Here is a 72,089-nt window from a genome sequence, read left to right on the forward strand (position 1 = left end):
CAATTTAAGTAATTAAGGTAATATATGTGTTTTGTTGTGTTAATTAGGTGTATATAGTAGTTTCAAACATAGTTCAAGGTTCAGAGTGGTTTAATGGGATAATAAATGAAAATCGAGCACTTATGGTGCAAGTTTTAAAATAAAAAGTAACTTTTTGCACCTAGGGATTCAATTTTAGATTAGACCGTCGAATTGAGTCAAAACTTTCCTTATTAACTAGAATATGTTGTAAGCTTCGTGTGGGCGCTTGAATCACTCTAACCGAATGTTGGTTGCAGAAATGGCTCGTAGTGAAAGTTCATCCTGCAAACTATCTTATGACAGTAAAATTTGCTATCATATACACCGTGGCACATTATGTGCCACGCCACAGCACATGACACAAAGAAAACAAAGCATGTTGCTCTGTACCACATGCCGTGGCGCATGCTGGTACAAGCCACAATGCATGGCACGTTTTCAGAAAAATTAACTGTGTCTTGTTGAGTCTTGAATTGTATTTACAATTCTGTTAACCCTCGTATTTGAACATATTTTTGATAAGTCGGGATCCCACATTTTGAAAACGAATTGAGGGCTATTACTCTGATATTATGTGATTATTGTTTGATAATTGTGTATTTGAGAATGATAAAATTTGAATTAAGTAGGAACTTTATAAAGATACTAGTACAAGTGTATGATTTTATGTTTTAAATTAATGAATGTGTGAAATGTGTCCAAGTATGTAAACTTGTGTGAAATTGTGAAAAACCAAAAACAAGGGCCTTATTATAACAGCCCTCACCCCACCCCACCGAGGGTTTTTTGGACTAGAGCCTTAACCACTTGCGCAGCGAGCCTGGCTTTCCCCAAGGTGGCACTTGGGTTATTCCTCACCCCACTAAAGAGGTCTTTTGGAGCCTTTCCAGACTCGAACCCCCAACCTCTACCACCTTAATGAAGTTAAGGCTAAGTTTGGTACCATTGAGTCTGGGAAGGCTCCAAAAGACCTCTTTGGTGGGGTGAGAAATAACCCAAGTACCACCTTGGGGAAAGCCAGGCCCGCTGCGCGAGTGGTTAAGGCTCCAGTCCAAAAGACCCCCAGTGGGATGGGATGAGGACTGTTACACCTATTGTATTGTAAAAGGATGTTTAAGTGCCAAATTTGTTTATGATTATATTTTTATTGATATGATTGGTTAGGTGAAAAATGTTCCGTTGGATGTAATCAAAGCCTTAAAAGTGGCTAATAACACAAGGTTGTGGTTTGGGATGCTCAAATGTGAAAAAGTGACATGAAATAATCATTTTTATTTGGGTGTCTAATTTTAAATAAAATATCAAATTAGAATGAAACCTATGTGATTAGTTAGATTATGAATTAAATTTCACGTGAGTACTTGAATCACTCTAATTGGTGTTTTAATATGTTTTTAACAGATTTTTTTTCTATCCCAACCTTTAAAAATTTGATTTCCATAATTTTTAATATTTGTGTACTATGGTAAATTAGAGGTTTAATGAACTCTAATTATCTTTGTCTAATGCAAATAAGTACAATTTCGTAATGTTAGGGAGGACATTGCAAGTTTGACTAAAAATGTCACTTGTCCTACCAAGTGAATCCAAGTTAATGTACATTTTGGCTACATATTAATTACTTTAAGGTAAAATTGTTATGACACAAATAATTTAGGACACTGGGTTCTTCTCATAGAATAGTTTAAGGGAAAAAATGTACTTTAATTTGCATCCACTTGGCATGACAGGTAAAATTTTTGATCAAACTCAAGTCTTAGTCAACATTTTTAATGACCAACATTAGGGTATTTAACATTAGGGGCAAAATTGCTATGACAAATAATTTAAGGCATTAGATGTGTCTCAGAGAATAGTTCAGGGAAAAAAATATACCTTAACCCTAAAAAGGTTATGATACTTGTCATACTCAATCTAAATTTTCTTGAGGAGAAAAATCAAATAAAAATATTTAGGAGTCGCCATCAAAATTTTAAAGAGTAATTTTAGAAACCTTTTTAATATGTGATCTATTATAGAAAAAAGGGTACAGGAGTAATTTGTATGGAAGTATTAGGCACCCCATAACCCATTCATTTGAATAGTTACCTTAAGTTAACTATATAAATTAATACAACCTTAAAAATATCATAATTATTCTTAATAAAAAATAATAAAAAAAATAGAAAATTTTATTTATTTATAAGTTGGATAAAACCTTATAGACTATATGTAACATCCTAAAGTTAAAACCTAGAAATTCAGGTATTAGAAGGGTAAGTTAGTAAAATTAAGTGGTTTACAAATTAATGGTGTTTCTGGATGGCTAATATGGTTATTAGATCATTGAACAACTTTTAAAAACCAAAGCACAAAAGGAGGCTCAAAATTGTAGTGAACTTACTATGCCATCTGTCGTGGCAGACACACTATGCACTATGGCAAATGGACAAAAATCTAATTAGATCAAACTCATTTTTGTGTATGAACCAGAGAGAGAGGAGAGAGAAAATGTAAAAGGGTGATGAAGGAAACTCTTGGGTCTACTAAGGCTTCACATTGTGGGTGATTTAAAGGCATTTTGAGCTTACTATACCTTAGAGTAAGTTTCCTATCATTTCTCCTTTCTCTTTATGCAAATTTCTGAATGTTTGGGGTAATGTGGGACTTGATTTTAATTTTCATTGGGCTTTGACCGAACCTATTGCCTTAGTTAGGGTCTTGGGAGTTAAATCAAGCTTCTAAACCTAGATTTATAAATTGTTTAGTGATATGAAGTTTTTGGTTAGGGTTTGAAGGAACCTTAATTGGAAATTGGGAGTTAGGAAGCAATGTGTGTAAAAAAATAGTGTTATTTAAGTATTTCGATTCTAAATGAGATTAAAGTAGTTTGTTAGGAGAGTTGGTGGCGTTAAAGTAAATTTTTAGGTGTAGTGGATACCCAAATTATGCTAAAAAGGGTTAATTAAAGTGAGAATTGGTGATTAAATATTTAATCTTATAGATTAAATATTGATCAGGCATTGTTATGCTAGTAAATATATGTGAGGCTATTGATTGATCACGATAATCCTTTTAGTGACAAAAGGGTTGAGATAACCAAATTATCTAAACTCTCTATTTACGTGTTTGGATGGTTGTGTGGTAATTATTAAAGCTAATATCATTGTTTTGGACTAATATAGTATTAATGTGAAAAATGATTATGATTTAAAAACTTTATGTAAAGTGGAATGGATAATTATGTTTTGCATATTATGGTTTGAAAGGCAAAATTATATGTTCAAGTATACGTATTTGTGAAAATTCTATGGTTTATAGTGGAAATGATTGTTACAATGAAAATTATATATATTTGCCTATGTGTACAATTGTTGAGCGTATGTTTGACATGACCATTTTGAGATAGTAGAGTTTACCCTAGTGTGGTGTGGGGAATATTGTTTGAAAATCCATATGGTATACTGGCATCATGGAGTCTTCAATGTGTAGTTTTATATTTGTTTAGAAGTCCCAATACTATTTGAGAAAGATTGGGCATACAATGTCGCACCTGAAAAATGGGACGCAGACGGCGCACGAGCGGAGGTTCCGACCTTCAGGGCGGGAATCGAATGGAATGAGAGTCGCCACTAAAATTTTCAGGGAAATCTTAGGAAACCAATTGAAGGAGAATAAGGATGGTCTTCGAAATCAAAAAGCAGGTTCGGGAGTCGATTGAGTGTGGGAAAGGTATTAGGCACCCCACAACATCCGTTCGTGAGAACAGTTACCTGAAGTTTATTGTGCTATATTAATATGGTTTTAAAATTATTTTAATTATCCCTTTTATTTTCATGTGTTTGATATAAAAATGATAAGAATTAAATGAGAAATATTTATTTATTTATGAAGGACGACTTGACTCAGAGTTTGACTCTGAGGCCTACATACCCTGTGATGGAGATCAAAGTTCACGTAGTTCGGGCTTAAAAGTTGTTAGTGAAAATATTTTTTTTGAAGAGAAATTAATTAAAAATAATTTATCATTTTGCAAATAAACAATTTTTAAAATTTTGATATGCGTGTTTTAAATTGTAAAAAGTAATTTAATTTTAATTATTTTTTCAATTTTTGAATTTTTGGAATAAGGAAAGAAAAGAGTTTAAGATTATTATTTTTTTAACTACTATACCTGCAGACCCTTATTAGTTCATATGGTAATGCAGTTGTTCTAAATATCTCCAGAGATTTTGAAATCTCACACAATAAAAAAATTTAGCAACTTAATTTATTTATATTTTTGAATGTTAGTAATAATTGTTTAAGTATGTACATATATGTTTTTAAAGAATTTTAATCATCATACCTATAAAGCCTTATTGACTTATACGGTAATATAATTATCCTAAATATCTGTGAAAATTCCAAAATCTCACATGATAAAAGAATTAAATTTATTTAAATACATTTTTAATTTAATTAATTTAATATATAATTTATATATATTTTTTAAAAACTTAATTGTTATATCTGCAGAGTCTTATTGACTCATACGATAATATGATTATCTTAAAAGTCTACAGAGATTCAAAAATCTCATATGACTAAAAGATATAATTGATAATTATGATTACAACTTAAATACATTAATTTGATTAATTAATTTTTTAAATTGTGTATTATATCATTATTTTACAAAAATCATTTATTTATTTTAAAAATTAAAAATTACTACATCTGTGAGGACTTATTATCCTACATAATGATGTGATTAATTTAAGTTTCTATGAAAATTCTTAAAATCTCACATGGGACTTAAATAAATTATTTATAAAAAGGAGTTAATTTTAATAATAGGTCTTTGAAACCCATATTTAATGTACACAAATAGACTCATCATAAATATGCATACAATCATGATAGAAAGCGTCATAAGGTATATATAAGCGTAACAATATTATAAATAAGCAAAGGGCCTTAGGATTGATACAGAGATGAAAATCATGCTCTTATATATTAGTATGTTCTTGGATGCTAAAAACATATTTAAAATTCAATTCAAAAACCCTATCTAACATTCACACTAATTCTTCCGTTGTTAGAGACATCATTATAACAGGATCATACTAAAATCATACCAGTACAGTTAAGACAATAAGTAAAATTTCATTAAAGATTTCTCCATGTTTAGTATCTAGCCACATATTGCAATATGACTCAAAACACACAACTTTTAAAACTCAAAAATGATTTCTCCTAGCTCGCATGTAGATGTATACATCAGCTCAAGATTATAAATCATGAAACAACTCTAAATAACCCTTTAGTCCAAATTTTGTATGCCTTCAACAACTTGCTAGCTATTAGACTGAGAAACAAGCCTTAATCATAGTTAGAAATATAGCTTGGGACTAGACTTGACTGTCACACAGCAATGCCCATAGATGATATGAATTGAACATAAGCAACAGCAAGCTAAGATCAGACCCTTAACTATAAATAACCATTTTTAACGTCTAAATCATATATCTAACCCAATCTGTATCCTAACAAATTGCTCAAATAAGTAGAAATCCTTCAACAATCAAGCCTAACAAAAAAAGGTTGATACATTTTAAAAAACTAAATTTTACAGTGTGGCGTGAAAGGCTTGATCAAAAATTAGAATTTAGAGTATGAAAATTAATCTTGAAATTGTTACTAAAACGGGTGTCTTCTTCAATTCCAGTTTATGAATTCGCCCGGCTTCCCCTTCTGCTTCTTTAGTTTCGGCTTTAATCTATTTCCAATGCTTTTTGTCTCGAATTTTAAGCTTCACTGAGTCTTCCCTGTCCTTAGCTCTTATTTTATCTCCAGCTCGATTTCTTCTCTTCGTCTCTTTCTCTCAATCTCTGTTTCTTTCAGAAATCTCTCTCTTTGATCTCGGTCTCCTCCGTCTCTCCTTTTTCAGCCAATTTCTCCAGCTTTATATAGAGAATAGAAGGGATAAATGATTACTCACCTATTCCGCTTCTTGCTTTTTCCTTCTCTTCTGCTGTATTTTCTGCGTGTGTGCTAAAAGCTCTCTCATCTCTGGCTTTAGTTTTCATTTCTATGTGACTTTTCTTTCCTCTTTTTGATGCACCGGTGAAAGCTATTTTCCTTCTGCTCTGGTTCCATTTCCGTTTGACTCTTCTTTTGCGTTTGGCCGAGTCCTTTTAAAGATGCTTTCTTTCTGTGTGTTTCGGCGTTGTGGCTTCTTTCTCCTGTCGCGTGCATTGTCTCTATTTCTCTATATTTTCTATACACACCTCTGGTCTTCTTCATCTCTGTCTATGTGGCATCTAACCGAAAGACCAAGTTTTGGAACCAATGGGTTAAGATTTAACCCATCAATTTATATATATTTTTTGAAAAAACTATAATTCTTTCTTCTTCTTTTTTTACTTTTTAATCCTATTTATTAATTTTAAAGATTAGAAAAAAAAGGACAAAAAATATAATTTTGAATTAAGCAAGCATATATTTTTTTAGGAAAATAACAAAATTTAAAGGAATAAATTCAAAAGAAGTTGACTCTCAAAAATTAGTTCCTACTATTTTGAATAGTTGGGATAATTTTGGAGAGATTTTTTTAAAATATTTAAGTAAAATTTTGTTTAATATTGTTAAATTATTAATACTTACTTTTTTAAAAAATATAATCCTAAAAAGGATTAAATTTTATTTTTGTATTTTTATATTTTTTGGTTATTTTAACGAACCAAAAGAAAGAAAATTCTAACTAACAAAAGATTATCTAAAATAAAATTAAGCCCTATTAATTATTATTTTTTAAAAAATATAATTCTCAAAAGGATTAAATTTTATTTTTATATTTTTATATATTTTTTGGTTATTTATTATCATTTTATTAAATTTTAAAAAAATGTCTGAACAAAATACAGTGTCCACATACGACACCCTGGATATTCAAAGAAAAAGAAAATCCATGATCCATAGTGGGTGAAGCCATCCTTGACCGGGACAGCCTCCTATGATCGGTGAGCTTGAGCTGATCCAGTCGCATGGAGTAGGTTCTATCTAATTATCAACCTATAGATTTAGTCGAAAGAAATAATGATATAAAGCAGTGTGTTGATCATGTATATCTTTATTGTATAGCTTTACATAAAAACATCTCACAAAATTTAACTTAAGGATGATTGAATAATTAAGGATAAATTAGACAATTAAGAGTTAACATAGACTAAAAAATAATAATAATAATAATAATGTATGAATGGCTAGTGGCTATATTGAATCCTAATTAGTGCTTAGAATTGGACCTTAGGTGGTATTGGGCTATATTTGGACTCAATTAGATGGACAATGTTTAGAATCTAAAATTTCAATCTTTTGTCGTAGTCAAAAATTTATTGGCCATGGTCAAGAGTCAATTTTTAAGCTGTCAGACTCACTTTTCAAATAAAAAAAATTAAAGTTTTGAGTAGGAGTTTGAAGGTGAACAAAAAGGGCTCTGCTAGAGTTTGTTGTGGATATCTAACTAAGTCTATTTAGAATCACTTGGGTAAGTACTTATAACCTCTCCTTTTCCTCTCTCATGCATTTTCACTATGGTTTTTGGGTAGTTCTTTAGGAGTCTAAAAATGAGTTGTGAGTTTTCTAAAATTCTAACTTTAATGGGATCAATAAAAGTTATTTAAGTGTCTAACCTTTGGGTTATGATACTATTGATGTCTTAGGATTTCAAGGTGGGGTTTGGAGTAAACCTTATAGCTAATTTGTTGAGCTAGGAAGATTATGAATTATTAGTGGTATTGATTAGACTAATGAGAGTCTAAGTAAACTAATAAAACCTAAAAATGGATTTGGTTGTGGGTAGATGACTATAATAGGATTTTTGAGTTTAGGCTTTGATTAGAGTTAGTTAAGGATAATTAGTCATTAATGACTATTAGTGTATTTGATTGTAGATTGACCATTGTTTATGCTATTGAGCTTATTAGAGCTCTGTTTAATATTCACGGGTATTCTTAGTTGGTAAACCAAAAGTTGAGGTAACCGGAATTTTAATTGTTGTATATCATAGTGTCTGCAACTATGAGTTATGCTGAGTTATCATTGGATTGAGATGGGTAATATAGACATGTTCATTAATATAATGACTTTAAGTTAATGTTATGCAATAAACAAGCCTAATAGTGATAAAAATGCTTTATGGCTATGCGATAACGTGCAAGTTTTGTTTATGAATGTGTTGAGTTATTAAGATATGCATGAATATATGTATTTGCATATGCTAATTGAGCTTGCATGATCATGATGGGTAGGAGTTCACCTTAAAATAGTAGAAGATTAGAATGGTAAATCTACATGGTGTGGCCTCCATTAAGTTTGTGCATAGTGGTTGGCATATTTCATTATTATATGTGATTAATATTGCCAACAACCTATGGGTATAGCATAGGTCAGGCATGATACTCAATATCATTGATCTTGGATTGAACGGTGTGGGTCGGGCACTTATGACACCCTAAAATTTTAGTAAGGGGAACCCATGGTTCAAGAGTGAGTACAGGAGCTTTTAGCCGGGTGACCCCTCATAATTGGAGAGCAGGGCTAATCCAGTCGTATAGACTAAACTTATACGAGTTGTTAGCCTATGGGTTTAGTCAGAAGATATAAGGAGGGATATAAGGTGGATGCATTGATCATGTAGCATACTATCTTGTGTTATAATGTGATTAATGTGTGATTAACTTATGTGATGTAAATTGCCTATTTGTTTATATATGTCGCACTTTAATATGCTTTAATTAAGTTTCTTGGTTATTGAGATTATTTAATCTTACTCTTATTTGTTAATATCATTACAGGAGACGATAATGATAAGGAAAAGGGGAAGGCATCAACGCCAAAAAACTAGAGCTTATCTTGTAAAGTCTCTAGTTAATATACGTGTAATTGACATTATTTTTCTAACACTAGGAGTTTCTCATATAGATTTACTTTTATTTGAAGTTCACTTATAATGGTAGCCTTAAACTTCAATTTTAGCAATTTTTAGATTGTCTTAGCCATAGTAGGGTCTCAATACCTAAACTGACCATGGTAGTGGGCCAAAATAACTTGAACAAGTATATTTTAACAAGTTAACTGGGTTTTACATATTTTGGGTGATTATTTAGCTTGAATGCAAAAAAATTACATTTTTACCCCCATTATGTGTCTTATAGAGGTTGAGTGGTCCATTTTTGTATTAAGGGTGGTTTGATACTTGTGACTATTTAGACAAGTGTATTAAGACTTATTGAGTATGGTTCAAGCCCTTGTGTGGGCTATTGGGTTATGGTTTAAGGTTTAGACACTTGGTTAATGGTTTAAAGGCAAAAAAGTAAAGTTTCAGTTTCAGGTGTCTAAATTCTTTATCTGATGTTGGATTGATGTGAAAGCAAAACTATTAGTTAGATTATGAAATTTTTGATATGAGGGTGCTTAAATCACCTTAATTGAAGGTCCGAGTCAAAAATTATGCACGTTAAAAGTTCATGATTAGTAGTTGTTATGACAGATGTTGTCATGAAGCCTTGGTTGCGACTTAAAGATTGTTGGCCATAGCTAAAGGGTGGCCGAGAGCATTTGGCCACAGCCAAAAGGGAATTGGCTATAGCCAAATCTTTATTGGAAGTATTGGCCGCAGCTAAGTAACCCTGTTAAGCAAAAATGACCCTTTTTACTTCATTTTGATTTGTTTTCAACTCTAATTGATATTCATGCTTCCCAAATACTTTTACTTTCATTTATAATGTTTGTAAACTTGGCTTTGAGATTAAATAATTAATGGAATCCTATCTCTATAAGATTTTTCTTACTTAACCTTTTGAGTTTTTATATTGCCAAAGTTAATCTTTTTCTTTCCATAATATCTCTTATTATTAATTTAATTAGTTGGAATTATCATGAAATCTTTACCTTAAGGTTAATTGCTATGCAAGTTATGTGTTTAATTAATAGAGGTATTACATTATATGTGTATGTACTTGTCATATATGAATTATATGTTTTAGATGCCACTTCACATGCTCACTAGCTGTTCTCACACATGAATAGTTTGTTTAGATTATTTGGGTACTGAGTCCTCATGTCACATCTCGGACTGTTGAAGTGTGATCGGCTGGAATATAAGAAAGCTCATATTCCATAAGCCTAAACCTTTAGCACATCTAACATATAAATTTTAATTTTATTATGCAATCACCATTTATATTAAGCAACTATTAATAGGAACAAAATATTTAAGCTTGCTATAGAAATTTTGATAGAGTCTTTGCTATAAATTGAACTTTCCAAAATTTCTACAACCTGCTAAAAAGAATACCTAAGTAGCATTCAAAGTTCTACTCCGATACAATATATATGTACATGCAAGCCAAAATACTTTAAACAGGGATCTTGCCTATATGATTCATGGAGAAATTCTATAACAAAAAATAAAATACTTAAATATTTACATTAATCCACAATATAATTGGAGTAACAAAATGCTTCTTATCTCAATGAGTTCCAAAAGGTTTATTGAAAAGCAGGTTCACTTCTACTATCTAAATATCAAAAATTTCTTCAATAAATAACGTCCCCAAACAATAAAAATAAGTAAAAATGATAAATATAAACATATAAAATAGGAAAAAGTGATTAATCTAATTACCAATGGTATAAATAAAAAAATAGAACAATTTGTCTTTAAAAATTGGGTAACAAAAATGGAGAATCATATTCACCAAATTAAGAATATATCCTTTATATAAACTAATCATAAAGACACAATTCTTGAGAGCAAAAATATACCTTAGAAAGCATGTTTTCTATTAGGACCTAAACAAAACAAATAATAGGCATGGACATACAATTGAAGAAGGTAAGTAACATCTGGCATGACTAAAAGTTATGAAAAAAATAGGTGTAGGTATAAAGCTTATGAATAATTGGCGTGGATTATATCCACGAAACTTCATCCTCCCTTCCACGTGTGTTGGCTGACACACGAAGCTAGTATCTCCAATATACCCTGCTAGCTAGGTATACTATGACGCGTCAAGGGCTAATAAAAATGTCATTAGCAACCAGTATTTTATATTTAGTCTTATAAAATATTTTTGTCATGTATGGAATCCAAAAATCCTTATAGTTCAAAATTTTCCTTTAATTTGTGAAGTATAATTAACTTTTTCATCTATAATTTATCCGGTCCATACATGAATAATATTTTTAAGAAAATAAGATACCATGAGGATACATACATAATTAGACTCGAATAATGAATAAGTTAATTACATAATTTAACTCAACTTAATCATAAGATATAATAAGAAGTTATGTTTATAACAATTAAAATAAATAAATAAATAAAGTAAGATAAATACTATCACTTCTTTTCATTAGGGAATGCTATTTACTTACCTGCAGTGTTTTCCAATATTAAAATTTACCCTTTAGAGCCTTAATCAAATTTTTCTTCTACTAAATATTCTAACCAATGAAAAGAAAATTTAATGACATTTATTAAAGTTTAATACTCTCTTTATCAATATTAATAACATTGTAATGAACTAAGTTTTTAAATCAATCCAATTTATATTTTCAATTCTTCAATTTCTACAATATTGTGTGTGTACATTCTACATAGCACTTTATTTATAAAATTTGCCTTTCCAATTCTTCTCAAGCACATATATAGCTAAACTCTAATCAAAGATGTTGGTATATGTTGGAAATTATGTCACGAGGCCAATCATTGTACTATGCACATTATTATTTAATGAGTTTCTCTTTTATTATCATATCAATTGCATGTTTATTATGATAAATGTATACTTGGACAAACTATAGTAATTGTTTTAAATGTCACTAGTCGGTCATCTATGAGGGATCATAAATGAAATAAGACAGTATGATCTTGATTATTATAAAGATATAAATTAAAGTCGTAGGCACTTGAAATAGTACATGGTGCTGGACCGACCTACTATGAAAAACCTGCATGGTACAAGTTATAAGCTTATCTCATATGTAACCATATCACTAAGCTCTTTGACTTGAGATTATTATAAATTCCAACATAATGACCACTAAACTTTGACTTAGTCAAAAATTACCTTTGACTGGGTGATCATAAAGACTGTGATTGAGTTTAGTAATATTCATGTAGAAGAATATGAGCGGTCAATATGTGATAGATTAAATTTAATAACTAACATTATACAAGAGAATATCATGTCAATTGTAACATCCCAAAAATTTTAAGACTCGAATTTATTTTAAAAAAATAAAATAAAATATCTATAATTAAATTAAAATTTAGAATAATTTGATAGAGGCCTAGAGTTTGAATTTTTCTCAGTAAAAGTTTGGTTTTATTTGATTTTTAACTATGGGAAAAATTACCAAAGTTGACTCAGGCTTTTGTGCTATAATAAAAAATGTTGGGTCCTTTCTTGTAATTTTTTCTAAGGCATTAGATCGGCATTTTAAAGAGCCAAATGAACGCAGAAAACAGAAATGAAAACACAAAGGAAAGAAAGGAAATGCACAAGAGGGAAAGAGGAAGAAGAGAAGAGAAAGAGCGAGAGTTAGGCTTGGATTTACGAGGCTTTGCGACCGTTGCGAGCTCAGCTACACGATAGGTAAACTCTCTACTTCAATCTTCTTTCCTTCCTCTTAATTTTCTTTAATTTTTGAAAGAGAGAATTTTTAGATTTCAATCCTAAAGGCTTTATTCTTGTAAGCTTTTGTTTCTTTGGATCCTAGGGAGGATATTTTGAGTTTCTATATAGTGATCTAATATTTTGAGTCGATAATTGGATGAAAAGAGGTGTTTTGGGCACAAATTAAATCTTGAGAGATTGGGTTTTGCTCCTCAATGATTTAAGCTTATTGATTTAGTTATAATTTTGCTATTTGAACCCTATAAGATTTAAATTAAGGTTTGGTTTTCATTATAAGGGCTAATGGTGAAAGTTGGTGACACTAAGTAAAGGTTTTTAATTGATAAAAAATTATATAAATTGAAAATTAGCCTAATGATGGCTAATAAATGGTTTTAGTGGTTAAATGATACTATGTGAATGGTTGGTTTAATATATGGACCATTAGGATGGATTATGACTCATTGACCCAAGTTGTGTGGTATGAGTTATAGTCTTCATTAATGCTATTTGACATGATAAGTGATGTGGATCACTTATATGTTGTAGGAATTATTGGTAAAATTTGTTCAAAGTTAAGGAACAAGCCGAGCCCTATTTTGTACAAGAGGAACCCCTTTGATACTAAAGAGTTAAGGTAACAGGGGAATTTATATTTCTTATTACTTTGTTTTAGCTATTTTTGAATAAATATTACTAGATATCATGCATTACATGTTTTAAAAGATTAAATGTGCTTTATAAGGGGTTATGGGGTACTACTTTGATTATAGTGCAAATATGTTTTTTAATTGTTTAACAACAATGTTTTTATGGAAACGAGATTTGTTTACATGTATTTTAATCATAAGGAATAGAAGTTGTACTTAAGAAAGTGTAACTAAGTAAGGTACCTTAGATAGGCTAAGGAACCGTTTAAAGGAGGTTTATAAATGTTATACTACCTTAGAATGTTGAAGTGGTCAAATAAAAGGTAGACACGAATAAAAGGTATGATCTCGATGGGAGTTCACCAATGAGAAGGTGTGGACTTTTGATATTCTATGGCACACTGCCAGTACTCAGTGTTGCCTTACGTATTGTGGGCTTAGTGTACTAAAGTGGTTAGTGTATTGAGTGTTTAACACCTCTCAATGGGGGAGGGAATCCAACATATGAAGTGTGAGGTTGAGTGCCTAGGCCAAGGTAGCCCTCACATGGAGAGTAAGTCGGGCTGGCTCTGGGAGGGAGTTAGCTTTGACTGCTCAAGATTCACGTCGAAGGGGCATAGGCGGTTCGGTGGATTAAATCATGCCTTAGATTATGTTTTATGCATGTGGAGGTACAAGTAGGTATAAGATTTACCTGTGAGTTAAAGAGTGCCATGGGGCATTCTGTGGGTATGAAAGGTCATACCGGCCTACGTCCTGCATTCATGCATTTTAAATGGTTAAATTATATACTATGTTGAATTTATTATTCATTTATTTGATTATGGCTTACTTTGTAATAATCAATGTAGATTTCTCTGTTACTGAGACTATGGTTTTCTCACCCTTCTTTTCAATATTCTAGGTCCAGGCGAAGGAACCAGTGGAGGACGGGGAAAGAAGCAGAGCTAGGGGTTATTTGTGAATTGTAAAGAACTATAACTCCTTTCTTTTGAGCAAATCTATTGTAATGTATTTATGATTAGGGTGCCAGTAAGGATATGTTTATGTATATGTGTGTGAGTATGTGTGGATTGTATGGCTTGTGTAGGAATTTTTGTTGCTTATAGACTTGTGACTAGGAAACTTAGCTATGGTGTGTGGTTTTGATGGATTTATTTAGTAGACCAAGTTTTCACTACAAGCAAATATTTATTTTGGTATATATATGATTTCACAAACAAATGCAAAATGGTTGCATTGCAAATGGTGTGATATGGGCAAACATATACCTTGGATAGAAAGAGTAAGTGCGTGGGTCCCACAGAGATCTCCGAGCCAAGTGAAAATGTTTAGCATGTGTATTCATATGTGTATATAATATTTAGAATATTTTTTGACCACTCTTGTATGATTTGTGCATTTTGGGGGTTTAGGGTCCATTTTGGAAATGGCACCCGAGTGGTCAAATTTTGGTATAAAGGGTTTTTCTACCATTTAAATGTTCTATCAGGTGTTTTTAGTCCTATTTGACGTATCCAAAGTGTTCCCACAAGTTTGTAACCATTAGGATGAGATTTGGACAATTTTAAAAATGATTTTTACCAAAAACCTGCACTTTTGCATCTGGGTGTCCAAACCTTAATCCGACCGTTGGATTTCTCTAAAATTTGAGTCACAAGTAAAAAATTTTATAATTTTTGTATAGGCTTTAGTATCACATCGATTAAATATCTGATAGAGAAATGATGCACTCCAAAATTTGGTACGGAGGAGGTAATGACAGCAATAATTGATAATGTTGCAACATGCATGAAATTTAATCCGTCTATTGGATCTTTCAAAATTTGGTATACTAATAGTACTATTTAAAAGTGACATGTGGGCTTTAGAATCGCTCTGATCGGAGGTCGGATGATGAAATGGTGCACCCCAAAAGTTAGTCCGGAGGTGCTGTCCTGACAGCAAAAATAACCAATCTTTTAACATGTCTAATTTTTAATCCGACCTTTGGATCTTTTTGAAATTTAGTACATTTATAGTACCCTTTGAATGTGACATGTGAGCTTTAAAATTACTTCGATTGGAGGTCAAATGATGGAAGGGCACCTCCTAGAAGTTGGCCCAGGAGGGCTGTCATGACAACAATTTAATGTTGTCATGACCACATCTTTTTATTCTACTTTCATCTAACTTGCTTCCGTGCGCTATAGGTAGAACCTATAATTTTTTTAGGTTTTAAATGATTTATTTCTTAAGTTAGTTAGAGGATCAACTCTTTAACCATATTTAGTTTATTTGAATTATGAAATTTTTGGATAACACTCGGGGTAAGTGTTACATCAGTTGTATAATTTGAATTTATGAAATAAATTTGAATTAGATATGATATCATAGATTAAATTTATGAGATAAATTTAATTAAATTTTTATAGGCTCTTTAAGTGAAAAACGAAAACCCTAATCTATATATTATATATAGATGAGGGCATGCTTTATAAAAGTATTAAGAATCAGAAAAGTCTTGATGACAAAATGTAGTGAGAGCCATGAAAACACCCTAGAGAAATGTGTCATTCAAGCGCGAGCACGCCGTTTAAGTTGAAAGCTATTCTTGTGGATATCGATAGAGAGAGTAGATCTATGTTATCAGCTCCTGAGATCTAATTTCCTAAAGACAACACGTGAAGAACTCGTGATTAAAAAGGTAATTGTTCTATCCACCTTTACTTAAACAAGTTCGTTCGGTCCATATCAGGATAAAGATTTAAAATTTTAATCTTCCGTTGTGCCTCCCTATCTAACAATATGCACATATCACACTTTGCAATTCAAAATCTACCATCCAAATAATTTTAGAGTAGAATGGATAAATTTCAATTCTAGCATATCTCAAACATTGCATCAATTATTCCATAGATATATTAGAGACCAATACATAAATAGCAATTTGGTGCTTGAACTATCATAGAAATACTCTCTCCAAAATTCCTTATTTCCAATTCCGACTTCCCTTATGGAGAATAATTACCTCCCATAGCAACTTAATCATCAATGATACAATTACTACATTTATTTCCTATCAAGCATAAAATTCTTCCTATTGAACATTTTATCGATCACCTTACAAGCTTCAAACTTTAAACTAAAATTTCAAGTTTTTTTTCCTTTTAGTTCCCATTCCAATTTGATTTCATTAACTTCCCAATTAAGCTCACAGGAATTTAAATATAATTTCTTCTTGCATTAACCAATCTATGAGAGAAATTAACTACTAAAAATCATTCTTAAACTCAAATCTATTGTGTGATCAAACCCCTCCTACTACCCATAATCATACATAGACATAATGATGAATTTACAATGTCCAACCATCTAATACACATAGCAATAGAGAAATGAAAAATCAAAATTCCTTACCTCTGATTAACAACATAGAAAGGAAGGAGAAGAAATCATTTGACCCATTTTCCTCTTATAATGGCTACTTTCTTAAATGAGTTTTCTAATCTTCTAAGCTTGCTTGAATTATCCTTACTCCCTCTTTTACTCACTTAACAGTTGCAATTAAGGAGGGAAAATCAAAAAAACTCATTTTCAGTCAAAACCTAAAAATGCACACACACAATGGAAGGAAGATGTATCTTAACTCACCACCAATGTAGCAGAGGAACAAAGATAAGAAATTAAAGCTCCCTAACTCAAGTATAATTACAGCAAAACATGGGAAAAATTATGGCCACTTAAAAGTCATGGAGGATGAAATCGACAGCACCAAAAAGGGAAGAAGAGCTTATAGAATGAACCTCCAACTCTAGCAGATCAAGGTTCTCACATACCCACCAACAGTGTATCGTCAATAATAAAGGAGGCAAAACAATGAATAAAAGAGGAAGATCTTGAAGTACTCACATAGCAGCATAGATGAAACTCACACACCTGATAACGGTGAGCTGACTAGCGGAGGAGGAAGGATAGAGAACGCCGGTAGACTTGTTAGGATCAGAGAAGAGCAGAGGTAGTGGTTTTCTAGATTTCTCTCTTTCTCTCTCTCCTTCTAGTGGGGGTTGCGAAGGTGAGACAAGAAAAGGAAATAAAAAGGAATTTGATCCAAGAAAAATTGGAAAAAATATAGCATAAAGCACAAGGAAAATTACAAGAAAGAACATAATGTTTCTATAATTTAAAACAAATTAAAACCCTAACTTTTTCTTAGTAGAATTTAAATTATAGACTTTCAAGAAAATTACTAACGAGAGTTTCAATAATTAATCATTCTCCATTTGCTATTAAACTAATTTAAAATTTAGGGTCATTACATCTCGATTCACCCTATAGTTACATTTTTCAAGTAAAGGCTTTGATAGGGGCAAAGAGAAGGAAGGTATTACACAAATTGAGGAACTTGTATAGTCTTCCTTCTATCTTTTAGTTTGTAACAAATTATTTATACCTATGCCAACTTTTGACCATATGTCATTTTAAGGTCACTCGCATAAACACTATTGTAAACTGTGGGTATCTTAATATAGGATGTTGTAATTGTGATGTAATTTTGTACGAGATTAAGATACTAGTGCAAGTGATATGTTGGTATTAATTATGTGTTTGAACAGGCATGAAGATGTTTATTGTGAATTGTTGTACCCCTTGAGTTTATGCTAAATTTGGGATTTGGATGGTCAAATTGTGTCTGGAATGTTATTATTATGGTTTAATTATTTTTTCTAGTTGTCTATAGTTCATTTGAATTAGTTCAAGTGGTTCCCAGGTTATTAGCACTAGTTTTGTGGTCTGGACATCTTTGTTTTGAAAGGAAAACGAACCAATTTGGATTCGAGTGTCTAAATTAGGTGTAAGATTGGTGCTAATAGCTAGGTAGCTCAAAAAGTTACATGTAGACTAGAGCTGGGAATAAGGATCGAGCTTGAAGACCCTGTTTAAATAAGGGTTTGGGCTTTGAAAATGAATTTTTTTTAAATAATCAAGCTTGAGGGCTTGGCCTTGATAAGTCTTGTAAAAAAAGGCTTGGGCCCGGGTTGCCCTTAAACCCTATTATATTATTAATTATTTTTTTTAATAGAACACGTGTTTGAAGCAATGACCTGCTTATCTGATCTTACACGCATTATATTATTATTAATTTTAATTTATTCTAAAATTGATTTAATATAATTTTATAAATATCAGTTATAGTATAAAATTTTTGATATTTTTATTTTTCTATAATTATTATATTTATGTATTTTTAAAAAATAAACTATTTTTTAAGCAAGATTTGAATTTTATTATTGGATTTCTAAATGTGTGTTGTTTAATTTCTAAAAAATTATGAGGATTTTAATTTTTTAAAATTTTAGAATATTTTAATTAATTTATAATACTTAATTTTATTTCAATTTTTTTATTTTCTAAAACAAGATTTGTGGGCCCGGCCCTGAGCCCTTCACATAAAGGCCAGGCTTGAAAAATTGGGCTAAAATGGGGAAGGCTTTAAGGCTTAGGCCCTTAAGGATCAGGCCCGCCCGTTTTCTCAGCTCTAGTGTGGATGCTTGAATTGTTCAAATCGAATGTCGGATGATAAAATGGCACACTCTAAAAGTTAATCCTGAAATGCTTTCATGATAGTTGTTCGCTGTCATAACAATAGGAGTGTGCCACAGTGCAATGCATAGAGATGGGCGTACTCCCTTTATGCCATCCGCCATGGTAGGTGATATCTGCACTGCTGCTAATGGTGCAAATTTTGAAATTTTTTAGAATGTTCTATTATTGTTTTTAAGAGTTGTTATTGGTTTCTTTGTTTCTACTATCTTGTGTAAATTGGTTTTAAATTATTGTTTGATTTCAAACAAATTTTTGAAAAGGGTTTCTTGGGATCTTGTTTTCTTAAACTATTTTCAAAAATCCTTATATTATGATAACCATATATAAAAAATTTAATTAACTTTGGTTATTGTAATAGCGTCTTGTGTCTTGCATCCTTATGTTTGATAATGTTAGAGTTGACATTATACTATGCACCTTTTTGAGATATCAAAACCTTCATAGTTCGGGTAAAAATGCGTGTCTTCTAGCTAAGATTTTTTAGAAAAAGTATTTATTATTTTTTATAAAATAAATTTTAACGTTGGTTTGTTTTTTAAAATTTATTAAAATATTTTATTTCTTTATTTATGATGAGATTTTAAGAAATAGTTTAGAGGGAAATATTTTGATAAGATTCATGAGGATTTTGTATATCTAGAAATCTATCTTTCAAAACTAAGTTATGTTATTTTTTTTATTTTTAAGAAAACCTTTTATTCTTAAATACCTAAAAAGTCTCACACAGTGAATGATTTCAAAACTATGTACATATGATAATTTATTGCTATGTAGAATAAGTTGATTGATTTATGTACTTATGAGGACTCTAAAAGTCTCACATAGCTAATGGCTTTAAAACTATATAAATGTGATAATTTATCGCTACATATGATTATAAATTAATTAACTTGCAAGCTTGTTAGGACTCTAAAAGTCTTACACAATTAAAACATAAAACATTTTTATTGAAGCACACGTAATTTATTGCCACATGTGAAAAATTAATTAACTTACAAACTTATGAGGAATCTAAAAGTCTCACGCAACAAACAATAAAATCATGATAGGTATAATGATGAACCAATAAACACTTACTTGAGATTTAAATCTTGAAATTTTTTCCTTAGAGCTTCTCATAAATACTTTCTCACATCATGAGATTTCAAATTGTTTTTCACATAAAAAATTCATCAAGGAACCATATTGAAGTCTAAAACTTCCATCACATTATTATGGCATATGGTATGAGAGAAGGAAAATTTAATGAGCAAAACTTAATCCACATATAAAGACAAAAGATAGCTAGAGATGGATCATAATCTTACGCACAATCATATTCAATCACATGGAGACAAAAAAGTTGTAATATAACTAAAGGAGGATGTAGATTAGGATCACAAACAAAGGATTATATTCTTGAAGTATTAAGGGTCATCATTTGGTAACTAAAATATTCAAAGGGGTTTAAGGTGTAAAGTCCCCCTAAAAGAGAGGTGAATTGGGCTAAATAAAATTTTAAGCAAATAATATAAGAATTAAATATAAGTTAGAAATGATGTCACCAAACAAGGTTGAGTGAAGGGAAGAGAAGCTTTTCACAAAGTGTTTATCTTGATTCAGCTCTAATCACTTAAGTCTACATCCAATCTTCAACATACACTTGACATGCTTCACTGTCTCCACTAACATTAAGCCAAGCTCTATGTTTCCACATTATAATTTAGACTTGTAACATCTTAAAAATTAAAATTTTGACAATTGAGTAATTGAGAGTATTTAAGTAGGATTTATGTAGTGTGTGGTCAAAGAAGACTAATAGGTATTTTTGGTTAGAATTTCAAGTATAAATTAGGTCTAAAGTGAAATTGGGTCATTTGGGCGTAAAAAAGTGAAGAAAAATAATAAAAAAGCCTCTGTGTCACATGTCGCGGTGCATGTGTGGTTCGTTGCAGTGCACAAGGCCAAGAGACGTGAGACTGTCTTCTTCATACTACATGCTGTGGTGCACGGTATATGTTTTGCAGAAATAAGTTATGAATTGATGTGAAAAACAAAAGGGAAAGAAAGCAAAAATGGAGGAGCTCGTCTTTACTCTGTCAAGGCACGATTTTGGGGAGGATTAGAGAAGGTTTAAAACTCCTAATCACCTAAGGTAAGGTTTCTAAACCCCTTTCCTCCACCCCTTTCCTCCATTCCTCCATTTTCTCAAAGATTTGAGTTAGGGTTTTAATGTGTATGATGATTTTCAATCCATATAGATTATGGGTTTGAACCCATTGACTCAAATGAAGTTAATGAGAGTTGTTTAGAGTATTTAAATATAGTATTAATGATTTTAAAGGTTGTTGGTTGGTAAATGCCATAAATATCTAAAAATAGTATTTTATGAGGGTTGTTAGAAGAGTTGTAATGCCATTAATTGAGGATTAATGACTCATTAATAATAATGGAAGCTAAAAAGGGTTAATAAACCTAATGGATAAGTCCAAACATAAAAAATATGGGCATTAGATAATCTAGAAGTGGGAAATGAGGGTTAGAAATATGTGTTTGGCATTGTTGATGAGTTGAGAACTTGACTAATTATAGATTGAGCATTTGGGCACCATATTGGCTTAGGAAATTAAGCTTGGAAGCTAAAATATAGAAGGGTCAACTTTTGACGTCTCAAAGGTTTCACCTCTCTAATGGGTAGTTTTTTGTTAATTAATTATAAATTGTAAAATGTGCATGTGTGTATGTATGATATGATTTTGAGCATGGAAGCATGTTGAACTTGATGATTGATTGAATTGTGAGCATGTAATGTTTATTTTGACTTAAAATGTGCTATTGAACTGAAAATGATTTTTAAAGCTAAGAATATGTACAAATTATGGGAAGTGAATTTGTGATGCTATTTGATGTGATGATTTTGTAAAAATAAAGGATTTGATGAAGTCGTAAAGTGAAATATTTTGTGAAAACAATACGGATGTTCACTTAGGTAGCATATTATCGTGAACCCACTGTGCTAATAATGAAATAAATTGATATTGTGAAAAATGAGTGAGCATTGTACATGGCATAATCAATAGGCGGGATTTTGCCTAAGGAGAGGAGTAGATAAAAATCCATATGGTATTTTAGGATGTCTTTTGGTGTGCGAGGGCTTAGCCTTGTCCCATAGTTTGTCAAAGGACAAGAATCTAGCTATTTCCACCAGTTTATCAAGAAAATTAGCTTAGGGTATACGACACTCTCTAAGAGTAGGGGAAGCCGTGGTCCAAAAGTGAGTACTATGATTTTTGGTTAGGTCACACCTCACAATTGGTAAGCTTGGGTTGTCCAGTCACATGAATGAAATCCTATTCAGTGTTATAGCCCACAGTTTCAGTCAAAAGAAATAAAAAGGGTATAAGGATGGTTTGATCATGCATATGTGATTGTATGACGTCACATGATTAGGTTGTGGCAAGTCATGTTAAGATATCGAGTCATGGTCATATGTTTAAGTGCCTTGTGACAATGTATCTTGTGTTTATGATGCAAATGAGTTAACTGGGAAATGATGAGTTATGAACTATATGTTATTGCATGTTTTAAGAAAACTTATTTCATATCTATGTATTTATTTTGATTGATATACAATTGTATAGGGTATGTTTACCTTAGTTACTGAGTGGCTAGACTCAACCCTATTCTTTAATGTTTTACAAGCTTTAACTTCAATACAAAGAGGGATAAAGCTCAAGAGGCTTAAGAATTAGTGTATTCCTATTGTATGCCTCTATGTTTGACTATTTATTTTGTGTAATAGATTAATATTGCCAATTATAGGATGTATTTTATTTACACTTGTACTATAAAGTTGTTTGAAATGTTTGAGTTGTATTTTAGGCCCTAAGTGGTTGTGCATGATAAGTTATATATGTTGATAGGGTTAAAATATTAATGTAAGTGTAAGAATGTTTATTTAATTATATTGTTGAATGCTATTTTGAAAAACAATGCCAAAATTTCCTCCTTTTATTTTTGGTATTATAAGGGTTGAGAAGTAAAATTTTGATATGATAGTAGTCCTAGGTCTAATAGATATGGTCTGGGTGTTAGAAGGACTTTTGGCACTTATGTAGGGTTTTGAATACCCTTATTGTTGTGAAGGTGGAGAAAAAGTGACAAAAATTTGTTTAGGTGTCCAACTTCTTAGTGTAACTTGTTTTGAAAATAAAATCCGTGCCATTAGCTAGTTTATGAAAAGAACTTTATGTAAACATCTAAATCATTTCATTTGAATGTTGGACTGAGAAACGGGGCATGTTGAAAGTTGCCTGAATTTTGCTATTAAATGATAGCGGTATCTACTGTCATGAAAACGTGAACATACAGCAGTGCATAGGGCCTTTGCTGCGATGCGTCATATAGAGAGTGACAAGCTGTAGCGCAAAGAGTGCAAGCCACGACGCATTGCTTTCTTTTTAGTACATTAAGATTTTTTAATTGTTTTCAATTCATTTCATTCATCTGAGATATCTTGTGCCTCCATAACTTAATTTTACTCTAATTAAATGTTAAATAATTGATTTTGACTCATTCAAAACTATGAAAACTTGGAATCCTGACAATTTAAAATTATAAATCTAATGATCTCTTTAAGAGTCAATCTTTTAATTACTATAGATTTGGATGTTAATTCTATTTTAGAGTGAGGAGATTTTACAAGACTTCTCCTTGAAACACTCATTAAAATATCATTAATTCACATGCTACAATCTGTACTTATTAAAATATCAATAATCACAATGCTATTTTCACATCATGCTTCACAATTTGAACTTTAATTATTCATACCATTCCATTTCATTATCAAATAAGCTCATGACCATAAATCACATAATTCAAAACAATCAATACCAACATTCTTCCATATCTACATTATCATTTTCATCATAATCAATAACATAAAACTCAATAAATCTTGTAAAAATTAATTTTTTTACCAACTTCAATATAATTTTCAAAAAAATTATCACAAGTTTCATCTCCCTCCACGTCAGGTCCTGTGTTTGGTTTGGAAGGATTGGGTAGAAAGAATTGGGTGAGGAATTTGGAGGGGAGGGGATACAAGATTTCCCCTCCCATGTTCCCGTCAAATTGGTGTCTTTCAAGGGAGTCAAAGTTTTTGATTAATTTACCCATCTATTTTTATTACATTCCATAATTGCCCGTAGATGAAAAATAAAGAATACAATTGTGCCTCCCCTGCTTCCAGACTCCTACTCGGTGTGCTCGCTATCGCTCCCGCCGTGTGTCGACCCAGCGTCGTCATCTAGCTATTGTGTTTTCATCAATCGTTCTCCGGTGAGTTTCCCTCTGCTCCTTTCGCCGTTGTAATTGCTGAACCTCTGTTTTCCGTCAAGCATCATCTGGGTTATTTTCTTTGCAGACCCATTTCTGTCATTTCCTTATTGCTCGGTTATTTTCTGGGTCATTTGTTCCGATGCATGTTGCTCCGTTGTTAACTCGGTTTTCCGTCAAGCTCGGTTATTTTCTTTAGTTCTCAAGTGGATGGATGGATGTTGCTCCGATGTTAGATGTTGAATGTTGTCTTCATATTTGCGTGTGAAAAAATCATTTGTGCTAGCCATTTGGATCTGATTTCTCTAGTATGATGGATTTTTTTTTTAAGCTCTTGATGTTCTTGCTATGCCGGGTTTGAGGGGCTGATTATGCTCAACTTTCTACTTTCTTGCTTTTCCTACTTCTTTGTACGTTGTCGCTAATTCTTGATCTTAAGTTGGGGAACGAATTATCTTTCATTGCATGTTATATGGCCTCATTACTTATCATTATAAATTTTAGTGTTACAGCTCTGTCCTGAAGGGGTCCCATCTCCCCAAAGAAAGGTCTTATAAATTTTAATGTAGAATCTTCCACTCAACTTAAGTAATCTTTTAGTCCTTCATTAGCATTCATACTGACAATATTCTACACAATATTCATATCCTCTGAACCAAACACACCCTAACTCCTTGCTTTCTCCCCCTCTCACTTCCTCTCTTCCCTGCTATCCTCTTGTATTCATTTCTGTGAAGCCTCCGTTTCTGTCTCTTTATTCATAGAAGTGTAAGTTTATGACCCTGAGGTCAGCTTGATCTTAATTCCATGCAGCGCATTCTACTAATAACTGTCCTTTTATATTTCTGCTTCCTTCAATAAAAAAAGAGTTTGAAATAATTAATGTCGGCTTCATTGTTAGAGGCTAAACCTGGGTGTGCGGTTGCTTATTTTGTCAAAGATCTTTGCACAACTTTTCTCCTCTGGTGGCGATGACATTTCACATTAATTTTGTTATAAACCAAGATGTTTCGGCCATTTAAGTTGTGCAATTGTGCAATTAATTTATGCTTTTTCACTGACTTTAGGTTGTAGGATATAAAGTTCTAGGTCCCACTTTCTGAGGTGATAGAAAATAAGACGATTATTTTATAGAGCTATTGCAGGTTTACCCCTGCTTGTTGATATCATATTGTTTTTGAAGTGTACTAACTAAGCTGAAACACAATGCTCTCAAGTTACGTTAGTTTGAAGGTCAGACACTCATAGCTGTGATCTTTTGTATAAGAACCCTAACTTGCATGAATCAAAATGGCACCTGAGCTTCTGGTTCAATTAACTGAATTTCTGATCCATTTTATATCCTTGCATTTCTCATGTTGTTCTGATTGCCACTTGGGTCACTATTTTCTCAAGCTTAACTGAATGGCTTTTTGATAGATTTAGATGTGTTTTTACCTCTGAAGAGAGCTTACCTGGATAATGGCCTCTGGAGCTATTTTGAAGAGGAGAAGACTTATTGATCATTATGTTAATATCTGTGCACGTTCAATTACAAGTTCTCAGTGGCATGTTATTGCCGTAGAAAATTTGAATCCACATCTTCTTCAAACCTCTTCTTTGAACGTGCCTGCAAATTTCAAGTACATAAAAGATTATGAAAGAATATCATTGCCCAAGGAGGAATCGTTCAACCTCTCTGCACTGGGACAATATAGACAAAGATGCTATGAAATAACAAGATCTTTTCACTCTGATCGTAGATCGGTATCCACTACCTTGATAAGTATCAGATGGTTGTCACAATCTTTGCATAGTTTTTCCACTGCAGCTGCTAAACAACCTGAACCTGGTAGTGATGATGAGAAAAGTGATGAAACGGTTGCTAAGAAGAGGAAAGAAGCATCTCCAGAGGAGTGTGATCAAGCTGTTGAAGGTTTAAGCACTGCAAAAGCTAAAGCAAAGGCAAAACGTTTGCAAGAGCCTCAAAAAGTTTTTCAAACTATTTTAAGGCGATTGTGGGCTGTGATTTTGGGGATTGCTCCTGCTTTCAGAGCTGTAGCATCTATGAGCAGGTTGGGATCCTTCTTTTGGATGGCATCTGTAGCATTATTATCATCCATTGATATGTGATAATGTGGGTTTATGGTCTGTCAATCCTTACTGCAGGGAGGACTGGGCCAAGAAACTTGTCCATTGGAAAGGGGAGTTTGTATCAACGTTGCAACACTACTGGTTGGGTTTCAAGCTGTTGTGGGCAGATGTGAGAATTAGTTCTAGATTGTTGTTGAAACTTGCTGGCGGGAAGAGTCTCTCTAGAAGGGAGAGGCAACAACTGACACGGACCACTGCTGACATTTTTAGGCTAGTTCCTTTTGCAGTTTTCATCATAGTTCCCTTTATGGAATTTTTGCTGCCAGTATTTCTGAAGTTATTCCCCAACATGTTGCCATCAACCTTTCAAGACAAAATGAAAGAACAGGTGCTGATAGTGCTGGGTATAGCAAACTTTGTATGGCATTTGCCTGATTTTTGCAAGTTTTTTGGGGGTTTCTTCATTTGTTGTTTCCTATATCAAAGTTTCCATTGCAAAATATCTGAGTTAGGACTTGAAAAACTATATATGATGACATGAGATAATGTATGTGCATAAATGACAATTGTTTTGGAGTTGTTTTGTCATCTTGACCTTTTCTTCAATACATCACTAGTAGAAATTGGAAATACAAATTTAATAATCATGCCGCTTTAACTGAGGCCTGTCCCCACCACAGTTTTGAAGTGCCATATATAGAAGATAGTTAGGAGGATTTATTTCAAACTGATGCCCAGCTTGCACTAATCTGCATCTCCATATATCAATTTGCATGATCATTGCCAATATATGGTCCACATTCTGTGAAAATGATAGCCACTGATGATGATAATTGATAACCCTGTTTGAAAATTTTCCCCTTAGTGCAATAATGTTAACAATATTTATATTGAGTATTTTCTGGTTTGTATCAATATATGCATTTTGCGCCAATATTTGGAGTTTACATTAGTATTTTATGTCTTTGCGATTGTTTGGGTTTTGCATGATCAGTTTCACAGTGTTTGGTCCATTCACGTGTCCAATGTGTAGGAAGCATTAAAAAGGAGACTCCATGCTAGAATAGAGTATGCAAAGTTCCTCCAAGATACGGTCAAAGAAATGGCAAAAGAAGTTCAAAACTCGCGTAGTGGAGAAATAAAGCGAACAGCCGAAGATCTTGATGAGTTTTTGAACAAGGTCAGAAGCTTAGTTTGGAGAATAATTCATAGCTATTTTGGCCACATATTTCCTGTTTATCTATAACCCTTGTCTACTTTATATTTTTGTGCAGGTTAGAAGAGGTGCCCGTGTCTCTAATGATGAAATTCTGGGCTTTGCTAAGTTGTTTAATGATGAACTTACTCTAGATAATATTAGCAGGTGGATTTCACAACTTCTGTTTGATTTTAACTTGCTGTATTTTTAAATTGTGAGGTGGTATGATGAAATCTACTGGCTTTCTACTGTTCTTAGGCCACGGTTGGTCAATATGTGCAAGTACATGGGAATCAGCCCTTTTGGCACTGATGCATACTTGCGTTACATGCTACGAAAACGCCTACAGAGGTAATAATTATCTACTCATATTATAAGCAATTCGTGCGTGCATATGAATTTGGTCTCTCCCTCAATAGCTTCTGTGGCCTCTTGAAACAAAGTAGATCAAATGGGAAATGATATACCATAGAGCTGGCTCATGCCTTTAACTTTTAACTAATGCATGACCTTATTTGAGCTTTCACACATTCAATTGTTGAAGTAAAAATGGGCGAATTTTTTTTAATTTGGAATTTTTATATATCTAGCTTTATAGAACACTAGGCTCATGGCATTTTTTTCCCTGAATGAATATTTCCTTTTTGCCACCTTTCTTTGTCATTTTATTGTACATACTTCATAAGCCATCTATTTTTAACTATGGATTGGGGATGAAACAGCTGAGGTATGAGACTTAAACTTTACTAACTTCAGCCCTAAAATTTATAGAAGAAATCTAGAGTTTGTCATGCGGGGCTTGTTCCTGCTCTTGTATCTTGGTCATGTTTGTTTGGAACATATTGCTGCAAACTGTGTATTGTATTTCACAATATTTAGCTTCTGGCAGTTTAAAATTATTATTAGAATTTTAATTGACAACAAGAATGCATCAGAATAGTTCACTATTTTACCTTCTTCAGTGTTGATGTTCAGTTGGAGTGAAAATCCATGAGCCCCATATTAGTATGTGTCACATGCAACTTGTTCTTTTCTTTTCTTTTTGTTTTTGGATTAGGATTAAGGAAGATGATATGTTAATTCAAGCAGAAGGTGTGGATTCTCTTTCAGAAGCTGAACTTCGTGAAGATTGTAGAGAGCGAGGCATGCTTGGGTTGCTTTCTGTTGAAGAAATGCGCCAGCAGGTTTTTTGTTATGAAAAATTTGTGCTTCCTTTTTGATGAATATAAACCTCACTATTAAATTGTTATTATTCTCATGTAGCTTCAGGATTGGTTGGATTTATCACTGAATCACTCTGTACCATCATCTCTTTTGATACTTTCTAGGTAATTTCAAGGCTTCCCCACCAAAAGGAAATGATAATTAGTAAAACTCTACTAAGTATATGCATGCTGAGGTCTTGCATAATACTCTTTACAGGGCATTTACCGTGTCTGGGAGGTTGAAGCCAGAAGAAGCTGTTCAGGCTACGCTTTCTTCTCTTCCAGATGAAGTGGTAGATACTGTTGGTGTTATTTCTTTACCCTCTGGGGATTCAGTCTCAGAGAGGAGGAGGAAATTGGAGTTCCTTGAAATGCAGGAAGAACTTATTAAGGTGCATATGAGACTTTTTTGTTCCTTGCACTTGTTTGATTTGAAGCTTCAATTGTTGCATTAGAATATCAGCATTTCTCTGTTTGCTCAGTTACTGATATTGCATTTATTCATCTGTCAGTAATGAAAAATTCTTTTAAGATACAGAATTATTGTCTGATTCTAATGAATTATTATTTACTAATTAACAATTTATAATTAGGTTAAAACCTTTAGTTTCCAATGTTTCTCTAATTAATCTGTCTGTAATGAATGAAAAAAATATGGAGCATCTAAGGTACAGAAGCATTGTCTAACACTAATAAATTAGGTTAAAACCCCAGTTTTACCATTTGAAACGAACAGATTTCCCATAAGGTCTTTTTCTAGGTTTAACTTTGTCTTGAACAAATATGATTTTTCAACAATGTAGGAGGAGGAAGAAAGAGAAGAGGTGGAGCAGGCAAAAATGGAGTCCAAATCTGGTCAAGACAATATGGCCTTGAAAGAGATTAATATTTCCACAGCTTTGGAAGCACAACAACTTGCTAGAGCCAAGGCATTGGAAAAGCAAGAGCAGCTGTGTGAAATCAGTCGCGCGTTGGCTGTTTTAGCTTCTGCATCTGTGAGGATTTGTGTTCAAAAGCTGTTGATTGTCTTAGCACGGCTAACTGCATTTTCTCGTCTATGAAACATGATTATATTCTTATATGTTCTTCTTTCATTCTGATGGCAGTCAGTTAGTAGAGAGCGAGAAGAATTTCTGAGGCTTGTTAATAAAGAGGTATGGTGGAACATATATTATTTATTTGTTTTTACGTCTTTCACACCCTGCCCTCAATATTCTTTTTCCTTTTTCTTGTATTTGCTGGGTATGCTGAAATTTCCACATGATTTGAGCAGCAAGTTCAAGTGAGAAAACTTGTGAGTTCAGAGTTTCAAGAAAAGCTTGAGTTGTAAAGTGGTGGAATTGAATGGTTCTTTCTATATAAGTGGTATATATACAAGCAACCTTCTTATCCTCTTAGCCATTTCCTCTCACAAGATGTAAGCACTTCGCTGAGAATGTGAAAGTCCTTCCTTCAAAAGATTCTTCTTGAAAATCTCTCACTTCTCACCCTTTAATTGCTACCACCTAACCCTTAGGTTTAAAATTTGTTAGCACCTTTGGTTTTTTAGTCTTGATATGCACATCAAGGTCAAGGACCCTATGTTGTGTTCTCACACTATTCCTAGGATGCTCTTTGCAATTTTTACAAAGTTACCTATTCGTGTTCCTTTTCAAAAAGAAGTCAATCTACAACCTTGAGTCTTCTCTTTTGTAAGTGATTAGATTAGATGTTCATCCCTCTTCTTAGAGCAAGTGTTGACAATCTAGAGATTATATGCCAAAGAGAAATCATGACTAGATTGTTTACTGTTAAGCTCCTTAAAATCAAAACCACCATGAGTCCTTGTGTAATGACTTGTCACCTTATTGACATGACCATTAAGGTCTCCTCCAATGAACAATTACTCATCTTGTTGCATGCTTTGAACCAACCTCTCCAAGTATTCCCAAAACTTTTCCTTAAGATGTGGTTCTTCCCTTACTTGAAGTGCATAAGTTCTAATGATGTAGATAGTATCACGTCTAACAATCATTCTTTAGGATATGATTTGTCCTCAATCTTTTTAACTTCTACCAACCTCATTCCTTGAATTTACTGTCATTGTGTATTAAAGTTTGAAAGCTCCAAGTTCCTTAGCTTTTTCACCAAGCCATCTAGCTTCTTGAAGGCACAAGATGTTAATTTTTCTCTGTTTCATAACTCCTATCACCTCCATAGGTTTGCAAGATAAGGTCCCAATATTCCAAGCACTGAATTTGATCTTGCTCACATGGACTAACTTCTTTACCTGTATCTGTCCAAAATAATGCGGGAATCCTTGCTCAATTAACACTATATCTGGCCGTTGATGCAATGGCTCTCGCTCACTTGTCATTATACTTGAGACATATAGGACGTTGCTTAAGGGCAACAACCTAGCATTAGCACAAAAACATCTATTATCTAGAATAATGGACTTCGATAGATTATGTCTCACAATTATATTCATACAGTGTCTTTGAAAATTCTTTGGTTAAGTAGGATGGCAACCTATCTATTTGAAAATTTGTAATTAAATGTAGTCCATTTGAAAGTTTGAATCTATATCCATATGACCCTCCTGAACTTATTTCATACTTTTGTTTTGTATGGCTCTAGATAGAACTTTATAACAGCATGGTAGGAAAAGATGGTACAACTGATGGAAAAGATGCCTTGAAGGCATATAAAGCTGCACGAGAGGAACATGAGCATGCTACGGAGTTGGATGAACGGGATGAGGTGTCCTCGGCACTCATAGAAAAAGTAATGTCCACTTATCATTTATTGTCTTGAAAAAATGTTAAACCAACTGTTCCTTTTTTTCTAATTGACAAAATCCCTTCAGGTTGATGCTATGCTTCAAAATCTTGAGAAGGAAATAGATGATGTTGATGCAAAAATAGGTGATCGTTGGAGACTGCTTGATAGGTTTGTACTTGTCCTTTGACTATGCCCCTTTTGTTGGTTGCTTTTGTCTAAACCAAAAACTTGATCAACGTGTGAGAGTTCACATGGTTATACTCACTTAGCTTGACAATTCTTATTAATCTTGCAAATAGCCCAGTTTTCAATTTTGTATTACTACAAGTGTGGATAACGCACTAGCTAACTGGAGGCTTAGGGGCCTAAATGAACTGAGAACTGACTATTTGAGTTTGGCTCAATAAATCTTACTTGTAAATGAGAAAGTTTGATCAACCTATTAAATTTCATTTAGTTAAATAAGCCAATCTTGAAAATTTGATGTTCAACTCATTAACTCACAGATAATTGGGTCATAATGAGTCATATATATTATTTATATATGACTTTATAAAATATTATGTCTAATATTGTGATAATTTATGCATAATTAGAACATTATAGTGTTTTTGAGAGTATAAAGTCACACACGCGTGTATATCCTTAAAAGTATATATATTATATTTATTGTACTATTTCTGAACTGTAAGGGCTTAGATCATTTAAGAAACTAAGCAATTTGGACTAGATCTATTCTAAATGAATAAACTTGAGCATACTAAAGTTTGTCCCAGCTCAATTATAGCTTAGCCCTACATTAGTTGCATGAAAATTGATTTATTTAAAATAATGGAAGTAGCATGAAACTTTTGATAATATAGTCATGAAGACTCTGATATTATGTGTTCTTTTTTCTCTTTTTATTGACATAATCAACCAAGTGGTGTTTCCTCCACTAAGGCCATAATCACAAATGACACTGGTTTCCTGTGCTCATTGTAGGAACATGTAGTGATTCTTGAATATGTGTTTCTCATTGTAGTCAAAGGTTGTCTCTGTAATTTCATTGCCATTGTTTATATCACAAACTTTGCAGTCTTTTTTGAGACTATTGCATGATTTCTTTTTCTGTTTTTTTTTCCTAATTCTGTTTTCTTTCCACTTATCCCACTCAATTGTTTCTGGTGGTCACGATAGATTTACAACTCATCTGTATTTTTGACTTTCTAAATCAGTTCCTGTTACTTTAGAAAGTTACACTATTTTTAGTAAAAACTGAGAAACATGTTTGTCATAGAACAAAAGGGGTTTAATGTTCAAAACGATCATTTGCTTGCTTGAGGGAGGGATTCTAATTTCTACTTTAAAGATCTTCGAAGGAGGAGAATTTGACTCTTTTCAGTCTTACGAGTGCTGAATTTCAGTTCAGAGTTCCTCCTCTTCATTTCATGTCTCTAGGATTCTTGTAGAATTTTTCCACCACTCTAACAAGAATTTTTAGCCTCTATTTATGGAAAAAATTAGAAACTTTTGACAAGGTGATTTGCATTTTGCTATAAGTTCTCTTCATCATACTAGAAAAGAAGTATTTATATCCTTTTTCCTTGAGAGAAAATCTTTCTATTCTCACCAGCTTAGCTTATCCAATGATGTGACCGTGAGATATGGTCAGACTTATAAGAGGAGATCAAGGGGGCAGTTGGGTGTAGAAAGGAAATACCCATTGGGTTAGGATTAATATCTTGAGGGTCCAGAAAAGAAGGATTATGCCATGATGTTTTGGTAGGGTGGCTTAGATTTAGTCTCGATATTGAAGTCACCTTTTTGCTTGCTTTATTTGGCTGTATTATTTTTGTTGGCACTCAAGGATGTTTTAGAGAAGTTAGACAGAAGTGAGGAGAGTGCTGGTCTCTCGAACACCAGTGAGAGACCTTTTCTTGTTGCTGTGTTCTTCCATTTAGTTTGTAATTTTAGTTGTTGGGAATAGGGTTTTGGCTAGAATCAGTGAGTTTCTCTTGTAACACTGATTCAGTTCATATGCGTTAATATCAAAAACCTCAAAATTTCCCTCATTTATTTCTCTTTGCATTGAAAGCTTGGTTCTATTAGTTACTTTAGAGCGGAGCTCTAACAATTGGCATCAGAGCCGTGCAATCCTCGGACCTTCTGATAAGCGCAAGAGAGATGGCCGAAAGAGTGCAGTACTCCAATCCCGAGGTACAAGAGTTGAAAGAATCTGTTGGAGGACTATCGAAAGAAATGATCATGATGAAGGAGATGATGCAGACGATGCAAGATAAATTAGAGCAAATAGCAGAGAAACAGAAAAGTGCAGACCAACCTCCTGAACAAGATCAACCTAGCCATGAAGAGACTACAGGAAGCATCGGAGATCATGAAAAAGAAGTAGGGAAGTACAGGAAGCTGGAGTTACCAATATTTGATGGAGAAGACCCTATCGGGTGGCTTTTCAGAGTGGAAAGGTATTTTCAAATCAATGCTGTGGCTGAAATGGAGAGACTGGAAGCAGCCATCATGTGCCTTGAAGGTAAGGCTCTTAACTGGTATCAATGGGTGGAAACTCGAGCACCTATCCGAGAATGGTCAGAGTTCAAGCAAGAACTTCTGCGTCGATTCCATCCCTCACAGCTTGGGGATGAATATGAGATGATGTTTGCAGTGAAACAGGAGCGTTCTGTGCGCGAGTATGTGGAGGAGTTCGAACGCGTATCAGCTATGGTGGGAGACGCATCAGAATCGTGTGTGGTTGGAGCATTTTGTGTAGGACTAAAACCAGAGATAAGGGCTGAATTAAAGCTCACGGCCGCCAGTACCCTTAGAGAAATTATGGAGATGTCTATTAGGGTGGATGAGAGGAATCAGGTAATAGAGAAGGCCAAAGACTCACGGTTTCTGCGAGGCCAGCGTTTTCAAAGTGGGCTTAAAAATGAATCAGCCCAAACTCCTTTCACACGGATCACTCATGTGGCTGAGCCCAGTAAAAGCATGCACACCTCTTCAATACACTCGGGACTCCAGAAACGGGCTGAGACAAAAACGGCAGACTCAAAAGTAGCGAGCAACACGACAGGAACAGCGTCGTCGCGTCCAGGGGGACGAACCCAACGACTGTCAGACGTGGAATTAACTCGTCGGCGAGAGCTTGGTTTGTGTTTCAAATGTGCAGATAAATTCGGACCTAATCACATCTGCAAAAATAAAAATCTGCAAGTGATGTTGCTGGAGCTAGAGCCCGAGAAGGGAACCGAAGGCCATGAACCAATATGCACTGAAGATAGTGAAGAAGCCAAAGAAGATGAAACTTGAATGGAGTTATCACTAAACTCCATAGTTGGGTTTGGAGGGAATCACACTATGAAGGTACGTGGGAGACTAGAGAAAGCCGAGATTGTGATTTTGATTGATAGTGGGCCTACCCACAACTTCATAGCTGAGGAATTAGTCACCAAAATAAAAATTCCAGTAGAGGACATTGCCGTCTATTCTATCACTGTTGGGGATGGGTTTAGTATTAAAGGGAAGCAACGCTGCAATGACCTCAAGTTACAGGTACAAGGCCTGGACATTATTCAAACTTTCTACCCCTTTCCACTCAGTGGCGTGGATGTTGTACTAGGAGTTGAATGGTTAAAATCTTTAGGAGAAGTGACGGTTAACTGGGGGCAACTGACCATGAAGATTGGTAAGAAAGGAAACAAGGTGTGTTTACAAGGTGATCCTGCTCTAACCAAGGCCTTGGTTTCCCTTAAGTCATTTATTCGATCCGTACAGAAGAGAGGGGAGGGGTACATGATCGAATATAATGGGATGAATAATGAAGAAACAACAGCTGAAACTATACAATTGGCGCCTGAAATTCAGAACCTCCTGGACCAATTCTCTATAGTTTGTCGACCTTTTGAAGGGTTACCACCAACTCATTCTCATGATCATGCAATAGCAACCAAACCAGGCGAACAACCTCCTAACATACGGCCGTATCGGTACCCTCATGTTCAAAAAAATGAAATTGAGAAGATGGTGAAAGATATGTTGAGAGCAGGTATCATTCAGCCCAGTCAAAGTCCTTATTCAAGTCCAATTTTGTTGGTTAAGAAAAAAGATGGAAGCTGGAGATTCTGTGTGGACTATAGAGCTTTGAACAAAATCACGGTGCCTGACAAGTTTCCCATACCGGCTATAGATGAGTTGTTGGATGAGTTAAAAGGAGCCGCCATCTTCACCAAGCTGGATTTGAAGTCCGGATACCATCAGATCAGAATCATGGCTGGAGATGAACATAAAACAGCATTTAGAACCCACGAGGGACATTATGAATTCAAGGTAATGCCTTTTGGTTTAACCAATGCTCCTTCCACATTCCAATCTTTAATGAATGAGATATTCCGAGAGCATCTTCGGAAATTTGTACTTGTATTTTTTGATGACATACTTATTTATAGCCATGATTTAACATCTCACTTGAAACATTTGAAAGCTGTTTTGTCTATCCTGAAAGAGAACCAGCTAGTGATCGACCTTAAGAAGTGCACTTTCGCCCAACCAAAAATTGAATATCTTGGGCATATCATTTCCAAGGAGGGAGTGCAAGCGGATCCCAGCAAAATTGAGAGTATGGTGCAGTGGCCTAAACCCAAGAATGTGAAATCCTTAAGAGGGTTCCTAGGGTTGACAGGGTATTATAGAAGATTTGTCAAGAATTATGGAAAAATCGCTAGTCCTCTCACCGATTTACTTAAGAAAGATGCCTTTAAATGGACCCCAAAAGCTGAAGAAGCCTTCCAAAGTCTCAAGACAGCCATGACTTCTCTCCCAGTACTAGCTATGCCTGATTTTTCCATCCCGTTTGAGTTGGAAACAGACGCTTCCGGGTCTAGAATAGGAGCAGTGCTGATGCAGAATGGCCGTCCAGTGGCATATTTCAGCCAAAAGCTCTCTAACCGCGCTCAACAATGTTCCATTTATGAGAGGGAACTTATGGCAATTGTTATGGCGGTCAAGAAATGGCGACACTACTTATGGGGGGAGAAATTTGTCATCCGGACAGATCAGAAAGCTTTGAAGTTTCTGCTGGAACAGAGAATTGTAGAAGAAAGTCAACAGCACTGGATCACTAAATTAATGGGGTTCAAGTTTGAAATAGCTTACAAACCGGGCAAGGAAAATCATGCAGCGGATGCACTTTCAAGGAAAGAAGAAAATCTGGAGATACATGGTTTTTCTTTATGGCAGCAAGGTGACCTTAAAGAATGGGAGAAAGAAGTACATGCTGATCCTAAGTTAAATGATATACTGCAAAAAGTCATTACCAAGTAAGGAAATTTGGAGGGATACAGCCTTGTGAAGGGTTGTCTACACTATAAAGGACGATTGATGCCACCAAAGAAGTCTACCAGAATTCAATTGCTCATGAAGGAATTTCATGATTCACCAACCGGAGGCCATTCGGGTTATTTGCACACTTACAAGAGGCTTTCTACTGTTGTATATTGGGAAGGCATGAAAAAAGATATCCAACAATATGTGTCACAGTGCGACGTGTGCTAAAAGAACAAATATCAAGCATTAACTCCAGCTGGGCTGTTACAACCCTTGCCGATTCCTCAACAAATTTGGGAAGATGTTAGCATGGATTTCATTACAGGACTTCCAAAATCCAAAAGACATGACGTCATACTTGTTGTTGTTGATAGGTTGACAAAATATGCTCACTTCTTGGCTTTGACCCACCCATTTACAGCAAAAGAAGTTGCTGAAAGATTCATTAATGACATTGTTAAATTGTATGGGTTTCCAAAAACAATTGTGTCAGATAGGGATAGGGTGTTTGTAAGTCAGTTTTGGAAGGAATTATTTAAGCAAGCAGGCACTCAGCTTTGTCTTAGCTCTGCTTACCACCCAGAATCTGATGGCCAAACCGAAGTCTTGAACAGGAGCTTAGAAACTTACCTGCGTTGTTTCACCAGTGAGAAACCAACCCAATGGGCGCAATGGTTACCTTGGGCTGAGTATTGGTACAACACAACTCATCATGGGGCTGCTGGAATGACACCCTTTAAGGCGGTGTACGGACGGGACCCTCCTACTTTTTTTAAGCTGAATGGGGAACCGTCAGGCATTGAAGCTGTCAATGAACAGATTCAGTCCCGGAATTCCATTATTGCCATTTTAAAGGAAAACCTCACTGTGGCGCAAGAAAGAATGAAGAAGCAAGCTGACAAACATAGGCGCGAGATACAGCTGGACATTGGAGATTTAGTCTATGTCAAAATCAGACCCTACAAGCTGAAATCTTTAGCTAAAAGACTTAATGAGAAACTCAGCCCTCGTTTCTATGGCCCCTTCAAGATCATAGAGCAGATTGGACAGGTCGCATACAAGCTGGAACTTCCTTCCACAGCTCGCATTCACCCAGTCTTTCACATTTCTCAACTCAAAAAATCAGTTTGTTCAGCTATTGTCACTCCTACTATACCACCAGCACTTTCTGCAGAATTGGAGCTACAGGTACAGCCTCAAGACATATGCAAGGTTCGGAAACTTATGACAGGCCAGCTGGAGGTTTTAGTGAAATGGAGAGATTTACCCGAGTTTGAGAATTCATGGGAGACAGCTGACACCATTTCTCTCCAATTTCTAGATTTTCCCCTTGAGGACAAGGTGAGACTCTTAGAGGCGGGAAATGATGTGACCGTGAGATATGGTCAGACTTATAAGAGGAGATCAAGGGGGCAGTTGGGTGTAGAAAGGAAATACCCATTGGGTTAGGATTAATATCCTGAGGGTCCAGAAAAGAAGGATTATGCCATGATGTTTTGGTAGGGTGGCTTAGATTTAGTCTCGATATTGAAGTCACCTTTTTGCTTGCTTTATTTGGCTGTATTATTTTTGTTGGCACTCAAGGATGTTTTAGAGAAGTTAGACAGAAGTGAGGAGAGTGCTGGTCTCTCGAACACCAGTGAGAGACCTTTTCTTGTTGCTGTGTTCTTCCATTTAGTTTGTAATTTTAGTTGTTGGGAATAGGGTTTTGGCTAGAATCAGTGAGTTTCTCTTGTAACACTGATTCAGTTCATATGCATTAATATCAAAAACCTCAGAATTTCCCTCATTTATTTCTCTTTGCATTGAAAGCTTGGTTCTATTAGTTACTTTAGAGCGGAGTGATTTCTGTCATTTCACAACAGGACATTATTCCCCTTTCACATCAATAAAACTTTTGTTCTCATTACGGTAATAAGGCCTTGCTATCATTGGGGGGTATCTATTTTCTGAGAGGAGAAGGGTTTCACCCCTCTTGATAAGGCTGTCATCTTTCAAACTTGTCATTTTTTGAACTATCTGGCTCTTTGACCTCACTAAGTAGGAGCAGATCCTTTCAATTTAAGGAGTAAATTGAGTTTGTCGATATATGTGAAAAAAATTGGCAAGCAGAGGTAAGCAGAAAAAGAATAAGTGGGCTTCTTTACTCTCTGCCTCTCTTATTCTCTCTCTAAGTGAATCTTCTGCGCTATGGTAGATGATCCAGTTTGCCTTTAGGGAGGTGCGTCCATGTAATAGTAGTCCATAAATCAACATGGAATTTTATCGGCTGGCTAGGTCATCATGTGGACTTGTTCAAGACATTTCAACTGTAAACAACTTTTTGTCACATTTAGTCTGTAGATTCTTCTAGGGTTCCTTTTACTTTCCTTTTTTTAGTAGTTTTTTTGCCTGAATTCTTCTACAATTCTACAACAGAAATTCTTAGGACTTTCAACCAGTTTAATTGGATCCTTGTTAAGTAAAGTAGGGCTTATGCATATGTATTGGCCACGGAGCCTCATTGTTCATGGTTTGTTATATGTTACTGCTTTATATAGGGGCTTTATGTGCTATGTTGCTATTGTCTTCAATATGCTGCTGAATTCTAGGTAGATATTGACAATGTAGGACCTTACCTTGTAGGGTGACATGCGTCTAGGTTTAGGGTATATGCTGCTGTGCCCTATCTCCTTGTTTTTCATGAGTGGAATAGTCTCTTTCTTCCTCTCTTCTTCTCTCTTCTCCCTCACTCTTAACATTAGGTATTAGATTTGTCTCTTTGGCCATGGCTCCTTCGTAGACACAATCTTCAACGGAACGACTTGGTGACTGGAGCACTGACTTGAGATGCAATCCACCTTAGTCGAACAAAACTCTGACAACATATCTGACATTAAACAAACCTTGAACCAGTTTTTCGACCAAGTAGCTGATATCTCTACCAAGCTTGCCATTATCGCCAACTAACCTTCGCCTCTGCCTGCCTTTGAAATAGACAAACTCTATAACGCCCCACCTCCACCTCCACCTCCTAGACCTATCATCTCTCCACTGTCACAGCCCATCATCGTCCTACCACATACGACAGCTCCACAACTATTCTCTAGACTTGCCATACTATTGGCTTCAGCACCTCCACCCCCTCAGTTTGGATCTTTCCATGGCCTCTTACCCACCCCACCATCCACTTACTTTGCACCTACCAAACACAATAGGGGTAGCAAAATTTGGCTCCTTGCATTGGCATCTCACCTTTGTGAAATGGAGGCAGCTTTCCGATATACCTTGAGAAAATTACTTTCAAGAGATGGAAGCAAAATTTGTAGACATTAAAGAAGATAATCCTATGATAGCCATTAAGAAACTTTTGATGACGGACTCCATTGCTGACTGCGAAGAGTGATTTGATGAGTTGTTGACAGAGATGGACCTTTTGGAAGAGGTTGCAATGAATTGTTTTATTGGTGGCTTGAGAAATGATGTGCAACATAGGGTTCTTAGTCTTCAACCCCAAACTCTCGTCGGTGCGATGAAACTCGCCAAGCGTCAAGTTGCCACAATTCGGGCAATATGCGAGCAGTCACCTCCCAAATGTTTTTCTTTGTTTGTGCCCTTCTACCTACCAGGTACATCACAGGTGTCCTCATCCTTATCGGGTCTGAAGTCCAACTTGGTTCCTAAACCCTCTTATTCCTCTTCCAGCCCATATTCTGTCAAGCCCAAAGCAACTAGCCCATATCTCGACAAACCCAAACTAACCACATCTGTGTCTCTTGTTAGATTTGCGTCGTCCAAGCCCTAGCGTCCTTTGACCAAGCGTGAGATGGATGACTGTCGATGCAAAGGTCTTTGCTATTGGTGTGGTGATTGATACAACAGCACCCACAAATGCAAGGACTCGAAACTCTGCACCTGAATTGTTGAAGATGATTTTTGAATTATTTGAAGATGCTCAAGAAGATATGGAACCTAAGGAAGCTATAAGCATGCTTAACGCTGTGGAGGGCAAGGTGGATACTTCCACCTTGCGTTTGATAGGGCTTGTGAAAAGGTAGCGAGTGGTGATTTTAATCGATACTGGAAGCACCCATAACATGCTACACTCCAAATTGGCTAAATGACTTTGACTGCTCGGGCAAGGGAAAGAGGGCATTCGAATTATTGTAGTTGACTCTCATAAGTTATTAGTAACACATCACTGCTCTAATTTGGAGTGGGAAATGGGTGACTGTTTTTTCTTCAAGTTTGTTAGTTATGAATATTGGCGCATACGATTTAATTTTGGGGGCATAATGGCTTCAAACCTTGGGTAGATTTACCATGGATATGGCTGCAAAATTATTTGAATTTTCTAGCGATGGCAGACTTGTAGAATTAAAAGGGCTTGGTCACAAAGAGTTAGACTGAAGCCCCCACTTTCTTATCTTAGATCGTGCCACGTTGCCTAATGATCTTCCTTATTTAATTCATGCCCCACAACAATTACAGGTACAGCTTTCCACTAACTCAGCTCTTTCTGCTAGTCAACAACATCAATTGCAAGAGCTCTTAGATTCTTTCAAGGATGTGTTTGTTGAGCCTTTGACTCTCCCTCCATCTCATTCTTTTGACCATGCTATTCCCCTAAGAGTGAATCATCCCATCTCCTGTAAGCCCTATTGTTATGGGCGTGTTTAGAAATCTAAAATTGAGAAACAAGTCCAACAGATGCTTGATAATCGAGTTATTTGAGAAAGCAATAGTTCTTTTGTTGCCCTTGTTGTTCTAATGTAGAAAAAGATGGTACACGGCGTTTTTGTGTCAATTATAGAAGGTTGAATGAGGCTACTATTAAGAACAAGTTCCCAACTCCTATTATTGAAAAGCTGTTAGACGAACTTATTGGAGCCTAATTTTTTCTAAATTGGACTTATGATTTGCCCACCACTAAATTTAGATGAATGATGCTGATATTGCTAAGATCGCTTTTCAAACTCACGATGGATTATATGACTTTTTGGTAATGTCATTTGCCCTTACTAATGCTCTTGCCACTTTTCAAGGCCTCATGAATTCGGTTTTCAAACCTCTCTCGCGACAATTTGTGTTGGTGTTCTTTGATGACATCTTGGTCTATAGCAAACATTGGCCAGCCACTTGGATCATTTGTGGATCACTTAAATGCTCTTGTGACAGCATTAGTTATTTGCTAAGGCACCTGACAGATTTGGTGAAAGAAAACACTTTATTATTTTTCACTTTTCAAATTTACAGAAGCTAGCTATTTATAAGAGTACATCCACATAGTATAATAAATGTTAACCACTAACCAAAACCAGAAGTAGTCGCCTTGTCAAGTGACTCTAGTATAGATCTTAGTTTCTCAATCTCCCCCTTAAGGTCAGTCTGACTAGAATTCTCCCCGGTAAAATCAATCGCCGTATGAGCTTGCTCCTTTTTCATATTTGGAGGCTTACCATGCAGCTTCCAGCACTTCTCCTTGGTGTGCCACAGCTTCTTACAATGAGAGCATTGAATAGGTTCTTTCTTGGAAGAGTCCCCTTGTTTCTCATTTTCCACAAAATAAGAAGCAACATTCCTTGAAACCAAGGCAGAGCTTTCCGCGGATGGAGTTTCCATCATCACTCCTCGACGGCCTTCTTCTACTAATACAATGGCAGTGGTCTCATTGAGAGAGGGAACATCTTCTCGACTATGAATTTGAACTCTTATAAGATCAAATTTTGAAGTAAACCCAGCAAGATATTAAAAAATTCTTTGCTTTTCAATGAAGCATTTAAAGGTAGCTGCATCATCAAGGTCTTTCAAAGTAATACACTGATAGTGGTCTAATTCTTGCCACAAACTCTTCATAAGGGTAGAGTATTTGGTGATAGATTTACTGCCTTGTTTGGTATTGGAAATCTTGGTCCATATCTCATAAATTTGGGCAGCATCCTTAACCTTTGAGTAAGTCTGGTGCACTGCATCCCAAATCTCCTTAGTCGAGGACAGAAACAAACACGTGTGACTAACTTCAGGAGCCATAGATTGCCACAGCCAAGACATTACTGTTGAGTCAGCTTCATCCCAAGCATCAAACTTAAGTTCTCCTGGCTTAGGACCGGTCCCGAGTAAACGACTAAGCTTCCCTTGACCCTTTAAAGAAGTACGAACATACTGAGACCAAGATAAAAAGTTGGCTCCAGTCAATCAATAAGCAACCAGAGCATTTGGCAGCGCCTTAAAAACCTTAAACAAGGAAGACCCAGTATTGTCAGATGTGTGTTTTTTTTTTTGTCGAACATGACTAAAACAAGGAGAGGAGATTTCGAGCAAAATGGAAGTGACCGGAGGCTAAACAAGGCCTAGACGCGCTGAAAACGCGGCCTTGGGTAGATTTAGTCGAGCGGCGCATGGCGGTTGGACTTCTAGATTCGGCTGGTTGGTGGCAGGCGGAGACGGTGGTCCAGCGCGTGTGGGCGAAATAGTCTCCAGCAGTAGTGGGTTTGACTATTTAGAATCCTAACGCAAAAAAAAAAAAAAACTAAAACCCTAATGCAAAAAACGAACCCAACCTAAAAAGAACTCCAAATCTCATAGTGGCTTTAATGCCATGACAGATTTGGTGAAAGAAAACTCTAATATTTTTCACTTTTCAAATTTACAAAAGCTAGCTATTTATAAGAGTACATCCACATGGTGTAATAAATGCTAACCACTAACCACTAACCACCAATTAATCTATCTATTAAAGAAATAAAATAAATTTACACTATTTATCTACACATTTTAACAAGCACCTATGAGGAGAGTGAATCAAATAACTTTGAGCCCTGTCAAGAAGGGTAGAGGAAGACCTAAGAGAACACTTTTGGAGGTTGTTGAGCGAGACTTTTTAATTAATAACATTCCTAAAAACTTAATAAATGATAGAGCATAATGGCGTCATATAATCCATGTAGTCGACTCCACTTAGTGGGATAAGGCTTGTTGTTGTTGTATCTACACATTTTAACAGCATCCAAATGCACTTTTGCTACCACTCAGATTGATTATCTTGGCCATATCATCACAGCCAACGGCATTCACGCCAATCCGAAGAAGCTCGAAGCAATTACCACTTGGCTAATACCTTCTTCTCTTAAGGACCTGTGGGGTTTTCTTGACCGAGGCTTTATCAAGAATTATGGTTCTATTTGCTAACCTTTTATTGAGTTATTGAAGAAAAATGAGCATTTTTCATGGTCACCATAGGTTCAACTTGCTTTTGAGTCTCTCAAGACTGCAATGGTTTCCCCTCCGGTTCTTGCGCTTCTTAATTTTAGTGAGACCTTTGTTCTTGAGACTAATGCTTCAAGGCATGGTTTGGGAGTTATATTATCTCAGAATGACCATCCTTTGGCTTTTTCTAGCAAGGCACTATTTGCTCGTAAGAAGCCATTATCCGCCTATGAGCGAGAGCTTCTAGTTATTGTTTTTGTTGTTAAATAGTGGCGAATCTTATCTTTGGGGTAATTCATCATGAAAACCAACCATTTACCCTTGAAACACCTTCTAGAGCAGCGGGATTTAAGCCAGGAACAATGTAAGTGGCTTCATAAGCTATGGGGATTGGACTATGAAATAGTTTATTGCAAGGGTTCTGATAATTTAGCACATGACACCCTTTTTAGGCGTTCTGATGGAGCTTGTTTGGCTATTTCGATGCCTATTTCACCTCTAGATGATAAAGTGTGAGATTTTTGGCTTCTTGATGATATTTTGCAGAAGCTTATTATGACCTTGGAGAATGATTCATTGTCTAATCCTAAATACGCTTGGGAACATCACTTGCTGAAACAAAGGGGTAAGCTTGTTGTGGGAGTTGATCACGTACTTCAGGGAGATTTGCTTACTTTTGTTCATGCTAGTGGCATAGGCAAACATTCAGGTATAGCAACTACTTGCAAACACCTTGCTTCTTTCTTCTATTAGAAAGGGATGGAGAGGGATGTTTGCAATTTTGTGTGCCAAATGCCAATGCACCACTTGTTAGTGCTTCAAGCCTGAGTTGGTAGATTCCCCTGACTTCTTTAGCCCTTACCCATACCTAAATATGTTTGGTCTGAGCTCTCTATGAATCTTATTAGTGGTCTTCCCAAGTCTTACTCTAAAATTGCTATTTAGTGGTTGTTGACCAATTGTCTAAGGCTGCTCATTTTATGACTTTCAAACATCCTTTTATTCTTGTGAACGTCGCTAGTATATTTATGGATAACGTTGTCAAGTTGCATGGCTTTCCTATTTATTGTTTTTGATTGGGATTTGATTCTTTGTGGGAAATTCTGGAAGGAGCTCTCTCGATTGTATGGGGTCAAATTACAATTTTCTTCAGTTTGTCATCCACAAACTGATGGCCAATCTAAAGTGTTGAATTGCTGTTTGTATGTTATCACTGTTGCATGATAGGGGGTTTGATACAACCCTACTAGTTTAGTAAGCTAAGAACATAGGAAATAACACAACAAAGACAAAATGTAAGGGAAATCTTGAGGTTTTAATATTAAGAAGATGAACTGAATCAGAGTTACAAAAGACCTCCCTAATTCACAATAAAACCCTATTCCTTGGTTACGCCAGAAAGTGGTAATTGCCCCTACCAACACTACCTATATCTTTGGCTATACCTATAACCTAACTTGTCCTTTACCCTTTTAATCCTATAGATAAAAACCTTGGGATAAATCTCTTGACCATTGGTTTTCAGCCTTTTCTAAATCACTTCCCTTCCTAGATTGTCTACCATAGGTCTGAGGAAATGGTATCCAAATCTTTAGGGAATCACTAGCTCTATCAAGATTTTCCTAAGCAATGGGCTAAATGTCTCCCACCAACCAAGTTATGGTTTAGCACCACATATTATTCTTCAACTTTGATGACTCCTTTTGAAGCAGTGTACAAGGTACCTCCTCCCACTTATTTACCCTATGTAGTGAGTGATTCACCCAATGACATGGTTGATCGGATCATTTCTCAAGAGCTCACTATACAGATTTTGAAGCAACACTTGTTGAAGGCCCAACATAGAATGAGTCAACAAGCTAACAAGCACAGATCTAAACACCATTTTGCTATGGGGCACGTGGTTTTCCTTAAAGTACACCCCTTTTGAAAAAATCTGTTGAATAATTCTTCCTTTCATAAGCTGGAAGCACGTTGTTTTGGGCCTTTCAGGGTGGTGAAACGTATCGGGACTATTGCACATGAGTTGGATTTACCTCCTAGCACTCGAGTTCATCTAGTATTCCACATTTCTTTATTGAAAAAATTTGTTCATCCAGATGTTTCTCCTAATGCTAATTTGCCCCAAGTTGATGATCAAGGGCAACTTATGTTAGAACCGGACAAGATCTTGGGTTGGAAGATTGTTAAGTGTCTCAATTTACCTATGACCCAAATTTTGGTTCGTTGGAAGTTTTCCCAACGAGAAGATGCCATTTGGGAGGACCTCTCAGCCATCAAGCAACAATTCCCTCACTTCAATGCTGATGCACCAGCTACTACTTCCATCCTTGTGGATGAGGATTTTTTTTAAAAGGGGAGTATTGTTATATGTTACTACTTTATATAAGGGCTTTATCGTCTTTATGTGCTATGGTGTTATTGTCTTGAATATGCTGCTGAATTCTAGGTAGATATTGACGGTATAGGACTTTACCTTTTGGGGTGACACGTGTCTAGGTTTAGAGTATATGTTACTGTGCCCTGTCTCCTTGTTTTTCATGAATGGAATAGTCTCTTACTTCCTCTCTTCTTCTCTCTTCTCGTTCACGCTTAACATGGTTGGTGAACACTTTCTTGATTTGGCTAACCCTTCTTTTATTTAGGGCCAAGGCTATTTTTAAGGTCTATCGATGAAGAGAAATAGCCCTAAAATTGGCTGGGAATTGGACTTGTTGAACAGACCACATCTTAATGATTTTTTGTATGTACTCATTTAATGTTAATAGTTACAGTGCTTCAATGTAGTCATTATTGTAGTATTATTATTGATTGTTTGCAGAGATTATGATGGGAAAGTGACTCCTGATGAGGTAGCAACAGCTGCAATTTACTTGAAGGATACTTTGGACAAGGAGGGAATTCAAGAACTCATAAGCAATCTTTCTAAAGATAGAGGTTTGTCATCTTGTTCTCCGATCTTGTATTGCTTACTAATTCCATCCATTGTCTGCTCTCATTCATTTTTTTAATTAAAGTAAAATACTGGGAATAAATTGTTGTGAATATATCATGAAATTTCCCCTGTATGGGAGATGGCCAACCAGCAACTAGTCTGGCCATCACTGATGTCTCAATTAATGGTCTTCTTCTGTGTATATTTTTGGGCATAGGATTTGCAATAATTTGGAGGCTTGAGTTCTTTCATTATAAAATTTTTCAGTACCTCATGTTCTACATCATGGTTACAACAACAACAATAACAAAATTTATCCCATTGGGTGGGATTGGCTGTATGAATTGTATTATGCCATTGTGTTCTATCATTTATCAAGTTTTTAGAAATATTAAACAAGAGGTTTTAGTCAACTTTTTCCATAAGTGTTTTTTTTTGGTATTTCTTTTGCCTTTTTTTACAAGGTTCAAAATTATCCTTTTTACTCTCCTAATTGGTGCCTCCCACGGTCTTTTATGTACATAACCAAATAATCTCAAAGGATTCTCTATCATTTTTCTCTCACTAGATACTATGTGTACTTTTTCTTGTATTTGCTCATTTCAAATTTTATCTTTACATACATGCTCTCACATTCATCTCAACATTATCATCTCTGCTATTTCATTTTTATGCTCCTATTATCCTTTTAAAGCCTAACATTTACTATTATGTAATATAGCTGGTCTTATAACAGTTCGATAAAACTTTCTTTTAAGTTTCTTAGGTATATTTCAATCATAAATAACTCTTTAAGCTTTTCTCCAATTAAATCACACAACATCTATCCTATATGCAACATCACCATCAATTTCCTTATCATGTTGAATATTGGTTTCCAAATATCTAAATTTTTTCACTTGAGATATAATCTAATCTTCTAATTTCACTTTCAAATTACTACTCCTCTTAATAGATAAATCGTTTCTGCAGTCGCCCTACTTGGTTCATACTTCAATTGGAATACGATCAGGTTCATTGGCTCTACCATTTGTCATTTTCTGAAGAGCTTCCTTTATCTCATTATCACGTATCCTTCGATAGAATAACAAATTCTGTTTTTCTTTATGAGTTACTAAATCTTTCAAGTTACTAGACGAGTCCCCTCTATCGTTAAAAAGTTTGTAAAAGTAGTTATCCTATTTATCTTTAATATCACCATCTATAATCAAAACTCTTCCTTTTTCATCTTTTATGTGCCTTGCCTGTTCCTAATTTCTTAATTTTCTTTCCTTACTCTTAATAATTTTATAAATTTTTTGTTTTACATCCTTTATTCCTAAACTCTTGTAAAACTCTTAAAATGCTTTAAAACGAGCTTTGCTCATAACTTTCTTAGTTGCCTTCTTAGCCATATGATGCCTTTCTTAATTTTTCATGATTATTGTACAAATTATGGCTTTAAAGCAGTCCTTATATTTTGACTCCCAAAATTTCTTTAGCAACCTTCCTTAGTTTTTAGCTATATTCTCCCACAAAATGCTAACATTTCCTTAGAACTCTCGAATTCCTTTAGCCAAAAGATTCCTCTTCAAAATTTCCTGCTTTTCACCTTTTAACTGCCACCACCTAATCCTTTGATTTACCACTTGTTAGCATTTTTTGTTTTTACTCATGATATGCCTATCAAGGACAAGGATCCTATGTAGTGGTGTTACGCTATCCTCGTGAATCACCTTATAATTTTCACAAAGTTTTCTATATGTGTTCCTTGCCAAAAAGAAATCAATTTATGACCTTGAGGCTTCGCTCTTATAGGTAATGAAATGTTCATCCCTCATCTTAAAGCAGTTGTTGACAATGTTGAGATCATACATCAAAGAGAAATCAAGAATTGATTTTCGTTCAGTGTTTAGTTGCCTAAAACCAAAACCATCATACATCCTTACATAATTATCTGCCTGCCTCCCAACATGACTATTAAAGTCACCTCTAATAAAGATTTTTTCACTTTGTGGTATGTATCAACCCCTCCTAATCTGCTTAGAACAATTCCTTAAAGATTGGCTTTTGCCCTTAGCTTAAGGTGCATAAGCATTAATAATATTGATAGCCTCACCTCTAATGATCATTTTTAATAAAATAATTCTATCTCCAATTCTATTAACTTTACCACGTGCTTGTTTCACTCCTCATCAACAATAATACCCACCTCATTCCGTATGCTTACTTTCCCTATTTACCAAATTTTAAAACCTTGAATATCTTTAGATTGTTTTCCAGGCCATTTAATTGATTGCAAGTACAAGGTATTAATTTTTTTATGAATCATACTACTTTCATAGATTTACAAGTCAAGGTCCCAACATTTCAAGTATTAAATCTGATTTGCTCACTTGAACTAACTTCTTTATTCATACTTGTCCAAAATAACATGCTAGTCCTTGCTCATTTAACACTATATTCAAGCATTGATACAATGCCTCTAACTCACTTATCACTGCACTTGAGGCATACATCGTTACTTACAGGCAGCGATCTAACATTAGAACAAAGTGTATATTGTTTGTATCCATGTGAGATTCAACAAAAGTTTTTCATTGACTATTAATGGCCTAACATAACCCTCCTCCTTTACCTGAATTTGAGACCGGCTATTAATATAGGCAGTTTTCTCTACATCATAATTATCATGATAATATGGCTTTGTTGCAAAAAGTAAAATGAAATAGCACTCATTTTAGTTGAGCTGGATTGTATAGCATCCCATAAACTTTGAACAACATGCAAGATATCTTTTGTGTAGCAAATGGCTAGTTTTCAATGGTGCCTAGTTTGTTAATTTTGTTCTAAATAATTTGGTACATAACAAGTCAACAAGTGTCTTATAGTTCTTAAGTTTAAACCTAGGTTAAAATCTTAATAGATATTGTATATTTAATTATCTCATCCTATCTATACAGATTAACAAACAAAATAGATAATAAGATGTTACAAATAATAAAAAGGGCGAATTTCATTACAAGACCAATTATGGGACTTCATATCAAATCAAGATTAAATAATTATGAAAACTCATTATAGAACCAAATGACTTAATTGAAAATATGCTTTAAAGAGGAATGACGAAAATTCCTTTCAATTATTTTTCAAAAAAAAAAAACTCCATCTATCATCGTCGGAGCCTGGAGACTAAACCATTGCTACCGAAGCTCTAGTGGCTGCTAGCAAAATTAATTCTTTAAAGGTGATCAAAAAGGTGTGAACCCATAATTTCTTAAATCACCAAAAGAGATATAACCACCAAACTATTGATATCTCTTAATTATATAGTGTTAAATATAATATATAACATAACCTGAATTTCTAAACTAAGATTAAGTAAACTTGTTAACAATGTTACTTGTCAATTCACTAATGTTACCTATTGTTGACAGTATCCTTTACATAATCCTGATAACTTGTCAAAGCCCTTACTCCACTTATTAATTCACTTATACTACTTATTTACTCAATAACGAAACTTGTTAATAATACTCTATATGCTCAATCCTAATGACTTGTTGAAATCCAAACTTTATTTGTTAATTCTCTAATGCTATTCATTAATTCAATAGCAAAACTTGTTAACAATACCTTCTATATGTTTAATTCTGGTGACTTGTGAACCCAAACTTCACTTGTTAATTCACTAATGCTGCTTATTGATTCAATAGCAAAACTTGCTAACAATCCCTCTATATATTCAATACTGGTGACTTATTAAAACTTTAATTATTATTTTACTGATGTTATTTGTTAATGCACTAGCAAATTTTTTTCATAGTACCATCTACATATTCAATCCTAGTGATTTGTTAAAACTTTAACTTCATTTTTTAATTCACTAATGCAACTTGTTACTTTACTAACAAAATTTATGGATAATACTTTCTATATTCAATCATGCTAACTTATTAGAACTCTAATTTAACGTGTTATTTCAATAATGGTATTTGTTAATTCATTGGTGAAACTTGCTGATAATATTCTCTACATATTCAATTTTGGTTGTTAAAATCCTTACTTAACTTGTTCATTTAACAAGCAGGATTGAATATGTAGCTAGAGGGTATTGTCAACAAGTTTCATCAATGAATTAACAAGTGCTATTAGTAAATTAACTTGTTAAATTAGGGTTTTACCAAGTCATCAGGATTGAATATGTTGAGGGTGCTTTCAACAAGTTTTGCTAGTAAATTAGCAAATGACATTAGTAAAATAATAATTTAAGATTTTTAACAAGTTAGCAAAGTTGAATATGTAGAGAGTACTATAAACAAGTTTCGCTATTAAATTAACAAGTAACATTATTAACAATTTACTTGGTCTTTTTTTAAAAGTTTAGGTTAGACTATATATTATATTTGGCACTGTATAATCAAAAGGCATCAATAACTTGGTGGTTATATATCTTCTAGTGAATCAAGAGGTTATGGGTTCAAATTCCCTCCTTACCTTTAAGGAATTAATTCTACTAGCGGTGATCTGACCACTGAAGCTCCAACAACGATGGATGGATTTTTTTTTTTTTTTAAAAAAGAAACAATTTAAAGGCATTTTGGTCATTTTCCTACAAGACATAATTTCAATTTGATTTCTTGGTTCTGCAGTGAGTTTTTAGAATTTTATGGGATTGATTTGAAATAAACTTCCTCCTGTGGTCTTATAGCAAGACTTTCCCTGGCAAGAAATAGAGAAAATACAATTGTTGGTCCCTATACTTTTAATGTGTTTTGATATTGGTCCCCATACTTTGTTATTCCATATTTCTTAAGTTTCATATGTCTTCAATGTTAGTCCTTATTATCGCTGGTAGAGTTAAATCTGTTGATGTGTACATAAATCTTTTTGATTGTGTTGGCAAGTTGATAAAATTACTGGACATTGTATGAGCAAATTGGCTACTAATCCTTCCCAACCTAGACATTTTTTTTTTTCCTTTCTGAAGTTTCATCCATTACACATTTAAGAATTCTAATATAATGCCATCCTTGGTTTTTTATCTTCTATTCATTTTTTATACAACTCATCACAGTTTTAACTACTACAAGAAGCAACAGTTTGTGCAAATGTTAGTCATTGTTTAGTCTTTATGATGATATTTAATAGTACAGGGACTAACTTTGCAAATAGATAAAATTTAAGGGATTTGAAACAACGAAATAAAAGTATAGGGACTAATATCAAAACACACTAAAGGTATTGGGACCAAAAAAAACCCCCTCCATTAGAAAATATAATGCATTTGTAACTGAATTACATCCCTCTGTTAAATTAGTTAGTTCTTCTTACACCGATGGCATCTTTCCATGTTTGTTTTTATTTAATTGTGTCTCATTTAAAAGCGAAGGGTTGAGCTTGTTAAAAAAAAAAAAAAAACGGTGAAGTGTTGATTAATTTATTCATTAAGGGTATTTTTGGAAAAAGTTCATTAATTGCACATTGAGAAGCCAAAAATGTCCTATGTTTTTGAATTTCCAACCTCAGCAAAAAATTTCTTATATTTTTTAACAAAAGGAGTGACGATAAAATAATATAAAGATACCAACTCAAGTTAGCATAAATAGTAAAGATTCTCATCATTTAAACAAGTTGTTGGAGGTTCGAATCTCAGTCCTTTTGTATGCAGCAACTTAGGTGGGAGGGAGACTCTTTGCTCTCAGTGAAATATATATATTATAAACTATTTGCCGGTGCGGTGCTCTTCAACATTTTGACCTTTGGAACTTGATAATAAATCTATATAGACTTCTAAATTTGTACAAATAACAGCCCTGCCGCCTTAGGCCAACCAGGGCACTGGGCCTCTTTGGTATAGGAATGAAAATGAATCTCTTTTTATTGCGCAAGAAATGAGATATATCATATCTGTTATGTTGTCATTATTCATAGTTTTTTTTGGTGAGGAGGAGACTTTTTCTTTTTTTACACATTTCATTGTCTTTTTCTTTTTGTACTTAATGTTCTACTTACTTATGGAACGTGTCTAGGGGGCTTCATCTACTGCCTTGGACAACTTTAGTATTACTAATTGTATTCACTATTCTATATGTTACATCTTAAAACGACTCCTGATAAGTTATTCAATAACTAGCGTTTGGACTGGTGTCTGACTGAAAGTAGGGCGGAAATTTAACAGCGAAACAGATTAAAGAGGACAAAAATGCAGTCAAGATAGAAAATTGGCTTGTGAACAGTGCCGCCATTATATTGTCTGTGTAAATAGAAAGAGGAATTAGTGTGTTCCTGTGTCAACATCGGTAGGCTTAATTTGGCGAGTTTGGGATATTGTTGCTCATACACCCTCCCAGTTCAACCCCCCCCCCAGCCCCAAAAAAATGTTTTCCATTTTTTTTTTTTTTGACAGTTTCATGCCACGCTGTTCTCATCCATTTGTGTTGATACAGATGGGAAAATTTTTGTTGAAGACATAGTCAAACTGGGCAGTTGGAAAGATGGCAATGCAGCTGAAGATGGGACAGTTTAGGGTAATATCTTCATTCCAGCTTCTGATAGATCTTGCTAGGTTACCTCCTTGCTATAACAATGGTGCAGGAATGACGTTCAGAATCATTATTCTTGTTCATTGTATGCACAAGCGGTATAAGTGGAGCTGTAAGATGGAAAATTTAAATCGTCTACTAGCTTGTAAATTTATAGTAGCTGGTAAATCAAACTTATACACAGCATTATGGCTTCATGGCTTTATTGACTATCTCAATACTTGCAAATGAAAAATAATCCCAATACATATTTTCTTTCATTTGAACGTAAATGAATCGTGTTTATTGTGTCATTTTGTTAAAAGGGATGTTCTTGTACTTCTCAGGTTAAGTGCCTGATCGGCAATGTAGTAAAAAATACTGTAGTTGCTTGAGTTTTTTGACGAATGTTGAGAAAAGGGATTTCTGGACGATCTAAAACCCCAATCCCTTTTCGGTGGCCAAACACCTCCGATATCTACCGTAGGTGCCACAGAAGAAAGAGCCTGAACAGCTTTTTTTTAATTGCACCATGAGCGGTGGCCGAGCTTATCCTTGCTAGATATACCAGCTGGCATGAAAACAGCTCTAGCAGCGATAGTCTCGTTGAAGTCCTGCAAATTTCGTTTTGGTTTTTATATAGGCTCTCAAGTACTTCATCCATTTGGTTCAAAATATAAGTATTTCTTTTCCAACTATTCTTGATTTAAAATAGAAAAAACATAATTTTTGATCTCCATAGTTTCATTTAGTTTTGCTTTTAGTCCCAATAACTTTTTTAGTGTTTTAGTAAACCATTGAAAAAATGAAAACTTTAGAAATTTCAAAAACAAAGATTACGTGATCTTTTTAAAATTATAGAGATTGAAAATATTAAAAAAATTATGAATTAAAAGCAAACAGATAAAATTATAAGGATTAAAAATTGTGCTTTTTTAAATATAAATAATTTAGTATTTATATAATTGAGGGTCAATTTTTTTACCAACAATTGAGGCTTATTTGTAAAGTTGGGAAAATAGGTTAGTTTTTTTATGTTCGAGTTTCTTTTAAGATTTTGATATATGAAGCCTGGTCCTCAATATAGGGGGCTCAGAGCCAGACTTGTGGGCTCTAGGCCCTTTTAACCATTTTTATTTTTTTAAGATTTTTTAATTAAACAAAAAATTACTTCATTTCAATATAATACTCAATCAAAAAAGGTATGAAAAAATTAACTAAATAATATCTAAATAAATTAAAAACACAAATGAAATGATAGCAAGACAATAAGCAATGAATCAGTTAAACCAACAAACACTCAATCAAAATTAGATGAGATTGAACCTTGAAGGATTGAGATATCGGACTAAGAGATTGAGAAAAACAAAGAGCACGGGCATAATATGTGTATCGGATAGAGTTTAGTTTATGAGTCACGAATGCACGAGTATGATAAGTGATAGGAGGACTTAGGAGATTGATGACAACAAGCATCAACTAGTTGAGCATTGTTGAGATTTGGTTCTTAGGAGGAAGCACTATCGAAATGAGCAATAGAGACGACTGAAGAGTCACAAAAAGGAGCATGAATGACTTGTGAGTTACGATGACAGGGATGGGGATGACGATGCGATGACTTATTGAAGAGCAAGGACAACTTGTAGCGGCAAAAAGGAGATAAGTATATTGAAGAAAGAAGAGTAAATGTTGAACTGAATGAATCATTAGGGGATTTAAGGTTGTATTTTTTTTTAGAAAATAGTAACCAAGAATTTTTGTATAAAATTTATATTAATTAAGAATCAATTGTTGTCAAAACCTAAATGAAAAACAAGTTACAATGAACTGTTGTTAATTTAAAATGAGTTGTTATTAAAACCTAAATGAATACTTATTGATAAAAGCTAACTCAAATCCACAAGTATCTACTTGAATTTTGATAATAAGTGATCCTTAACTGGTATAATTTTTGATTAGTGATTCTTCATGGCTATTTTCCTTTTTTTGGCCTTCCATACTTAGTACATATGAGCTAACATGTGATGTAGAGTAAAATTTAATTTAATTTTTTTTCAAATTTAAAAAGAGTGAAAGTTATGAAAATTAATTAAAAAAATATGCATATGCAGGATTAAACGGGCTACTATTATATGGGCTTAAATGAGCTTGTTCGATGAACTCGGCCCATTTTCCCAACTCTACTTATTTGGAATGAAAAAGCTAGAACTTTTTCATCATTCTGTCAAGATAATAAGTAAAAAGAAAGTATTAGCAAAGAGAGTTATAATATTCTCTCCAGTCAACCGTTTTATGTAAATTAAAAAAGGTAAATTTTTTTTAGTATCATAAAAAAGTTATATGTATTTTTATTTTTTCCTTTAATTTTAAATAATAATATAATTATATTAAATATTTTTATGTTAATCAAGAAGGAGCAAAATTGAAAAAATAATTTAATCATTATAAGATATCTTGTATTTTAAATTAAAAATTATTTTTAAAAAATATTTTATAAATAGGATTAAAGGGGATAGCAAAATTGGTCTCCACAGTAAGACGATAATAGGTGGGTGGGATCATTTTATGAGGGGTTCAAGAGTTAGTGACTTGAAAATGTCAAGAGAAATATTTTCTTTATGGGTTATAATATAAAATATTGGTTATTATTTTACAAAAATTAATTAAAATCTGAATTTAAAAAAATTATACATATTTTTTATTATTTTTATTATTAAATATTTTATATAAATAATTTAATAATTAAAATTAAAATTTCAATAGAACATTCTCAAAAGGAATTTAGATTTATAAAATAATAATAGTAATTTTAAAATGAAAAATCTAAAGTAACAAGTACCCCACCCCCAATTTCCCGGCAAATCCATGCCTGGGGCGGGGAAGGAGAGCACCAACTTTCCAAGATCCGTATAATTCCCTCGTTACGGATTCACATTAGTATTCACCCCACTCAAAGCATTTCCTCCATTCTGTGTTAACGCCGTTCTTGGATCGATGCCATGCAATCTCCGAGAGTCAGAATGAGAAGGGAACTTCTCAGATCCTCGTTCTTCTTTTCCACTGCCAACGCACCTTCGTGGAATCGGTTGAAAACCTTTTTCAGAAATATTTCCTTCAAAGATTCTCTTTTACATGCAATTGCTGGCCCCTTTTCAAATTCTAAACCTTCTGATTCTGATTCCATAAACCCCAAACCATCTCTGCCTGTTATTAATGCAAGCTCATCTAACCGCAAACCCATTAGTTTATGGCCAGGCATTTACCATTCACCTGCCACACAGGCTCTGTGGGAAGCAAGATCCACTATCTTCGAAAAGCACGCTTATGTGCCTTCACAATCGCAACTCATTTCCAAAACACCTTCCCGCAGCAGGACGAGTATTTTTTACGACTTCGCTTCTGACTATGTACTCAGAGAGCAGTATAGGAACCCTTGGAATCAAATTAGGATGGGGAAGTTGGTCGAGGACCTTGATGCTCTAGCTGGAACCATTGCATTTAAGGTGTGATTTCATATTACGGCAATTTTATGGCAAATTTGGCAGGTCCTTATTGTTTTCTTTTAACTTGCTCACTTCAATTTTTTTTTTTTATGACCTTCCGTCAAAAAGGTACCTTTTAGCGTATAAGACCAACAAATCCTTCGCGCAGGCTTTCATCTCTCCAGTTGTTTGACTTGCATTTCCTTCAAGTTAATGCAAGGACACTTATGCCTCAAGCCTTTTCCCTCCTAATGCTTATGTCCAATTTCCCTTTTGGCAGCTGTGATCAAAAATCATCAATTTACTTTATTCATGATTATAATGGACAGTATCGTGAAGCAATTCAAGATTATTTAAAAAAAAAAAAAACCCAGTTTCTCCTCTGCGTCGTTCCAACGTTGAATGAAACAGCCATTTAAAAGTTGATCACTTCTCTTTTGAACAGCACTCTTGCAATGAAGATGGCACAACAAGACCGCTTATATTGGTTACTGCTTCCGTTGACAAAATGGTTTTAAAGAAACCAATTCTTGTTGACAATGATTTGACTATAGGCGGTGCTGTTACATGGGTTGGCCGGTCATCAATGGAGATACAACTGGAACTCACTCAGTCAACACAAGGTGCTATAGGATTACTAGTTCTTGTGTCTTTTCTTTTTTTCTTTTTGGCCGAAGGATTACTAGTTCAATACAAAAATAATGCTGCTTCCTTTAGCCATTGTAAATACATTTTGAGATGCGATTTCCCCCCTGTGATGCTTTTGATCGTTCAAGTCCGTAACTACATGCTATGAGTTCCTTTGGCCATTGTAAATACATTTTGGGATGTGATTTTCCCCCTATGATGCTTTTGATTGTTCAAGTCCGTAACTACATACTATGAGACAGATGAGATGTTAATGTTAATACATATGTAATTCGTATTACGAATTTTCTTTAATAATATCTTTACATATGTAGTCTTTGTTAATGCTTTGAAAACTACTGAGCTGTTTGATACTATAGGGAAAGTTCTATTGTACCCATAATGCAGCGGTACCTTGCATATCTGGCATTAAAATTGGTACGTCAGATATTCTGATTGTTCATGACAATGTCAACTAAGTAGGGCGCCAATACATTGTGGGTATAAAAAATGGAAAATTTCCATAAAATCCCTCATTGGGAAGGAAATTGTTTCGAGGGACCAAATGCGCAGCAGACCTATCAACTTACACTCCAATGTATTATCTTGCACTCCAAGCCTGATCACCTTGCACCTTGTAGACCGATCCTATCACCTTGCATACCAAGCCTTTGACCTAGCATCCCAAACTTATCACCTTGCACCACAAGCCTATGACCTTACACACCAAGCCTATTTACCTTCCACATCATAAGGTGCAAATTTCATGAAAATACAACCTATTATCTGGAAAGTGACAGTTTACAAGAAAATAACAATGTGGATAACGGTTTGTTTAGACTATAAGTATGTAAATTACATGGCATTTTCAAAGGCTAACGTGTAACTTTATGGTGCAAGATCATAGGCTTGGTATGCAAGGTGATAGCTTGGTGTGCAAGGTGTGAGGTGATAGGCTTGGTGTGCAAGGGACAAGGTGATAGGCTTGAGGTGTAAACTTATAGGCTTGGTGTGCAAGTTCATAAGTGTGGCATGCAAAGTGATAGGTCTAGAGTGCATTTGGTCCTTAAATTTGTCTTGGTCACTCTAAACAATTTCCCTCCCGAGGAGGAATTTTATGGCAATTTCCCCTATTAAAAAAGTCGCTCCAATGATAGCTAGATGAGTTTGCAGTTTAAAACTGAAGCATGCTCACATCCATGTATGGTATGGTATGTTGTCATCTTAGTATATTGCATGTTGTACATCCTAAATTTGCCAGCGATTTTTTTCCTTTGCTTTGCTTTGCTTTTCTGACAAAGTTTTTATTAACTTTATTTTAAAAATAATAAACAAATAAAGATGAACGAAGGCACATTAATTGTTTATATTTTTATCATGCTATGGTTTTATATAAAATTATAATTTTAGATGTTGTCTTTTAAATCTGCAACAGTTTCGGAATAACATCTGTGTGACTGCTGATTGTTCGTTGTGCCTGAAATTGAAATGTTGGCAGGGAATGCTGGTACCTCAGACACACAAGCTCTTATAGCCAACTTCACATTTGTGGCCCGTGACTCCGCCAGTGGAAAGTCAGCCTTAATTAACCAGATCTTGCCTGAAACTGAGCAAGAAAGGTTTCTCTGGGAAGAAGCAGAACAGAGGAACAGACTGAGGAAACTGAAGAGGGCAGACGCAGAATATAAACATGTTCAGGATGGAGACACTGCCAGGCTGAGTGCACTATTGGCTGAAGGGCGTATTTTCAGTGACATGCCAGCATTGGCTAACAGAGATAGCATCCTGATGAAGGATACTTGCCTAGAAAACTCTTTTATCTGCCAGCCACAGCAACGAAACATCCATGGTCGTATTTTTGGAGGATTTTTGATGAGAAGGGCATTTGAACTTGCTTTTTCAACAGCTTATGTCTTTGCTGGTGCGGCACCGCATTTCTTAGAAGTTGACCATGTTGATTTCTTTAAACCTGTAAGTTTATACCTTGTGAATGGCCTAGACTAAAGACGCTTTTTGTTCCAATTATATTGTACTGTATTTTTTTTCGCACAGGATTCTGGTTATACTCTACCCCTTGATTCTGAAAAGTGCATCTGCAGTACATTTTTTTAGTAAACCTTCTCAGTGTTCTGTGGCATGGCTTTTACTTCGATTATGAAACGGGTGAAACTAAAATGCTTATATTGTCATATATTTTGCTGTATGTGCTTGCTTTAACAAATAAATTTGCTTGGCTATATATATATATACATGGTTCTCTGCTTCGTCTCCGCAATTATAAACATAAAATAGATGACAACTTGGCGATGCAGGTAGATGTTGGAAATTTTCTTCGTCTCAAGTCATGTGTTCTGTACACAGAACATGAAAACCTGACTGAACCTCGGGTGAATGTTGAAGTTGTTGCGCATGTTACAAAGCCTGAGCTCCGGACCAGTGAGGTGAAATACTGGCATCAAATTTTTTTAATTAACTCTAGGTGAAGTATTTAACAAAAATATAAATAAAAAAAATATGAGAGTTATTAATATTAAAAGAGCGCCCCAAAAAAAAAAAAAGGCAGAAAGCGACGGGCCTTGTTGCCTGTAAAATCCTACCCTGCACAGTATTATTTAATAAATCAAGATGGTTAAGATAACATAATATATGTGTATATATATTTGGTTAATAGAATACAAAAATAAATTACTATCTGAGTTTGCTTTTCTATTCTTTCTCCCTTGCTATTTTACAATATTGAGTTCAACACGTCTCCACTACATCGAACTCACATACTCAATGAGTTTATTCTGTTTCTCGTCAAACAGGTATCCAACAGATTCTACCTGGCCTTTGCTGTGAATCCGGAAGCCATGAAAGGCGGTTTGAGGATTCGGCAGGTTGTTCCGGCCACAGAAGAGGAAGCAATTAAGGTGCTGGAACGCATGGATGCTGAAGACTCCAAGTTCAGTAGTTAATCAGTAGATTTTCACCAGGGTCAGAGCAGTAATATTTTTGAGAAAACAAAAATGTGATCCACTTACCTGTTGGACTAGAGGACAAACAATCAGTCATGGTTGGAATTGACAAGATCAAAGATCTATACATGTATTTGAATTTCAAGCACCACTGGTTTCGGTTTGCGGGGTAAACTAAAAAAGGTGTAAAAGCTTAGTTGAAGAATAATGCACGGGGCCGCTTGAACGTAATCTAGTGGCCAAAGCAATCAGGGTCAACTGGAGACCATCTGCAACTGAGTGTTTAACTGCAACGTTTCATTTTCTGTTATCTAGGTTGCAGGAGCAAGTTATATGTAAGCTCCTGAAGTCTGCTAGAAATTGTCCATTTCATGATATTTAATACATTTGTACTTACAGATAAGGACAATAGTTACACTCTCGCACTGATTCTTTCATTTGGCCGTTGTCCTTGGGATATTATTTTATTAATAATGTGAATTTTGGGGGACAATTTTGCACTGATTCTTTCATTTGGCCGTTGCAACCACGCACCTCGCGTATTTAAATTATACATGAGAACAAACTAAAAATTCCAGATGGCGGGCATTCATAATTTTAGTACTGAACTACTGATGAAGGGAAATTGTAATGAATAAGCTTATTACACACGGCGGTGAAAACAACCCATTGCTATGATAAGCAAGAGGAGCTTTAATCATCCAAGGAACCAACAATCTCAGGGAAAATTTGTAGCAGGAAGGGATTTGAAGGCTCTGAGTATTGAAGGAAACCTACTAAAGTTCTCTCGTTTACCTTTCCAACTTCCTTGCACACGCGATCAAGTAATGAGAGGAAATCCCTCACGACCATAAAAATCCTAAACGGATGAGCTCCTTCCTTGGAAGAATTTCCATGGAAATACTCCGTTAGCTTCTTCACTGAAGAGAAAGCATTCTTCTCTTGGGCCTGAATCGAAACAATTTCCTTCTCTCCCTTCTTCAAGAAACCTTTCATTGCCTCCGAAAATTTTTGGCTAATTTCTCTCGATGGTGACTCTCCATTCAATTTTATAACCTCCGCAACTGTTGCAATCCCTCTGGCAAGCTTAGAGACATCACTGCTAAGCATATCTGAATCCATTGCAGCTGCTTTTTTTACATTGCAGAGCTCCCCACTCAAACCTGAAACAACTTGGAGTCCAAGTTTCCTAAATTCAACTTCATCCTGGAGTGTAGACTGGAGGATCTTTTCAGCAGTTTGGTGATTGTTAGAAGCACCAGATATCCGAGAACCTTCAATTCTGACCATTTCCTGCACAACAAAATGCAACAAAGTAGTCTTTCCATCAGCCCCTTTAACATCAACAAGCTTCAGAAGAGTGTCCAGCTTGAATGCATATGCATCACCACGATTGGTGCCAACGTTCAAGCGATTGCCAGTTCTTAGCACTGCTTCAAGGAGGTTCAAAAACATTCTGCTATTCCTTAGTTCCCACAAGCCACCTGTGGAAAAGGATGAAATAAGAGACCTGCAGGAACTTCTATTACAGTGCAAAATGCAACCTGCAGACCAGTGACCACATGGAATTGGTTGTGGAAGGGATTGGTTATATTTAATCAATAAGAACATTACTGGCGCACTCTATCTGCTTGAGTGTTGGAAAATGATTTTCCAGCTTTTATTTGACGATTGAAGCTTTACTTATCTGACCCCAATGGTTGCCAAAGATTATGCTCACACACACTATTCCAAAATAACTGATTGCGTTGTCAAACACTTGCACAGAAAATTAGCCGAACAATTTTCCTTGTCTGAACCAATAAAGCATAATTTGCTATTTTGCTTAAACATTTTCAGCTAGCTACGCACTTGTTTTTTTAAGACCAGACTAGTGAAAATATGGTCAGCTTTAGCCCATCAAGCACCAAAATAAATAAATGACCATTCAGTTGAAGCTCATCTTCTTCATCACAACTGATCCACTTGAACAGAAAAAAAGAATTGACAAACCAATCTATGCAGCAGTTACATCGATTTAAATCCATTCCACCTTAATTGGATTTTTATCTATGAACATAGTTGTCATAAAATATTGTGGGACAAAAAAAAACTTGCAATAATTTTTCTCTGTGGAAATGCAGAAAGGGAACTGTTTCGACTTCATATTCACTGTTAATCCAGAGAGAAATAAATGGGGAAATAATATTTACCTCCAAAGTCTCAAAGGACTTCCTAAGGTATTCTGATTCGGAATCGAAGTTGGCAATGTAAAGCATTGCGTCAACTCTGTTAAATGCAAAAGGAATATCAAGCACGATTTTAAGAAATTTCTCAGCAGGAGCAAGCTTGGAGGCTGATTCATCTTTGAACTCCTTCAGCTTACATTCTTCATCTTTGGTTGGAGCCATCTTTAACAAACTTTCTAGAAGTTCTGTTCCCAACATATCCCAATTGCCTATTATCAGGAAGAGGAAGTTGTAATATGTCACTGACATAGAAACCAAGTGAAATCCAATAAGCGCGTCTGACGGAGAGAAAGAAGCAGAAACACAAATAGGTTTACAAGGCTATAAATTGCTGTATAAGACACACACGAGATGATTAATGATATGAGCACGTTACGGCTCAAGAGAGGAGTTTGATATGGCGGCAAGACCAACAATTTTACGAAGATGAGATCAGCTATAAACATAGGGGCAGTAGTTGGAGACCACAAGAGAAGAGCACGCCTGCACGGCATAAAGTGAGAGAGCAAAACGTCGAGCACTAACAAGTTATCCGGTGAAATCGTGTCTCCAGCAGCGAGAGGGCACTCAAATTTAAGTTTAGAACTTTAAGTGAAAAGGCGAAACAAAGGCCCTAGAGAGAAAGTCACTCATTGAAATGCAGTGGAGAACAGCATTAAGTGAACATGTGAGACAAAAAGGATTCTTACCCTCCTTGAGGGCATCGCATACGTCATCAATAGTCACATTGAGTGCCCTCAGCAAAATGGAGATGTTGTGAGACTTCTTAGGGTCAAGCAACCTGTATTCCAAGGGGGGAGAAGCAACGTTTTGACGCCCGGCATTATCTCTAAGAGTGAAGTTTGAGGTGTTATTCACCATAAAAAGCGTCTCTATCATTTCCTCGTTCAATCTGCACCTCAGTGAAAATCATTTGGCTTCAAAAGAAAAATAAAGACCAAAAAAGAGGACAAGAACAAGAAAAGACGGGGTGGTTGCAAATAGAAGGATAAGTGAAGTGATCGCGTTCCTCTTACTGGAAAGAACACGGTTTTAACTGATCCCAAACCATGGCCCGATCCGAGCTGGCCCTGACTTTTTCACAGTGTAAAGGTTTCAACTTTGGCTTTCGAGCCTCCGCATTGTCATTCGGAGATGCTTCCCAAAAGCGTGGAGGCGGAAGCGGCGGAGGATATGGGGGCTTCTTGATCGGAACATTTACCTCAATTGTGGCCTCAGAATTATCCCTCTGTTCTGAGACTGGAAAATTCCAGTTAATCTCCGGTGAAGACGGTGAGGAGGATGTCATGGGGCGCTGAAGCTCCAAAGAATGCCTACGACTCAAATTCAAACAAGGGGAAGAAGTGAGCGATGCAGAATTTGAGCAAGGGGGAGAAGGTGTTCTTGAATCGAAGCTTGTACTCCCAAACCCAAGTTTATCCATTCCCAACCGAAGCACTCTCCCTGACCCAGTACGCACAGGACTCAGTCTGCGGCCTAAAGACCCTTTTGGAGAGAAGAACTCCTCTTCTTCATCATCTTCGCAATTCCCCCTGTTTCTGTCACGCGGCAATGGCGGAAGCGGTTTGAGTTCGGGCGACCTCAGTCTTCGATATGGTGAGGTAGAATTGCCCATACTCAGCCTACCGTTGCCAGAATACATAGCACTTGTAGCACAAGCTTCTCGTGAATTTAACACATTGTCCAGATAGAGAAATTCCGAGCTGGTGCCAGCGCTGTGGCCTGATGCTGAGCGAGGCTTATGACTACCAATAGCATCGAAAGTCAGAGTGTTCGGGGGGTATAATCGGAGACTGTCAGATCTTGAAGCCTTGTTGGCAGTGGTGTATTTACAGTAGTAAATGAAGAAGACAAGAAGGGCGACAAGAGCTGCGGAGAGCAGGGAGACAGAGATAGCGATGGCGATGACGGGGGGCCGGTGGAGGGAAGAGGGTCGGGGGAAGAGAAGGGAGGAGATGTTAGCTGGAAATGTGGTGAGAGCAGGGTGAGGAGGAGGGATTGGTGGGGAATTGTAAGAAGGGAAAAAAGCCTTGGGTGTTGGGCTTGGAGTTGGAGAGGGGGACGAAGGAGACGAAAAGGGAATCTTGCCGGGAGGGATGGAATCCTTGGGGAAAAATGGTTGATGGAGGAGCCGGCGAGCGGCGGAGGAAGACAGAGTGGGCGTGACTGTGAGGGAGAAGAGAAGGGAGAGGAGACAGAGAATGTTGTCGTGAGCTGTGGGCATGGTGATATTGCATTACCAGACACTGGGGAGCTATGGAGCTCAAATGTGTTTCTGCACAGACACAAATCCAGGCAAACCAATGGTTGGTGGGTGCGACGAGAACGGAACAGTAGGAACCATAAGAATGGTAGTTCAAGTTCTCACTCTATTTTTTGATTCCCCCCCCCCCCAGTTTCTATTCTCTGGAGCTAACTAATTGTACGACTGCTAGTAGTCGATGCATTACGAGATCATTCAATTGTTTTCGATAAGATCATTGGGCACAAATGTTGTAATAATGTGTGCTCATGCATGCATGTCCATATCATATGACATATATGCGCTCGCGCGCGCTATATAACCAAATGATGTTTTTATTAGACTTAGGGCACTCAAGGAGAGAGTGTAGGTGATGGTGTGATAGATCAGAGACGTTAAAATCTTGATTTTGACGGTGACAACGACATCGGCAGGGATGAAGATGAGCTGAGCTGTTTACACTGTGTGCCGGTGCCCTGTCATCGTGGAGCTGAAAGTGAACCCAACCCAATTGTAGCGGCGAAATGACACTTTACTCCCATCTAAGACAGACAATAACATTTTTATTAATTCATCAAAAAACCACGTAGCTCAATCATGCATTTGAAACAAAAAAATGTTTATAAATTATATATACGGAAAAGACTGTTGAAAATAAAAAATATTGGTTGAAGATTATCAAAAACTAATATTACAATTATTTTTAAACAATATCAATACCAAAATTATAAGAAATTAGTATTAAATTTAGGGTTAATATATAAGGTTTTAAAACTTTGACTAGTCGTTGACCTGGATAAGTCATTAATTTAAGGGTCAATAATTGGATCATGATTAAACCGTTATCGAACCGTTTATGATTAAATTATTATGTTTACATGTTTATATATTAAATATTACATTATAAGTAACGTATAAGATTAAATTTATAAAATGATATTTAATAAAGTTTTTCTTTTTTTTAAATGAAAACTCATTTTATTAGTGTATAATATTGATGAGAAACATTTAAAAATGAAAGAGCTAAATTTACGAGATAAACACTATATAAAATTATAGATAAATAATTAGAAGTATAAAAATTAAAGATTTGTATTTATATTATAAAAATAATTTAACGATTAAGTAAAATAATTAATAAACATTAACGATAATTAAAAAAAAAGCATTCTTTTACATACAAATTAGTATTACTGCTCCTGTACCGAAGTCCCACGTCGAACAACCAAAGAAGAGAGTGGAGGAGCAATTTCTATATTAAAGGGCCGTGGGTCCTAACGCACTGCATGCAACATGTGCCTGAGGTTTGAAAAATTACAGCTCTGGGCTCATTTGTGTAGCAAACAAGAATTTTGGTTTTTTGTCTTGCATTTTGTTTTCTTTGTCCGGTTTGCAGTATGAATCGGTTTTGATTTTTTCAGTTTTACCGGTTTTTGATGTGTTTGATAGGTTTTTGACCGATTTTAAAAGTTTGATTTTTTTTTTTTTGAGTCACTCAGTTCAACTGGTTGAATTGATTAGTTCATTTTTTAAATTCATGTTAATATTAGGTTCAAGGAAAATTTAAACCTTAAACTATAGGTTCAAGGAAAATTTAAACCTTAAATTTTTTAAAAAACACATTCTAAACTTTAAATAATTAAAGTGAGGGTAATTTTGCTTTCACTGTTAAATTTAAACAAATGTGCGTTAGTATGGGATTTAATGTGCAATTTTTCTCAAATAGGGTATGGGAGAGAGGGACAGTAGAATTTAATGAAAATTTTACATTAAACCTCAATTTGATGGACATTTGTTCAAATTTAACAATGAGAATGAAAATACCCCAACGTTAAGGGAGAATGACAAATAAGGACCATGTGAGAATATTAATGTTAAATAAGAATTTTTTTAATACTAACGTTCTCAAATTTCAGCACTTCTTTTAGCATGTTTCGATACTAAAGTTCTTAATTTAACATTAATATTTTTATAAGATCCTTACTTGTGATTCTCTCCAATTTTAATTATTTAGGGTTCATAATATACTTTTTAAAAATTTAAGATTCAAATCTCCCCTGAATCTATAGTTCAGGATTCAAATTGTATATTAACCCTTAAATTTGTAAAATTACATCTCATGTGTAGAAATTTAAAATATAATACTAAAAAATATTTTGGGAATAATGAAAATAATACTTAGAAGTCATTTAAAAAAATTAAGATTATAATTACAGTTTAATTGAATAAATGTTAAAATAAGTATATATTAAAATTAACAAATTATCAAATTTCTACATTAATGTTAATTTAAATAAAAATTGAACTTTGATTATAGGGTTAGAAGGCAAAAAAGCTCAAAACTTTTTTTTTTAGGATGCTTGGCATCCTAAATTTTTTTAGAAGATTTTTTCCTTGAAAATCTAAAAAATAGAGCATTTTTGTCCCACCATTAAAAATTTTTAACGTTGACCGTTAACTAAAATTTGATCAAGGATATTTTTTTATTTTTTTCTCTTTTTTTCTATGCTTAGTCTCTGATTTCATTCTTTAGTAAAATTTTTAACTTTCCTTCTTTCAATGAATTAAAATGAATATTGAAAAATATATAAATGAAGGAGGGAAAAATCATAAAATACACTAGTCAAACTTCACTTAACGATCAACATTAAGGATTTTTATCAGTGGGGCAAAAATGCCCTATTTTTTAAGTTTACAAAGCAAAAATGCTCCAAAAAACTTTTAGGATGCCAAGTATCCTTAGAAAAAAAGTTTCAAGATTTTTTGACTATTTAATCATTGATTATATTAAAATAATTACACTAATAAATCTATATATATAAGTAGAACCGTAAGTAACATTCAATGATGACATGTGTCCTTGATTTTATTTTATTTTATTTATTTTTTTAAATTTAAAAGAAAAAAAACTACCTTACCCTTAAATATCTCTACATTATCTCAATTTCTTAAAAAAGTATAACCGCAAATAGCATTTAATGAAATCACATGTTCCTAATTTTGTTTTACTCTATTTTTTTAATTTGTAAAAATAAATAAAAACTATCTTTCCTTCAAGCATTACCTCATTATCTCAATTTTTTAAAAAAGTAGAACTACAAATAACATATGACGACGACATGTGTCGCTGACTTTGTTTTACTTTATTTATTTTTTAATTTTAAATTTTTAAAATAAATAAAACTATCTTATCTCCAAATATCTCTCCATTATCTCAACTTTTCATTTACACATTCATAATTTTAAAAATATAATTTCAAATAATACATAAAATTCAAAATTATAATTTTAAAATTAATGAAAAAATTATCATAATTTTCCATAAACTTATTTATTTACACTTTCAAGTTTCTAATTTAAAAATAATAAAGAAATTATATACTACAATCAGCATCCAACAGTGCTATTAATTCTAATTTTCTTCATTCATTTTTCAATTTTAAAAAATAAATAAAACTACTTCATTGTCCAAATATTTCTACATTATCCCAACTTTTCATTAACTTATTTATTTATAATTTCAAATTTCTAATTCAAAAATAATAAGAAAATTATACACTCAAGCAATACCTAACAATGATGACACGTGTCCCTAATTCTATTTTGCTTTATTTATTTTTTAATATTTAAAAATAAATAAAACTACCTTATTCCAAATTTTTTGATTAAATACATTATAATATTCTTCTCTTTTGTATATTTCTATGGCTAAATTATTGTGATTATTTAATTTTCAAAACAAGTGTGAGGAAATTAGGTGATGTCCTTTTTATTTTTGCTATTGAATGTCATTTAACAATTTTTATTATATATACAGGTGAAAAGAATGTAATGTTTTGAAGGAAATATATTTTACATGCTTCATATTGTGTGAGTATAATTTGACTCTGGATGACATTTGGCATTTCTTACCATGGTATGTGATTTTAGATATATTAAGTAATCGACTCTTTTGTTCTTAATTGTCTGATGTATCATAAGAAGTAAAGCTAATATTAAAAATAAAATAATAAATTAATATAGAACATATAAAAATAGTTGAATATATTTAAATTAGTAAAGATTCAAGATTTCTAAATTATTTTTTGACAACCGTGATCTTTTGTTCTTTATATTCATTCCTTTTTATAGCAAGTTATGTTTAAAAAAAATAAAATATACTAATCATTCATAAAATTTAGTGAAAAACAAATCTACACCATTTTCATTTTTGTAAAATCAATACAAGATTAATTATTAGCTTATCATTTTCAAACTTATTTTAAAGATAGCTTTAAATTTAATTGATCTTAATTGTATCATAATTACAATTACAAAAAGTATACCAAAAAATATCATGTGAATCAAAAAAAATTAATTTAAAATTTAATGAGAAAAATTATTGTGATATTTATAAATTTTAATTTGAAATTAGCTTGTGCTTTTTAAGTGTCAATAGCTAGCACTAAAGAATTTATTTTCACCAAATAACATCTTATATTATGAATAATTATTAACTATTATTATTTATTTAATTTTTTTTATTTTTTCACACTCCATACATCGCACGGCCGCATACTAATTATATATAAAAGTAGGGTTAGTTTTCTTACTCTTACTGGATTACTTCCTTCAAGAGTTATGTTTAGTAATTGCTTCTAAATTGATTTGAGGATTATATTATTCAAAAATAATACTAACATATTAATAATGTCAAAATATATCAATCTAAGTATTTGTTTTACATAATTATAACCAATTAAAATGTTATAAATATTAAGATTAAGATTAAAAGCTAAATATATCATGTAACCAATTAAGATTTTTGTGAATATTTTGAATCTTTTATTTGTATAATTTGATTATGTGCTTTCAGATCTAACAATATACTATTTTTAAATTTAATTATTGTTTTAATAAATTTTTTAATAATAGCATCTAATTGGGTTGGATTGGTTACATTCTGATGACAACTAATTATTTTACAATATAAGTAATTTTTAATTAAAATAAAAACTATAAGCTGTTATGTAGAAAAAATTATCACAATCACATCTCCTTGGCAAAATGATTTTTCCAAATTAATCATATTTTCTAGAAGCATTTGAAAGTTTGAAAATATTGTAATTTGAGTAGGACATGTTATTAATATCGGTCAATATATTCTATAGTTTTGGGTTACTAACATAATGTATTCAACAATAAAAAAATTTTAGGATTTAAATTTTGAATGTTAGACCTGTTAAAAAATTAATATATAATGATTAGATAAAATTGTCAACTTAATTTGAATTTTTCTTCCATGTATTAGTTACTATTTTATTCCAAATAAAAATTGTGAGAATCATGAGTTTGTATAAACTTCTAAGGGAAGCAATGTGTTAATAGAAATTTAATAATGAATAAGACAAATAAAAAAACATAACTAAAAAATAATTTTTTTAATCAAAAATCCTTATAGCATTAAATCTAATTTCAAGCATTTCGTTTTTGAAGTATGTTAAAAGGACACATTTTTAAAATATTAAAACTAATTACACAAATTCATATAACAATTAAGAATTTGAGAACTATTTTTTAAAATTTTCTTGATCCTCCATAATCCAAATCTCACTTGAATTTGAATATAATAAAGCATACTTACTAAAAAATATTATGAGATTTAGCTAATTATTTTACATCTTAAATTTTAATTCCATCCGCATTTATAAATTTTGCAAAACAACTAATTTTTTTGCAACATGTTATTTAATAATTTTATAATTAGATTATATACATTTTAGTTATTCAAAAATTAAATGAGTATAACATATAATATTTTCATATTAATTTGAATTTGAATATAAGAAAATATAAATATGGTTCTTGGCTAGATTTTAATCCCTTGTCTACATTTAAAGTATACAATCTAAATAAAAAATTTTAACCATATTATTTCTTCATTATATAGCTAAATACCATACAATAAAAACACATGCTTATTCAAAAAGTAATTGTTATAAGATATAATTTTTTTATTTATATATTTAATCAAATTAATTTAAATTGTTTTTCACATTACTACAATTAAACAAGGGCTACAAGGCGTATTTGTGCAACTTTTTATTAATAATAGAGCTGAAAAAGTGAGCAAACTTGTAAATTATGAGTTGGCAGGTATAGGTTAAAAAGGCACTCTCTGGTGTGTTGTGATTTCTTCAACCTAGCCCATTGACCTATCAAATACTTTTTTAAAAAAATCATTATATTAATGCTTGCTTAAAAATAGTATTTTAAAATATTTTTTAAAATTATTTTTATTATCTTTAACATCATTGATAATAATAATAATAAATTTTTATTATCTTTGAGTAAGAAATAAAAAAATAGTTAAACAACTAAAAATAGGATGAGAAAGGAGAAGAAAAATTAATAAAATTTCTTTCTCTTCTCAAATCTTTCCACATGATATTGCTGCAATTGATAAATATTATGAAAATGAAAGTTCTGTGCGAAGGATGGAATATACAAGTGGTGGTTGAAAACAATTTAATAATAAAATTTTCAAACTCAATAAAAACATGTACATGTTTTCTTTTCTGGATCTTGGACTTTCATTTTGGAAAACAATAATATACGTACATATTAATAGTAAAAATGGAAGGACAAAGATGCTGGAACAAAATGAAGAATAACATTGGATGAGGAAGGAATGAATAATTATTAAATAATAAAAAATTTAAAATAAAAAAATTATAAGTAGGTTTGCTTGTAGGTTGGTAAGCTCAAGTTAAATGATGTGAGCTAGTCACTAAGCCTAGATTATGCAACCCAACCCATCACTTTTTGGCAAGGTTGGGCTCAAAGTTTCATCTCATATTACTAACTCTAATTGAAATTAAGAAAAATACTACAATTTAATAAGAAAAGTCTCAAAGATTACAAGCCTATGCCACTTACCTAACATATCAAGTTTGGATGCCAATGGGAATGGATTAATAAGAAATGAATTAAATTATAATAGAAGTCACGTTGTATGTGGAATTGGCAAGATTGTTGTAGAGCCTAACTTCTGAGCAAAAGAAAATTTACGATAAAATAATTGATGCCATTGAAATTGATAAAATTTCAAAGATTATGAGCCTAAGCCTTTACCTAACACATCAAGTTTGGATGCCACTGGAAACA

At 34.1% G+C, this 72,089-nt stretch overlaps 3 protein-coding genes across 6 annotated transcripts; 2 read left to right on the top strand and 1 right to left on the bottom strand.

Moving 5' to 3' along the window:
• The first annotated feature begins 24,032 nt into the window (after positions 1 to 24,032).
• LOC129313555 (uncharacterized) lies at positions 24,033 to 53,700 on the top strand. 3 transcript variants are annotated; one of them, XM_054956777.1, is made up of 16 exons: positions 24,033 to 24,226; positions 25,643 to 26,277; positions 26,372 to 26,684; positions 27,330 to 27,476; positions 27,571 to 27,659; positions 27,753 to 27,845; positions 28,552 to 28,678; positions 28,758 to 28,822; positions 28,917 to 29,091; positions 29,503 to 29,694; positions 29,806 to 29,853; positions 31,319 to 31,465; positions 31,548 to 31,630; positions 46,791 to 46,906; positions 47,860 to 47,916; positions 53,333 to 53,700. In XM_054956777.1, the coding sequence occupies exons 2-16, from the start codon at positions 25,685 to 25,687 to the stop codon at positions 53,410 to 53,412; spliced, it is 2,325 nt and encodes a 774-aa protein (XP_054812752.1). In that variant the 5' UTR covers positions 24,033 to 24,226; positions 25,643 to 25,684; the 3' UTR covers positions 53,413 to 53,700. The 3 variants fall into 3 exon arrangements, with proteins under 3 accessions (XP_054812752.1, XP_054812754.1, XP_054812753.1); XM_054956779.1 differs by having other exon boundaries at positions 24,034 to 24,226; positions 47,877 to 47,916; XM_054956778.1 differs by lacking the exon at positions 47,860 to 47,916 and having other exon boundaries at positions 24,048 to 24,226.
• Positions 53,701 to 56,259: 2,559 nt separating this feature from the next.
• On the top strand, positions 56,260 to 60,966 carry LOC129313045 (acyl-coenzyme A thioesterase 2, chloroplastic-like). 2 transcript variants are annotated; one of them, XM_054955871.1, is made up of 5 exons: positions 56,261 to 56,910; positions 57,335 to 57,512; positions 59,015 to 59,487; positions 59,829 to 59,957; positions 60,324 to 60,966. In XM_054955871.1, the coding sequence occupies exons 1-5, from the start codon at positions 56,407 to 56,409 to the stop codon at positions 60,471 to 60,473; spliced, it is 1,434 nt and encodes a 477-aa protein (XP_054811846.1). In that variant the 5' UTR covers positions 56,261 to 56,406; the 3' UTR covers positions 60,474 to 60,966. The 2 variants fall into 2 exon arrangements, with proteins under 2 accessions (XP_054811847.1, XP_054811846.1); XM_054955872.1 differs by lacking the exon at positions 59,829 to 59,957 and having other exon boundaries at positions 56,260 to 56,910.
• An 86-nt stretch (positions 60,967 to 61,052) lies between these two features.
• Positions 61,053 to 65,109, bottom strand: LOC129313044 (formin-like protein 2). Its single transcript, XM_054955870.1, is given in 5 exon segments — positions 61,053 to 61,948; positions 61,951 to 61,957; positions 62,666 to 62,910; positions 63,391 to 63,593; positions 63,718 to 65,109. Coding segments are annotated over 5 exon segments (2,445 nt in total). The 5' UTR covers positions 64,926 to 65,109; the 3' UTR covers positions 61,053 to 61,166.
• Between the last annotated feature and the right edge of the window lie 6,980 nt (positions 65,110 to 72,089).

The sequence above is a fragment of the Prosopis cineraria genome, unplaced genomic scaffold (assembly GCF_029017545.1).
Source record: "Prosopis cineraria cultivar Desert tree isolate PC_DT_omini unplaced genomic scaffold, ASM2901754v1 PC6, whole genome shotgun sequence".
Classification (NCBI taxonomy): Eukaryota; Viridiplantae; Streptophyta; class Magnoliopsida; order Fabales; family Fabaceae; genus Prosopis; species Prosopis cineraria.

Excerpts from the sequence above, each read along its gene's own strand:
- LOC129313555 (XM_054956777.1), top strand. The coding sequence starts at position 25,685 with ATGGCCTCTGGAGCTATTTTGAAGAGGAGAAGACTTATTGATCATTAT. Across the intron at positions 27,660-27,752 it reads ACTCTAGATAATATTAGCAG|GCCACGGTTGGTCAATATGT; the intron begins GTGGATTTCACA and ends TACTGTTCTTAG. Across the intron at positions 29,695-29,805 it reads CTGTTTTAGCTTCTGCATCT|TCAGTTAGTAGAGAGCGAGA; the intron begins GTGAGGATTTGT and ends TTCTGATGGCAG.
- LOC129313045 (XM_054955871.1), top strand. The coding sequence starts at position 56,407 with ATGCAATCTCCGAGAGTCAGAATGAGAAGGGAACTTCTCAGATCCTCG. Across the intron at positions 56,911-57,334 it reads CTGGAACCATTGCATTTAAG|CACTCTTGCAATGAAGATGG; the intron begins GTGTGATTTCAT and ends TCTTTTGAACAG. Across the intron at positions 59,488-59,828 it reads ATGTTGATTTCTTTAAACCT|GTAGATGTTGGAAATTTTCT; the intron begins GTAAGTTTATAC and ends TTGGCGATGCAG.